Source organism: Cavia porcellus, unplaced genomic scaffold (genome assembly GCF_034190915.1).
Source record: "Cavia porcellus strain 051 isolate PalLab524CR breed Dunkin Hartley unplaced genomic scaffold, mCavPor4.1 scaffold_53, whole genome shotgun sequence".
Taxonomy (NCBI): domain Eukaryota; kingdom Metazoa; phylum Chordata; class Mammalia; order Rodentia; family Caviidae; genus Cavia; species Cavia porcellus.
Window position 1 is genome coordinate 1,762,737 of NW_026947536.1, and position 72,089 is coordinate 1,834,825.

Below are 72,089 nucleotides of genomic sequence, written 5' to 3' on the forward strand. Positions count from 1 at the left end.
GGGGATCTTACCCACTAAAATACCAAATCACCTTCCCTAACTCTGAGAAAATTTCGTGCTGTAGACACAGGGCATTTTAATGCCCCACAAAACTAAAGTATCTGTGCCTTGTTCCAAGCCATGCATCATATCCTAAAGCCAAAATCTCTGTTGGGGTACAGTTTTAGAAAGGACAACAAGTTATATACCTGTACCATGGTGACCACTTCCTAAGCTCTGTGATGGACCTTTCCCCCACTTCCATTCCTCTTCTGTACCCCACAGGGCATGAAAGGTCTCAAATGTTCTGACCTGGACCTGGAATGCAGCTCCCCAAGCAGCAGACATGTAGTTCTTGAAGAGACTGCCCGGATCATGGTCTGAAGTGAGTCAGTCCCAAGCTGGAGGCTGAGGACAATAGTGTCTGTTGGCCCCACTCTCACACAGTGGAGCTACTTACCAGCATATCTTAGCCTCCCTTGATTCCTGAACCCATGGGGACTCACTTTTCCTATGTGTCATGATGTGTTAAAACCAGGCACAGCACTAATGCATGGCAGGGGGATCCCTTCCCCAGCACAAACCCTGCTGAAGGTGACTCCTGCCAAGTACTCTTCAAGCCATCTGTTCTTAACATGTGGCATCATGTTGTAGCTGAGTGCCATGAGGGAGAGCACACAACAAGGGCAGGAGCAGGCGATATGGTTCCCATAGATTTGGGCAGCCCTTCTCTGATGTGTGTGGACCCCAGTGTCTTTCAAATATTGGGATGGCCCTTTTGAATGAGCTATGGAGATCCATGCCTGGGGGTGTTGGGTCAGGGTGGCATTTGGACACTGGCTGTGTCAGGTAGCCACGTTGAACAACACAGAGTGTGTACCACTACCACATGCCCAGGACATCCTATCACACTGTCTTTTTCATTCCCCTACAAACCTTTGTCTACACAGGGCACACATTGTCCACTCCAATCTTTCCTGGACCTTTGAATGGAATCACAGGAGGAGGCAGTGTATGTGTAGCTGCCCAAAGTCAAGTGTCACTGTTGTCTGCTGTCACCCAAAATGTATGGTGGGTGGAGGCTGGGGATTTAGCTCAGTGGCATAAGCACCTGCCTTGCAACTGTGCAGTTGTGAGTTCAATACCTCATACCGATAAACAAATGAAAAAGAAAAGACAAAAAAAAAAGGTATGGTAGGTAACAAAATCAGGTGTCCCTCAATGAGTAACTCAGGGCCTTTTTCTACTGTTATTCCATCTTTCATTCCCGCATTCCGCAGGTACCCCTCCCTCCTCCTTGCTATATTCCATTCTCCTCATAAGAGTACAAAGCTGGGCCTGTGCTATCCCTGGCTGGCCTAGGGGCTGCTTTGTGCCATCCCATTCTGTTTGAGAACCCTGTTCCCACAAGTATGGCTGATTGGTTATCACCTAGGACAAGCTGGGTCCAACCTGTGTTGCACTTGGTCCAGGGCTTAGGACTGAAGAGCCCCTAATTTTAGCTCCCAGCTCTAGAAGTTCTCCTTAGAACATGGTGCTCAGAATTGAGGTCTCAAGGTCAGTCTGGAAATCCCTATCTGTAGATCATCTAAGGAGCTGGCTTAATCTGTGGGTTACCATGTGATTCATGAATATCTGGATATGTGGGGAGACAAATGCAGATGATTCTGTCTGGCACATTCCAAGCAGAAACAGTAACTCTGAAATGGCTCCTGTGGAATGGGCAGAATTGGATCTTCCTAGGGAACAAACGCTATGTGCACCACACATTGAAGCAGTGCCCTGAGATCTGGACCACACATTGGAAGGAATGGAAATAAGGATGCCCCAGCCCAACTGTGTCTGATGGTTAATTCTTCCCAACTCATCCATCTCTGTTATCATCCATCTATGTTCTGTCCCAAACCAAATGACTGTGTTATAAATCCTGGCAGCTTCATCACCCTGTTATTTGTATGTCTCTGGGTCCTTCAAGAGTGGAGAGTACTTGGAAAGGAGTTGGCTCAAGGCTCACCTGTGCATAATATGCCTCTGTATCTGTGACTGACCCTCAGGTAAGATGGTCATGGCCACTGTCATCTCTTTTTTGTCTGGTCAGCTAGTTGCCAGGCACTACTGTGTCCTCACTTTCCTGCCTATTGGCTCCAGAGGCAAACACCTAGGTTTCTGGTCCTGGTGTTGGTGAGGCTTTAGCCTAGTGTGGTGGGGTGGGGCAGGATTCTGTGTAATCAGCAATGGGGTAGCTGAGTTTTGAGTGGCCACAGAGTGGGGCAAGAACCTAATATATTTCCTCCCCCACCACATTGATGTGGGGCCTTTGTGTATAAAGCAGGGTTCATTCCAGTTAGCTGTCACTTTTTACTACATCTTTCTATTTCAAGACCATTTACTGGAAATCTGTGTGTATGTGACACAGTATGTCACATATAAAACTATGTTGAAGGTCCTGCTGAGCATCTCCACCCAGACTTCTGGGCAGCAGCTCAGCCTTTGAAATGTAGTGAGAGAGCAGGGGAGGAAGGTGGAGGAAGACAAGAGTCTTTCTCCAAGCAGCGGTTACAGAGGGGCCAGGGCACCTCCAGATGTCACTGTTACACCCACTTCTGAGCCTGTATGCTGAGGCCAGAGAGGAGACAGCAGTTTTGATCACTTTGATAGAAATCAGGGGCTAAGCAGAGTTACAAATACAGGACTTGGGAGCCAGACTGAGTGTTCCTGCAGGAGATCTGCCTGTGTTTGGTTTTCACCTTCTGTCCATGACTCAGTCATCACCAGCTATTGGCAGTGTGAGTTTCATTGTCTCCCCAAGTGTGATCTGCATCTGAGGAGTTCTGGTACCCAGCACACAGTGAGTCCTTTATGTGTCTCTGTTAGGTTGTGCATAGAGAAAAGTATAAATGTGCATGTTCCTATGATAGGAAGATGAGCCCCAGAAATTCCATTAGGAAGGACATAGATTGAGGACAACTGATGCTTTGCTCTACAGATTTGCTTTTGCACAAAGGAACCATTGCTGGCCAAGGAGAGCTTATGTTTCCTGTGTGAGATTTTTCATCAATAGCTCTTTTTTTCCCCACATGTCAGAAGTGGATTTTCTTGCTTTGTGTTTTGTTTACAGATTACTGTACATTTTTTCTTACTACCTATTTACAGTGTATACTGATTATGTTGGTGTTAGGACCAGGGCACATGGGATGTATAGAATGAATATGAGGCCCTATCTTTTGCACAGTGGTACAATCCAATCACCAGTGATTGCTCTTGAAGTTTTGTGCATTGAGCATACAGTTCAGGGCCAAGACATTGCCAGCATAAGGATCTGCTTTGTCTTGATTGTCCTTTCTTTATGACAGTAGGTAATGATGCAATAATTGGGAGCTTAGTACAACCCTAACCCTAAGTCTAACCTACCCCTAAACATAACTCTAACCAAAGATAGTCACTACCAACATCCCTGGCCAAAGAAAAAATTATGGCATTGATGTGGGAAATGTAATATAGTTTAAGTATGAGGACATACAATCAGTGGTGGCTGGGATGGGGCAAGAAGGGAAAGAAAACAAAACACCATTGTGTAAAAATTGGAAGAATATATTCTGGAAGTGGACTTGGGGAAATTTGCTCAACATTGAGAATGCACTGAATGCCAGCAAGCTGATTATTTTAAACAACCCTAAAATCTTAAATTTTACCTATATTTGTTCTATCACTAACATATCTCTGGTAAATAAGTTTAGCTGTGAAAACAATAGTAAGTAAATCTGGAAGAGAGGGGAATGGCAGGTGTGGGTCAAGAGCTTTCCACAGTTAGAGCTCGAGATATGACTCCTGAGGGGAGCCACCAGGAGGCTCAGAACTTCAGCTGCTGGACAAAGGAATCCAGGTACTGGCTCTTGCTCTGGGATCACAGCTGGTTAGGGAGCTGCAGGTAGAGCTGGCACAAGGTCTGCAGGTGCAACTTCTGCATGGGCTGAGCCTGGCCCTGTAGTTGCAGGAAATGAAAAAATTTCCAACTTTCCATGGACTTCGTGGGCAAAACCTTCCCACTGCCCGTCAGGCAGCCATGTGCACCAACACAGCCCCAGGAAAGCCTCCTGACTCATGCCCACACCGACTGCTGAGTGTGTTATACTCCTGGGTCACCCAGCATCTGGGCACTTTGCTGAGTTCCAAGGCCATCACCTCCCCACAACCCTACATCCTACACTCCAGAGATAGTTACCCTGTTGCTCAGTGTCTGGGGCTCCAGCTGGTCCAGGAGAAGCTCAGCCTGGGGATCCACATGGGCATATACTTCCAATGTGGCCTCAAGCACAGAAGAGCTGGGGCAGACAGGGAACCAGCAGAGTGAGAGACCTGGGCTTTCCTCCCAGAATGCCAGCACAACTCACTTGTAGAGAGGAGTTCATGGACCTCCTGCCCAGTTGATACAATGTCCAGCCCCATCCTCACCCACCCACAATTGGGCAGTGAGGGCCCAAGGAGGCCTTAGTGGCTGAAAGAAGTCTCAGTGGGAAGGAGACCTTGCTTAGTTTTATCATGCATCTACATTCTTCAGGGAATCCTGACACAGTATCTCCCTGCCCCTCCCCAGTGAAAGTCAGCTTGGAGAAGGTAGAGACTGGAATCTGCCCTGTCTTTGCACTCAAAGGCTCAGGGCTGCCATGCCATGAATATCTGAGAAGTGAGGGATCAATCAGTGTCTGTCCTGCGTCTCTGCAGTCTCTAGCTCAGGCAGTGATGCATTGCCCAGTTCTCTTTGCCTCTGTATCACTTCTTGTGCATGGTCTGTACCCACAACTAGGGAGGCCTGGAGACAGGAACAATGGCTTTGAGGTGAACAATATCTGTTCTGCTGCTAAGGGTTACTCTGTGGCCTCCCACAAACATCAAAACTCAAAAGGGCAGTGCTTACACTGGCTCTGCTTACAGAATCATGGTTAATACCCAGAAAAGTGTTTGCACACAGTGTGTCTTCATATACGATTGTGGGTTGGTTACACCTATCTGCTCTTCCTATCTGTCTGACAGGTTGGTAACACCTATCTGCTCTTCCTATCTGTCTGAGAGCCATGGACAATTTGCTATTCTCAAGATTTCCTATCACAGAGTGACTCTCTTATCTCCTTTCTGATGAACAGAACTGCATTCACCAAGTGTTGGTCACTGGGTGGGATGAAAGATCATCCATCAGAAATCACAACCTCTACAGCAGGTCTTCATGGGGCCAAGGCCACAGGTAACTTGCTTGGCCTGGAGGCCCCATTTCATCCTCAGTGACCCTAAGCTCTCAATCCACTGATTCCCGACCTTTTTGGTACTGTAAACTAGGGTTGAGTAAGTCCCTTGTATGGGGCCAGGACCTGAATCCACAGGTGACAAATTCCCACTGGGCTGCTTAGGTAAGAACTCCCCTGCTTAGCTTTGGTGCCTATAGGGTAGAGAGTTTAGCCCTGGAGAAATCCAAGGAGGAGATGCTGTGCCTGGGGTATCTATCCAGAAGGCCAGCTCCTTAGGCTTCTTCAGGCTGTGAGGCCCATCTGCCTGCACTGTGATTTTTGTACAGACCTCTACCAGTCTCTCTGCTGCCTGACTTCTGAGACTGAGTAGACATGGAATTGGTGTCCTGCACATGGCTTCTCGGGAGGTTTTGGGGCTGAGGCAAAGCCCACACTCCAATTAGTCCGCAGAGGCTAGTGGTAATGGGCTCACAGGAGGGCCCCTGCAGAAACGGGATTCTCTTATTAAAACTTACATTTAACAAGGGAAACTTAGAAATACTAGCATGCTCAGATCACCTCAATAGAGAGGTTGAATAGAAGTCTATGTATGAACAAAACCTATGAGTCATAAGACAGCCCACCCATTTTAGGGATGAGAAAAAGAGGCTCATTCTGGATTCCAGGTGCATTAATGAGGCACCTCAGAATGTTCCCAAGATTCTGATGAAAACTCCCCAGGAAGGAATTAAGTTCCTCTTCTATAGCCATGGAAGGATGAGCCACTGTGCTCACTGTTCTCTTGTGCTCATTTAGCCCAGAGGCTCCTGCAAAAGGACCTGCAGTGAATGAAAAAATCCCATGAGACAAGTGCCAGAGAATTGGACAGAGAGGACTGACATTTGAGGTGAGCACACATCTGGTAAGGTGATGCTGTGTAAGAGCTGGGGACAGTGGAGGAAGACACCTTGCTAATGGTCCTTGGACACTAGGCCCAGTACAGAAAATGAGGTACAATGGCAGAATTCATTCATGACAAGAAATGAAAGGATTTTGTGTCTGTTCCCTTTCTCCTCTTCCATCAATATGCGTACAGTGACCTTGCCTGTGACAAGGTAGAGGCTTAGTAGAGAGGATATGGTAGTTGAGAACTTGCAGTCCAGATTCCTTTGGAGCAAGACCATGGGCCCAGTGTTTGACAAGCCCTGGATAGAGGTGTTGGAAGGGTTAATCAGACCCAAAGTTCCTCTTAGTCGTGAGTGGGCCTCCATACATTCCCTTCTGCTCACATACTCTGCACTGGAGCCAATACCTCCTGTTATTGTGGGTTCCATCTCTGGAGCAGGGATGTGGCACACAGGGCCCAGGGTCCACCTCCATGCCAATGTCCTGTGTGCAGCATGGTTGGGGCAGTGCCCAGCAGCCAACAGGAAGCCTGAGACTCTGAGGCATCACAGGTTTCACTTTGTGAACCCAGATAACCTTATGTTCCGCAAAGACTAACAGCTCTTTCCAAGACTTCTACCCAGGGGGACAGGAGATGACTCTGGAGGCTCTGGATAAGCATGATGCTGCCCTTCTCCTCCTGCCAGCCCTGTTCTGGGTAGGAACATGACAGGAGCACAGACTCACACTTCCCAACACCTGCCCCTGCCCCAGAGCATCTGCCCTCACTGCCTGTCCTCAGAGCACTTACACTGATGATTTAGGATGTGAATTGTTTAGGAGAACTCACAGAGGTGGCCAGCCCTTAATGTGCTGTCCTCTAGTTGGTGTCTCTGAGTGGCTGGTGGCTGAGCCTAGGGATACCTGTACTGGGCTCCCTCTTGTTTCTGGTGTCTTGGGAGTTGGGGCTCTTGGGCCCTGCCCTGTGCTGCCCTTGATTTTAGGCAGCTCCTTGTGAGCTTCCTGAAACATCTTGGCCCAGTGAACCATTCTTTCACTCATTTGCATGTGGTTTTCCCATGCAGGGTCAAGAGGCTGGGGCTTCAAAGCCTCAGAAAGCAGCACAGCATATTCACTGGTTACTCTCATGAGCCAAGTGCTGGTGAAGGTCAACTGCCACCAGACAAAGTTGCCTGGTGACAAGAACCTTCAAAATTCTGTTTAGACCTGTTGCCAAGGAAGTTGTGTCATGTGCTGGGGTCCATAGCTGGGCTGCCCCCTCTGATGCCTCCTTTCTTTTTACTGTGGAACAAATTTGTGTTCCTTAGAAATTGCAAGTGAAAAACTAGAAAACAGAATGTGGTTTTATACTTTTCTTCACTTTGAAATATTTCATACAACAAACACGTGGATGCTTCAGAAGTGGCAGGCTGGGAACTAAGTGCACATTTCCATCCAAAAAGTTTTTTTCATTGAGAATTAGGCTTCACTTAGAGATCTGTCAAATTTTAGGATGAGTTTCTTTCCTTGGCTTATGTTAGTTTCATTTCAAATCCATTAGGGATTATGGAGATGGTCCCATAATAATTTTCTTTGAAGTATGTGAATGTTTCATGTTATAACCTCCTCCTTCCAGGGGATGAGGATTCCTAAGAAGTTTTACTCTCATGGGCCTATGAGTGATTACTTATTCATCCTTAGATATTTAACTCAGCCACACACTGTAGCTCCATACTCTGACACCCTCTGGAGGGTAGAGCAGATGGAGATTGCAAGGGGAGGCTTTCCAAGGCCCTGGACATCATCACCCCCTGCTGAGGAAAGACACATGCACATCACTCCTGGGGAACGTGTCTCATAGCCACTGATATCACTTCCAGTCCTCCATTCCCAAACAGACCATGGGCTTTGTGTCCCTCCTGGGTAGTTTGCCTTTCCTAGAGGTGATGGCCCTGAGGCTGATCATGCAAAATGCCCTCCAGTTGATCTCCTTCAAGCAGTGTCTCCATCCTGGGCTCCCAGTGTGCTGCCACCACATTCCATTGGGGGGCTGAACAAAACCAGCTGTCATGTGTTCATGCACCCCTCACCTATCTGCCGATGTCCATTTCTTCTGTTTCTGGCTCAACCCTTGAAGGCAAGCTGCCACAGCCAATCTTATACATGTGCTTGAGTGGATGCAGTCTTTCATTTTAAAGAAAAACAACTTAAATGTGAAATTAATGGATTATATTACTAGTTTATGGCTAACTAGAAATTAATGGATTATATTACTAGTTTATGGCTAACTAGAAATTCTTAAAGTATCTTTGGAAGCAGTTGTTTAAAGCAGAGTTAGGTGGTTCCTTTTCGTTTTGTTTTATTATGGTATACTGTGCTATGCTATATTGTGTTACATTATGTTATATGTTGCTGAGGATTTTGAAACTGTATTTTCTGTGGTTTCTGATTTGATTTTGTATATTCAATCTGAGAAAATATAAGAATATCACATAACTCTGAGTAAGTTTTTTGGAGAAAATTTAAAAAGGAAAACACAGTCTGTGATGTTGGTACACACCTGTCATTTCAGTTTTCAGAGGTTGAGGCAGGGGGTTGTTGTAATTTTGAGGTCGTCTGGGGCTAAAAGGGAAGATCAAGGCCAGCTTCAACTGTATAGCAGAACCCAATCTCAAAAAAAGAATTAAAGAGTAAAATAAAGAAAGAAAAGAAGAAAAAAATTAAAAAGTTTAAAAATACAAAGTCAAATATCACCTGTGAATTCAGAATAAAAACATATGTGAGTTTTTCTTGCAAATGTACTTTACTCAGCACACCTAGCCTAAGGTTTACCATCATGTAGACATTGATGTGCTGCCAGGATTGCATTGTTTCAATTTTTTGAATATTTTACAGAGATGACTGCAGGTATGCTACTGAATATACTTTCTTAGGATTTGTGTAGCTCTGTGTGAAGAGAATGTGATCATTGCTTTTTTTCCTCTCCTAAATTTATATTTAGAATCAGAAGTTGATCAAGGGATTACTATTTTTTTGAAATAATAATAAGGACCATATAAAAGATACTCTTTTAAGTCTGAAGAGACCAAGAAAGCTCGTTCCATCTGCTGCTTCCCCTGCCCTTCTCCCTTCAAATCCAACTAGGTTAAGTTTTAACTTCCTAAAGGCCATAAAACAAAGGCCTGAGGTAATAGCTCCTGACATCCTGAGTCTTCCCTATCTGGTAGCCCCATCACAAATTGTGTTAATTGCATCAGATTGTATTAGATTGTACATTCTTCACAAAAATAGCTTCATTTATATCATAGTAATACCTGCAACTTGGTATTATATCACAGTAATACCTGTAACTGTAAATGTGTGTCTTCCTTTTTCTCTGGGTAAAAGATTGATATGTTAATCAATGCTCTCTTCTGTAAAGAATTGTAAAATCTTACCCAATTGATATGCTAACCATTGTTGCCCTCTACAAATAGAATAGTTGTGTTGCTAAAGTAAGGTAGTTAAGGTTGTTAATTGCTGTTAGACTTTTCTATTCAGGAGATATTAGGAACAGCTACCCACCCCCAGCTAAGAACAGAACTGAGTCCCATGACCCGGTTGACTCAGTTCTAACTCAGCTCTGTGAGAGGCCCATAAGAAAACATCTGCAACCGTGGCTGGTTAATGTCCGGAAACTCAGAGATAAAGTCTACTGACTATGCTAATCAAAATTGGGAAGTATGTCAGAACCAAGCCACACAGGAGCTAGGTGACCTAAAAATAAGCTGTGCAAAACAAGACAGTTAATCAACTCTGACCCACTGGTCGCCCCTCATGATCTGACCAATCACAAATGGACAAATCACCAACTGTTCTGCTCTAACTGCTATGATTGGCTTCTGTAACAACGCTTGCTTTGCGGTTTTCATCCTTAAAAACACCAGCCTTGCCTCAACTCGGGGTTCTCTGTTTCCACCTGTTTGGAGGACCCCGTGTACACGGAATAATAAAAACCCCTTTGTTTTTACATGAGAGCGAGGCCCTTGGAGTCTTCCTTGCGACACCAGTCTAACAAGTCTATGGAAAATGAAAATAATTGTAGAATAAGAGTGGTTAATGTACCTTGCACAGTGATTTCTAGGATTACTTAATGATCAATAATTTCATACATTTGTAAAATTTTGTTTTTAAACATTTTAAGACATAGTCTCAGCAGTTTTCTGAGTTTCCCATGCTAGGTTTAAACCCATCATCATCCTTCATCACACTGTCAGAGGGCTGGGATTACAGGTGTACATTATTCTGAGTTGGCAATTGGCAAACAATGTTGCATACTCATGGAATAAAATATTTGACTTTGATCTTTAGACTTTGTAGAAAGAATCCATCTAGTTAAGCTACCTACCACCTTCCTAATCTGCAGTTTCTTTCACAATGAGTAGGACTGAAAATCCAATTAACAATATTGGTAGTCACTGTTTTTTAACTGTAACTGTGGTCAGCATGCACTTCAGAAGATCACTCCAAATGCCTTCTGCTGGGGGACTGAGGCTTGATATCCCCAAATCACTTTGTCTTTTTCTCTGATCACTCATGGAAATTGATGATTGGGGTCAAATCCCAAGAAAGATGTGAAGGTTAAAGCAACTTGGGGCGCACTGCCCTCCAGACGGCCAGTCCAGGATAAAACATTGTTGCCTTCCCTTCTACTTTCCAAGGTTTTGTTTTGGGTATGGTTTAGGTTTTCCATTCAGTTTCTAGAGATTGAATACAGAGCTTTTGCATTTAGCTCCATTACATTCCACTTTTAAAAGTCTTCCTTTTGGACTTTTTTGTTTTTATCGGTACCAGGGATCGAACTCATGACTGCCTGCTTGCAAGACAAGCGCTTATGCTGCTGAGCTAAATCCCAGCCCCAGAGTCTTCCTTTTTTGAGGAATTTCTCAATAAGTTGCTAAGTTGGTGAATCTATCCTTGAATTTATGATGTTCCTGCCTCAGCCTTCCAGAGTGATAGCATTGCAAGACACACCACCAGACGTGGTTTCGTCCTGGTGTTATTAAAAACTCACTGGCTGAGCAAGGAATGGGTGAAAATACCTGCAATGTCAGGCTCCTGAGGCAGCAGGATTACTGAGAGTTCCAGACAAGCCTGCAGCACACTCTGATTTCAGCTTAGGACAGATCAACAGAGGGAGAACCTGAAAAGAAAAAGAAACGGAAAATATAGGAAAGGACAGGAATGGAATGAAGAAACAAATCCAAATTCCTGCTGACTCTATGAGTTGGCTTGTCTCTGGGCTAGTCATTTTCATCTGTGATCCTATTCTTTCAGTATAAGATGCTTTTGACTGCTGTCACTTTATATTTGGAAACCAGGTATTTTGTGCTTCTATGTTTAATGTTCTTTACATGGCTAGAGGATGACACTCTGTACTTCCTTGTGAAGTTTCATATTGTTTTTTCGATTTCTAGGAAAATATCAGTGGTATTTTGACAGGAATGCTTTGAAAGGGCTGGTTGATCTGGGTAGCATGTGCATTATAACAACATGAATTCTTCCCATCCGCCATCATGATATGTGTTTTCTTCTGTTAGTGCTATTGTACTGCTTGCATCAATTTCTACAAATTTTAAAGAACATGTGAGTTTGGTTAAATTTTTCCTAAGCGTTCTTTTTGATGAATTGTAGTCTTTGTATTTGAGGTTGCAGTTTGTTTGAAGCAATAGATATGAATTGTTTAGGACATGTGGATCTTGTACCCTGCACCTTATGTGAATTTTGAATTTGTTCTAAAGGTTTTCAGTGGAGATATAAAATGAAAGGTTGTGTCCTTAGGAAACAGAAACAGTGCTTAATTCTTCCTTTCTGATTTGGAAGCCTTCATTTCTTATTATTGAGTAAATTCTAGGGCTAGAACTTGGAGTACTGTGTTGAAAGTTGCTGCAAGCCTTGTCTGGTTCCTGACCTGAGAAGAAAATCTTGCAGCTTGTCAGCCTCTCAGCGCGATGTCAGGATGGGCTTCTCATGTATGATCTTTGCTGTGCTGAGGTCCATTCTTTCTATACATGGTATGTGAGTAGTTCTTACCATGACAAAATGGTGAACTTTGGAATTTCTCAAAGCTATTTTTCCCAATCTATTGAAGGGTTAGCTCGGTCTCATTCTGTGAAAGTGGCAAGTGATGCTCAATGATTTTTATAGTGGGATGGTAGTTGCATCACTGAGATTGAGCCGAGACTTGATCATGGTGCTTAAATTTTGCATGTGCTTGAAAATTTAGCTAACAAGCATTTAGCTGAATAATCTTGCTTATGTTCATTAGGAATATTGGTCAGTAGGGTGTTTTCATTGTTTTTTACTTTATTTTTCAATACATTATTGTCTGGCTTCACTCTCAGGGTGACTTTGTCATCTAAAAGAAGTTGGTGTTGGTTCTTTCCCTTCAGTTTCAAGCGAGAATCCAAAAGTGATTGCCATTTATTCTTTATTATACACTTGAAAAAATTCACTGAGTCATTTATCTTATCATGGGTTTTGTTGCTGTTATTAATGAGTTTTGATTGTTGACACATTGCCTATATTCATTTGTGCTCTATTCATCAGTGTGTTTGTTCCTGATGGATGTTGGTCAGTGACACCAAAGGAGACCACATTGCCATTAAGGGTCACATCTCATTTTACTTAGGGATGCAGCCATTTACTTTTGTATCTTCCAACTAATCTTACAGTATATATTTTTGGCAGTAACTCCTTTCAGTTACTTAGACTATTAATGCAAAATGTTCTTGTTGGGTGGTTGCTGCTGAAGGAAACTTGAGCTGATCAGGTGCCTGTCTCTTATTTCAGGCTTCACAAAATGACCTGCCTGCAGTGTCCCCACCTCCTAACCTGCCCTGTGTAAACACCTGTCCTGCTCCACAGCTGTGGTGCATCCACATGTGGAAGTTGAGATCTGCAACTGGATGGAAGACATTCAGTCAGTATTGGCTGTGTAACAGACTGACCTTTTCATATAGTGCTTCCCTGAGTGAGACAGGGGGCCTCAGGCCTACAGGGAGGAGTTCTGGTAGCAGGGTCATTCCAGCCCTCTTCTGTCCACTGTGAAGCATATGCTGCTTTGTTGAGAATCTGACTTGTGGATCAAGAAGCCTGGACCTCAGGATTTCTTGCCCCTGGTACCAAGGTGTCCTCTACCACTGTCTTGCCCATTTTCCCCTGACATAAGATCTCCACAAAGTTCTGAGCACCCCTGGACTTCCTCTTTCACTCTCCAACTCAATGTGGAGACTTCAGGTTTGAAATCTGTGACTATGACAGTCAACATCTATACATTTAACCTGGAAAATGTACTGCTAAGTCTTCACTATAAAAAGTGAGATGGAAAGACACCCGTATTCTTTTTTACTCAGTTAAGGTGTGAAAAATTAGAAACCATGAAAGTAGCACACAGCAAAACTGCAGAGTGAATTATAAACTTACAGGCACAGAAAATGCTGAAAGAAGGCCATGTTCCTGGCCATGTCCCCAGTCTTACTTGAGAAGACAGAAAGCTTATGGCTTGGTCCTCTCTCCATCCAGCAGTGAAGAGACACAGGCCCTCACAGCAGGCAATGACAGGAGACAGGAGCTGATGGATGGCAGACCACTCATGCTAATGGCCCTGATAGGTACATTGTGATCCCCTCTCACACTGCTGAGCCCTGGCTCTCTTCCTACCCAAACTTGTACTCTGTGCTGCCTCCCTGCCACACACAAACCTTGGGAAGAGGTGGCGTCTCTCTTTGGTTTAAGTAAGTTGTCTCAGGTGACATTTTTTTCAACTAAGGGAAAATGCCATTTCCACCTTTAAATGGACCTTGCTCTTCTTCTCGCAACCTACTTCTGTCCTCTGAGCCTGCGAATGACAAGCCCATGGAGGACTCTGGTACTGGAGAACTATTTGTATGCCATTAATATATGCTCTCTTATTACAAATGACAGATTTAGAAAAAGAAAAGAAGAAAATCTTGGTATATTTATCTATGTCACCAGGTTTGTGTTAGTTCCCTGTGCCACTTCACCACCCAACAATGACATTGTATGATAAAGGAATTTGAGAGTAAAACCAAGAAGAGCATTCACATTTCCAGTCCTTTGCAGCTCCATTCATTAAGTGATGGGCAAGTCTCCCAGGCTCTGCCTCACTCTGCCTCTGTCCCTCTGGTTGGCTCATGCACATCTCTGTGTGTATGCACATTGATGGCAGAGATATTTCATTGTAAAAACTGAGATCTTCCATGCACAAATCCATCTTGCATCAATGGTAATTTCATGATCAGATCCCTTGGCCTCTTCCTCTGTGGGCCCAGAGATACTGAGCTCAGCTTCCCTGAAGCTTTCCCTGCTTTCTGTGGCCTACACTGGTGCCCTGCACACTCTACCTGCAGGGTAGGGAGGGTCCTAGTTCCTTCCTGTTCTAAAAGTGCTGTGAACAACTTAAAAGAAAGTTAAAATGTTATGCAGATTTTTCTTTCTTTTTTTTTTTGTGTTGTTGTGCAGCTCTCTGTGTGGGAGAAACCTCTATGCTTAGCTCAGAAAGGTCAAGGGACCCTGTGTAGAGCTCTGATGGGAGCTGAAGGAAATGGTTCTGTTTCCCCCACCCCATTTTCTCCCTACTGCTGTTCCCCACTTACCTTAAAACCTGAAGTCAAATGGAGACACAGCATCACTCAGTGACATGGCCCTGAATGTGTCTTCAGTGGGATACTGTGCATTTTGTACATTTGTTGACCATATGAGGAGATTCCCTTTTGCATTGCAAGTATTTGTCTCTTACCTCACAAAACAAATGGAAAAGCAATTCCAACCTCAAAGATGAATGTATTTAAGTTTTATTTATAAACTGGGATCTATTTGGTACTGTCCCCTTTATCAAAGAAAAATATCAGTTAGTCTCTTCCATTAATGCTTGGCCAAACAGAGCTGTGATGCACTGATGTGAAAACCTAGAGTACTAAATCACAGAGGCAGAAAGATAAGTGGTGGCTGGGGCTGGCAGGGAAGAGAGGGAAATGTGTCCAAATGGGAATGAAGTTATGGGAAATGTTCTGGAACTGGGCAAAACTGAAGATTGTTCATATTGAGAATGTGTGGATGCCACTGCACTGAGTATGCTAATTAAAGTGAATGACATCCTATCATTTGTTTAAAATTAATTTATACCATAATATTTAAAAGGAGTATAGAGGTAAGGGCAAGAAAATGGAAAAAATAGTGGAGGAAATGCGAAACTCAAGTTTTTAGTAGGAGCTGGCCTCAACGGAGTTGAGGACCTGCCACCTGCTGTGGAGACCCTGTTAGTCATACCTCTGAGCTGACAGATGCACTTCCTGGTGCTGGCTCTTCCCGTGGACCGAGAGATGGTAAGGCACTGGAGATGGATCAGGTGCAGACTCTGCAGCTGGTCCTTGAGCTTGGTGTGCAGCTGACCCTTCAACAGCAAAAGGGGAAATATCATCAATTCCCCATGTTCCTTGCAGTGCAAACAAATTTCCCAGTGCCTTTCAGAGACAGCTCTGTGCACAAATCCACTATCAGGAAGTTTCCCACATTGCATCCACCCACTGATTCCTGTGTGTCTCAGAGCTGCAGGGCAGTCCCTTAGCCTTGTCCTGCTCACATACCCACAGACCTTACCAGTCCTCTTCACCCTTGTTTCTGCCTCAGTGTGTTCACAATGCTCAAGCTCAGCAAGGTGAAGCTGCATTGGAGGATTCATGTGGGTTTGCAGCTGCTGCTTAGAGATAAGAAGCAGGGCTGTGGTTCTGGATGAGACAGGTGTGGGGAGCTGAGTGTGAGGTCTAGTCCTCAATCCCAAACTGCTTGCCCAAGGCAACCTGCTGAGTTGGACACCTGCCTGTTGCTCCAGATGTGGAGAGCCCAGTTCCACTCTATCTCCACCACCAGTGAATCATTCTTCGTCCAGACAGCCCTGGGAGACTGATAGATGACTCCATGGGAGAGTCTGTGTACACTGGTGTGACCATTTCTCCCTTCTTCAGGGAAGCTGGACACACTTCTGTCTAGTGCTCTCCAGTGGCATGTTGCCTTCATGGGGGATGGAAATCTGTCTGCTGTGGTACAGGGGTTGTCTTCCATAAGTATGTTAGAAGTGAGAGGACAGAGAGATGTGTCCTGTTTTACCTTTCCTCAGTCATTAGATTGCTCAGTGACTTGCCAACCAGTACTCTGTGCTTCCTCTGGACTCCTCTTTCACTGTTCTGCATCCATGCCTAGGGAATCCAAGAGGGGGTTTCATGTACTATAATGTCAGTGATACATGATCTGCCATACAGGATAGCCCCCACTAATGTGGAAGGTCAAGAGGGGAGTACATATATCTTTCCTGGTCATTGGATCGTGGTCAGTGCCTGGAAAGTGTCTGTGCATGGTGTAGCTCTATGTATATTCATGTACTCAGGGTACCAACTGGTTCTTGTCCTGATGTCTGAATGGGCCTGATGATTCTGCCAGACCCCAGAGAAACTGGCTGTGAATAATACATCCCAAAGCCCATAGAGCAACTCTCCAATCTCCTCTAAAATGAAGAGAGAATGTTTACTCAGTGTAGGGATTAGTGAGAGAGAAACCTTTCCCATGGAGAGAGCAGCTCAATGGAGAATAAACACAGCTACTTCAGCAGGCTTTCCATAGAGCCTTGGTTGGCGTCAGCAATTGCCTGGAAACCCCATTTTGTACCATAGGGTCCCTATAAGCTTGTCCATATGTACAATTCACTGTTCTGAGAATTGCCCTATTACTGGGTATAATTCTCAGTTCTCAGTGAAGTGAGGCTGAGAGATGTAAGCACACTTCAAAAACTCAGCTTTAGGTGGCTGAATCACACTGTGCAGCTGAGCAAACTTACTATCCCAGCATCAGTGCCTGTGGGGTGCAAATGTTGGCCCTTGAGGGACCTGGGAAGGAAGAGCTGTGGATAGGGCTGCTGTGCAGAAAGTCCTGTTCCAGGGGCTCCATCAGGCTGTGCAGCCTTTCTGCCTGTGCCACCCTCACTGTGCAGACCACCGCCAAGTTCTACACTGAGTGATTTGCTGTCTGTGATGAGACAGTAGGAAGCCTAGAGTTAGTGGCCCAGCCATGCCCCACCGTGAGTGCTGGAAGCTGCAGTGATGCTCAAAGGTTAAATTTCACAAGGAGCATTTAGAAATAATATCATTTTCAGATCAGTTTCTTAGCAAATAAGTCATAAACTCCCTACATGAAGAGTATCATCCCATGTGTCCTGTGACAACAACACATTCTAGAGATGAGAAAACAGGCTTGTCCTGGGTGTGGGAATGGGGACCTGTATGTGATGACTCACAGGGTACTTCCCTGTGGTGCTGCTGAAGAAATTTGGTCCAGTTTTCTTAGCCATGAAAGGTTGAGTGGCTGTATTCACTGTTTCCTGGTACAATGTCATTTAGCCTAGTGACCCCTAACCTCTGACCTGAGGGGCTGGATATTTACCCTGAGACATGGACAAAGTAGCAAGGGCCTAGGTTTTGATGAGTGCACCTCTTCTGATGTGATGATGTGTCAGAGCGGGGCACAGGGTAGAAGCACAGTCATGCCACTACCAAAAGGATAGCTGGGCCCAGGAGTTACAGCGAACTAAAACAGCGGAAGTAAATCATGACAGGAGGTGAAGTGACTTAGTGTCCATGTCTCTATTTTGATGCTCCCACTGATGTGTGGAGAGTGACCTGGCACTTGGCTGAATTACTGGCTGAGCAGAGAGGATGTGATAGTTGAAGACATAGACCCTAGTTTCCTTTGGAGGCAGTACCACCAGCCTGCTATTTACTATACACTGGAGGGAGGTTCTGAAGGTGTAATCTGATCCTGAACATCCCCTGTTCTCCTGTGGCTTCATTACAGAGTCCCCTCAGCTCACACTCTCTCCCTGCTGGCATCTGTTGTTACTGGGTGGCCCCACAGTGGTACTTCTATGTGTATTGCAGCCCTGCAGGGACCTGCTCCAGGCTGATGTCTGGGGCAGCACTGTTGGTGCAGTGCCTAGTAGTGTGCAAGAAGCTTCTGAGATCTCAGACAAGCAGAGAAGGGGGCCTTCAGGACTCCCACAAAGCCTCCCAGAGATGTGAATACAGCACAGAGACCTGGCAGCTTCTGGAAGCACAGGCTGCACATAGACCTGCAGGGTCAGCCCTGCACAGTGAGCTTGGAGGGGCCACACCCTGTCTCATAACCCTGCTCCCCCATGGTACAGATGGTAGGGACACCCAGACCCACTGAGCAGGTAGTCACTAAGAGGTGTTCGCTAGCATTTATGACCCAGGAAGCCCTCAAAGCCACCAGCCAGCCAGGCAGCAGACTAGGAGGTCTCACTTTGTCTCCTTTGGGATTGCCTAAGTGGGAAAGGATTTACTTTTCTAGTGACAGCACAGAAGCCACCAGGCATATGATGAACCAGGTCCTTTATTGCAGTTCCCCATGGCAGTCTTTCAGATAGCACCTGGGGCTTGCTGGTCTGGTGGGAAAGCCAGGCTGGGTCCTTCTGGAAGTGGATCTATCCACCTTCCCCTCCCCATCTAGAATTTATCCTTACATTGTGGTTCCCAAAACCCTGGACCAGCTCAGGCTCACTTATCAGCCCCCATGTGGCCTTCCTCAGAGCCCTAGTGTGATTCGCTCTACCTGGGATGCCTGGCCTCTACTCTGAATCAAAGCCTGAAACACCACCCTCTTTATTCCTGCTTCTTGCTGGTGACTCATGGCTACCTGAGTGGGCTCTTGGGCAGCAGACCTTCTTATGTATACAGGACGATTCTTGAGCTATTAAGCAGTGAGTACCTAGATTCTGGATTGAAGTCCCTGCTTTAGAGCCAAGTCAAAAGACTATACCATCTCTCACTGGCTATATATATATATATATATATATATATATATATATATATATATTGCACATATTATATTTTGTGTCTGAGTGTATCCCCAAAGCCTCATGTCACAGGAGCATGGTTTTTCCAGTAGTCACTGAAACTGAGTTTGTGATGGATTCATGATATAATTCTGAGATTAATTGTGTTTGTGGCACACCTGCCCTAGGGTTAGTCCCTGCTTATGTTGTAAGGGATGAAAGGAGACTTCCTCTCCCCTCCTCACCTGTTGTTTTTACTGTTTTCCACTGCCATGGTCTGTTGCCCTTTCCCATGTCCCACCCTGCCTTGAAGCCAGCAGGTAATGGACTGAAACCTCTCCAAACTGTGAACTAAATAAACCCTCCCCTTTTAAAATCTGGGTGTTTGTTATTTTGTCTCACCAGCAAGAGAAAAGTAACTAAGACAGCACATAAGAGGCCCAACCTGCTATATGGTCCCATGCTCTCAGCCTCAGGAATTCTTGCTCACATTGCTGAATTCAGCTGAGTGTAACCCATTTCCCATGTAGACCATGCATCTGATTCCCAAAGGAGCAGTGCTGGCCCTTTGTCAATAGAGACCTGCAATAGACCTTGTGTCTCACAGGCCACCTTTCAAGCCTTGTACTCTCTGATACCAGGCCTTTGACTTGTGAGATCATGGGAAACCTTGACTGACCAAACACCACACTGAAAAGATCCAGGCCCAGGGATGCTCAGCCCCAAAGAGTAAGCGTCTGTCAAAGTCAGACTCCTGATGTGCTTGGAGTTTATTATTAGTAGAAAAAGTCCATTCAGAGAGTGGGCTTCATGCTCCATGGGAGCTATGCAGAGCAACAAAGAACACCATGATGGCGGTCTGCAGCAAGGAGCTGGGCAGTGGCTTCTTTCCCACAAGGCCCTCTCTACACAGGAAGGAAGCCCCCCTCATCCTGGGTGCACAGAATAGAGAGTTGGGGTCAGTGACCCAGACACTGTGTGTGGTCCTCTCAACCATGCTCTCTATGGCTGCTCAAACCTGTGACCTAGCACCCACAATCCATGCTTGAGTCCATTTTGTGTGTTCCTCTAGCAAAAGTTTCTGAAGTCTGTGTTTCAAAAAAATAGTGGAAGCTGGACATGGTGGTGCACACCTGTAATCCCAGCACTCAAGAGGCTGCGTCAGGATTCTTGAAAGTTAGAGACCAACATAAGCTACACAGTGAGCTCAAGTCTAGTCTGAACTGCAAAGTGAAACCTTGTTTCAAAGACAAACCTAAACTAAACAAATGGTGGATTAGAACACTTCTGAGTGGACAACAAGATATTATAATGTGTGCATAGCTTTTTCCTGTTTAACCTCTCTCTCTCTCTCTCTCTCTCTCTCTCTCTCTCTCTCTCTCTCTCTCTCTCTGTCTCTCTCTCTCTCTTTTGAGTCTCCATATTTTTCAGCCTAGGTTTGAACTTCTGATGTTCCTGTCTCAGATTCCTACAGTATGGGAATTGCAGTTGTGCATAACTATGCCAGTTTCAAAGGGTGATTTTAACAAGCACTGTTTACTCTAAATGACTTACAAGTGTGTGCGTGCTGTTTTGTTTGGTTTAATGTACTCTCTCATTTTTTGTTTTTGTTTCTTTGGTAGCATGGATCAAACTAGCAACCTTGAATTTTCTAGGCAGGTGCTGAAGCTGCTGAGTGAAGTCCCCAGCCTAAAGCAATGAATTCTGTGGTTCTCATCACCTTGAGGATGTCATCTGAAATAAGTAGACAATTTAAAGGGGTGTTTGCAATTCCTAGTAGTATTTTCCTTAACCCTCACCTTCCCAAACAATGAATGCTTAACCCTATCCCCTAAGGTTGGAGGTTTTTCTTGACTGAATTTTCCATTGAGGCAACATCATTCTCTTTGGTCATTGTTACCAAGTGCCTGCAAGGACTGTCATATGTCAGACACAGTGAACAAACCCAAATGCCCTGTGCCCTGATCCATGGCATTGATGACTAACTGAAGCCCAAATCCCTGGTGAGTACACCTTTTGAGAGGAGACTGAGTTTCATTCTTCTTCCTTGGCATCATTTCCTAAGCCCTGTGATGACATTTGCCTCACTTCCATCCTGCCCTGTGCTGCACAGGTTACTGAGGGTCTCAGCTGTCCTGAACTGGACTGGAACATGGTTCTCCAAGCAGCAGATGTGCCGTTCCCCTGTTTGATGCTCTGACCACCTTCTGATGGGTATCATTCCCAGGGTGAAAGTCCAGGGTGATAGCATCTCTTGGCCCCACTTTCACACATGGCAGCAATATAACTGGGAGTGTGGCCTCCCTTACTCCCTGAGCCTGAGGGGAGTCATTTGAACTGGTACTGTGGCACAGCAAGCTGAAGCACAGGATCAGTGCCAGTAGAATGGAAAAATCCAGGCACTTCTGTGTGGCACCATGTGGGAGCTGAGCACCATGAGGTAGGGCACAAAACAAGGGCAGGTGCAGGGGCTGTGGAAACAGCAGAGGTGGGCAGCCCTTCTCTGATGTGTGGACCCCAGTGCCTATGAGGGCATCAGGATAGACCTTTGCATTGAAGAAGGGAGTTCCTGGACTGCTGTTGCTGGGTCAGGGTGGCAGTAGACACTGGTTCTGTCGGCAGTGAATTTGCACAACACAGATTGTGTGACTGCCCGACTTTGTCTACCCAGGTCCTTCCTGGTCCACCACAGTCTTCTCTGAAACTTTCGGTGGAGCCACAAGAGGAGACACTGCATGTTTAGTTGCCCAAAATATAGCTGGTGCAGTTTGATGCTGTCAGCCAAAAGGTATGGTGGGTGACAAAATGAAGTGCCAGCCATTGTGCAGCTCAGGGACTTCTTAGCCTTCTTCTTCCAGCTTCCATTCTCTCTTTCCCCAGGTATCCCTCCAACCTCCACTTATACTCCCTTCTCCTCTCAAGAGCACACATCTGGGCTTGTGCTAGCCCTGGATGGACTGGGAGCTGCTCTGCACTCCCCCAGACATTTTGACAAAGAGAGAATCCAGTACCCACAGGTATGGATGATTTGTTGTCACCCACAAAAAAACTAGAACCAAAATGTGTTGTCCTTGATTCACAATGTGGGACTGAGGCTACCAGGAATTCTATTCTTGGCTTAAAGCTCTAGAGTTTTCTTCAGGACATAGTGGTCAGAACTGGGGGATCAAGATCAATCTGATTGTAGAGCAACCCAGGACCTGACCTAAGCTTAGGGTCCCTGTGTGATGCACATGTTCTTGGTTATGTCGGGAGACAAATGCAGATGCTGCTGTCTGGCAGAATCCAGGTAGACACAGTGACTTTGAAATTACACATGTGATATGGGCAGAATTATATCTGCTCAGGGAACAAAGGCTGGGTGCACCAGACCATGAAGCAGGACCCTAAGATCTGTACTACACTTTGTAATAAACACAAATAAGTGTACCCCAGCCCAAATGTGTCTGCGTTCAAATTCCTGCCACCTGAGTTCATGCATTTTGGTCCTATCCTAAGAGCAATGGATCATATTATGAGGTGTGGCAGTGTGGTCAGCCTTCTAATGGCATGGCTCTGGATCCCTCAGTACCTGGACAGCACCTGAACAGGAGACAAGCCCAAGGCTCACTTGTGTACAACGTGATCCTGTCCCAGTGACCAGCCTCAGGTTATGGCCACCATCAGCTCTTCTTTGGTTTTGGCCACCTCATTGCAGGGCTCCCATTGTGTTCTCTCTGTTCTTGCTCACTGTCTCCTGAATCACAGCAGAATTGACTGTCCAAGTCCAGTTGCACAGTGAGGTTGTAGGCCAGTGTGCTGGTGTGAGGCAAGCACCTGTGCCATCAGCAATAGGGCTTCTGTGTTGTGAAAAGCTGTGGAGTGTGGCAAGAACCCTATGTGTTTTGATCTGCACCACATGGATGCTGGTGTCATGATGCACAGAGCAAGATTCCTGCCACTCAGGTGTCATTTTTTACTATAACTTTCCTTCCCATGATCAGTTACTTGGAAGCTGTGTGCCAGATAAATATATGTTGAAGGCCCTGCTAAGCATCTCTACCCAGATTGCCTGGCAGCAGCTCAGCCTTCAAAGCTAGGTGGGAGAGGCAGGGAAGGAGATGGAGGAGGACAAGCAGCTTTGTCCTCCTAGACAGCAGCTACAGAGGAGCAGGGCGAACCTTCAGCTCTCACTGTTACACCCACTTCTAAGCCTGTATCCTGTGGTCAGAGAGGAGACAGCAGTTTTGATAACTTTGCTAGAAATCAGGGATCTGAATAGAGCTGCAAAGTCAGGACATTGGAGCCAGACTTAAGGCTCCTCCAGAAGATTTGCCTGCATTTCATTTTTGCTTTCTGTTCCATGACTCAGTCATCACCAGCTATTGGCAGTGTGGATTCACTTGTCTCCCCAAGAGTGCACTGCTTCTGGGGATCTGGGGCAGTCAGCACACAGTGAGATCTCCATGTGTCTCTGTTAGGTTGTGCTTAGAACAAAGAATAAAAGTGCATGTTCCTATGATAGGAAGATTGGTCCCAGAAACTCCATTAGTAAGGTCTTTACTTGAGGACTGTTGATGCTTTTTTCTTGATCTTGTATCTGCCTGAAGGACCCCTTGCGTGATGCCTGGAGGGTGTCCTTCCTGTGTGAGATTTATCATTAGGTGCTCTTTTTTTCACCACAAGTAAGAAGTGGATTTTTTTCCGTTTATTTTGTTGGTTATTTATGATAAATTTTTTACTAGAACTTCTTTGCAGTGTATATTGATTACACTGATGACAGACACGTGGTTTATTTATTATTCAGAATGCATATTAGATCCTATGTGATGCATGATAGTGAAACCCATCAACTAGAGACTTTTCTCTAAATTTTTTACATTGATCACCCAGAACTGAAAAAAAGTGGAAAAGTTTACAAAGAAAATCTTTCAGATACAAAAATGTACTTTAAGTCAAATATATTAAAGAACACACAAATAAAAGAATAGATGAACATAGCAAAGCAATGAAAAACAAAGGATTACCAACATAACAAAGAAATGGAATACATGAAAGAGATCCAAATAAGAGTTCGACAAGTTCAATGCTATATAAGAGATATATAAAACCTATAAGAGATTAAAATTATATGCACAGACTGAAAAAAAGAGAGGTTTGGAATTTCAGATCTTGAAGACAAAATTGTAGCTAGTTGTTATGAAAACAGTGCTATGTTAAAAGTAGCAAGTGACTATGAGAAATCAATCCAGCAGGTAGAAAATGCATCAGAGAAGAATTGCATGACATTGATTGTGGTCAATGAAAAATCCGGAGACAGCACAAATACCATAAAAAACTTCACAAAATAATGGAAGAAAACTTCCCAAGCATGAATAAAGAATGTTCCATACAAATAAGCGAAGTATAGAACTCCAAACAGACATAACCAAAATAAAATTACACCAAGATATATAATATTCAAGATTCCAGAAATACAGCGCCAGGACACATTATAAAATGCGGTTAGGGAGAAGTCACAGATCACTTATAATTGAAAGCACATCAAATTCTTAGCACTCTTTGTTGTAGCTTGACATAACTGGCATCGTCTTGACCCTGCTTTCAACTGGTGCCCTATATTTAAACCAAGAGTATGGAAAATTACTCAGAGTACAAGTCCTGTGAGAAAAGCAGAATGAGCTTCACCACCTGGAGAAAAATTACCCTGCTTAATGAACGAAACATGATACAGGTGTCAATTAAAGTTAATGTAAGATTCTAGCTCGATTGTTTCCAATAGGATGTCACTTTGTGGTTCTCTGTTTAAAAGCTTTGTAAGTTGCCAGTTCAGCCACGCATTTGGACTCTGAATTTGGCAGGGAATTTATATGAGTGGTCCTGAGTTCTATTAATCAAATTCCAAATTTATCAATTTGTATGCTTTGATTCCTTTATTTTTGTTCATGAAACTACCTCAATCTTCTCAACACAAATATCCAAGTAAAGAAGAAAGCTGTAGGTGAAACAGGAGAAGTCCTGATAGTTGGACAGAAGTACAAGTCCTGAAAGGAAAGAACATCCATTTCCAATTGATGTATCCTACAAAACTTTCAAAATTAATGGAAACATAAGATATTTCCATGACAAAGATCAACTGAAGAAATGTATGACTGCAAAACTGATCCTAGAAAATGTAATGAAAGTTATAATAGAGAGAGGTAAAAATGGCCACAACTCCAAGAAAAACACAGAAACAACCAGGCAGGACAAGTAATTAAACAGAGGAGAAAAGCAGAGAATCAACAGCAGAGCAATATTACAACAAAGACAAACTAATACATATCATTGTTAATGGTCACATCAACCAAAAGAAATAGATGGGTGAAATGGATCAAGAAACAATATACAAAAATATGCTGTATACAGAAAACATGTTTAATTCAAAATGAAATTCAGAGACTGAAAGTCAAAGGACAGAAAACAATCTTCCAAGCAACAGAGGCCCAGAAAGAAGCATGAGTAGCTATGCTCTTTGCATACAATATGAACTTCAAATCAAGAAGGACCAAAAAGATAAAGAGCCTCACTACATACATGTTAATGGAAAGTTTTTAAAAGGATAAGATAACAATCATAAATATGTGTGCATCTAATACATGAGCACCTAACTTTATAAGGCAGTTTTTAAAAGACATGAAAATAATGCAACAAAGAATACCACAATTGACCCAAGAGACTTCAATATCCCACTATCACAAATAGATGAACTAGACTAATAATCAGCAAAGAAATATGAAAGTCGAACTGAATCTATGAACAAATGAACTGAATCTATGTTTACCAAGTATGTGTCCCATTCTTTACCAAGAATATTTATTCAGAATAAACATTCTTCTCACCTCTGCATGGGAGGTTCTCTAAAACAGGCCACAGAAACTAGTCCACAGAACATGCTGAAGTAAATGCAAAGAAACTGAATTTAACCCATACATATTACCTGACCATAGTGCAATACAATTGGGAAATATTTGTAAAAGAAGTTGCAAAAACTTCATAAATATATGGAAATTAAATAACACTCTGCCAAACAATCAATGGGTCACAGATGAAATAAAGGAAGAAACTTGAAAATATCTACAACACAACAAGAATACAGATGCAAACTTTGGTTCTCATGGGATTCTAATGAAAGCAGTTCAAAGAGGGAAATTTATGGTACTCAAATCTCACAACCATTCCTCAGTTGATGGACACTTGGGTTGTTTCCAAGATCTGGCAATTACAAATTGTGCTGCTATAAACATAGGTGCACATATATCACTGTGGTATGATGCTTTCAGTTCTTCTGGGAATATCCCTAGAAGTGGAATAGCTAGAATAAATGAGACTTCCAATCCCAGCTTTTTGAGAAATCTCCAGCCTGACCTCCACAAAGGTTGTACCAGTCTACACTCCCACCAACAGTGTAGGAGAATTGAAGGCCCCTACTCTTTAATGAAATTGAAAGAGAAGCAGTTCTCCCTATCTCATTCCTGGAAGTCAGCATTACACTGATACTAATAACAGAGAAAGACACAACCAGAAAAAGAAAACTATAGGCAGGTTTTCCTAATGAACATAGATACAAAAATATTTAATAGATACTAGCAAAGTGAATGTAGCAAATCATCAAGAAGATTTTAAAACCTGACCAACTTAGATTCATCCCAGGAAGGCAGGGATGTTTCAGTACATGCAAATCAATAAATTTAAATGTCCTATCAGCACAGGCAAAGACAAAAGTCACATGATGATCATCTCAACAAATGCACAATAATCTTTTGATAAAGTAGAGCACTGATTTGTGATAAAATCCTGCAGTATGTAATAATAGAGAGCCTTTACCTCAATCTGATAAAACAAGCAAAGATAAAAATATACCCAGCATCATACTAAATAGTGAAAAACTAAAAACTTTCACACTACAATTAAAAACAACAAAAGCATGATTACTATCAAAACTCCTATTCAATACCATCTGAAACCAGGCAGATGAATAAGACATGAGACAAATAAGAATAATCACATAACATAAAGCAGGTAAACTATCATTATTCACAGATCACATGATATTCTATATAGATGTCAATTACTCCACCAAAAGACTTCTAGACTTAAACAAATTCAATAATGTAGCTGAAGACAAAGTTGACAATCAAAAATCAAGAGCATTCCTGTACACAATCAACTCACTAAGAGAGAAGTTACAGAAACCACACCCTTTACAATACCCTCCAAGAAAATGAAATACTTGGAATGAACCTAACAAAGAATGTCACGGACTTACATATTGAAAATACAGTACTTTGTAAAAGGATACTGAAGAGATTATCAGAAAATGGAAAGATATCCCTTGCCCAAACTGTGCATTGTCTTTTCACTGTTAGTGATTTCTTTTGATGTACAAATATTTTTTAATAAGATTGAGTCTCAGTGATTGATTCTTCGAAGTTGATTCTTCAATTTTTGTGTTTTGTTCATGAAGCCTCATTAGTGTTTCTGTTGTAATATTTAGATCTCCAAGCTAGTTTGACTTTAGTCTATTTCATGGTGATAGGCATAGACCCAGTTTAAGTCTTCAGTATGGGGAAAGTCATTTTCTTCAGCATTATTATTTTTTATTTAAGAGGAAAAAGAGAAAAACACAAAACAAAACAAAGCAGTGTAAGGTTACACATAATACAGAACTACAAAAAAAAAAAAAAAACATAACAGTAAGAAATCACCTGCCAATAGATTACATATTATCATCTTGGAAACAGTTGCTCAAATCACAGTATCAAAGAATACAAAGTAGACATTCAAACAAAGAGACTGCAAACAGCCGTGTTCAATGATCCAAAAACATTAATATAGTCAGCTATTTAACACCCCTTAACACACTTGCTGTTATATCCGTTAGAGCTCTTTTTTTTTCTCCCTCTCTTTTTTACAACAAAGTTTACACATTTTGGATTTTATTACTCCTTAGTTCTTATTACTTTTTTTGGGGGGGAGAGAATAAAGTCAAATATGGCAAAACAAAGCTGTAAGTCAAAACCAAGGATAGACATAGCACATGATGCAGAACAGAGTACAAGGTTATTAACAATGGTTATCAACGTTGTCTCTTGTTTCCTTAAAAGGAATTGTCTATCTCATTAGATATTATAAAGTTGGACAAAACAGTAGAGAACAAGACCAATAAAATTTAGGCATTGTGAACATTACAGGACTTCCAAAGGAGACAATCGTCAAACCAGAATGGGCATCTTTGTGAATCTTATTGCCTTCAAATTAGTTGCCTCTACCCTCAGACTTGCTACTATTGCACAGAATGGAACAGAGTCTAATCAGTCAAAACAAGATCGTGGGAGTATTACAGGATTTCAAAACAAGGCAATAGGAGATTGAAAAGAGTTACTATTATATATCCTAATTTTTTAAATTTTTCCCTTAATTAAAATAAACATAAGAAATAGCTAAATAAATTTTTTAAAGAATAGTAGTTACCATAGTGCCTGTCTTTATCCTTAAAATATTTTGATAAAACTTCATATACTATAGCTTCAAATATTTCCATATCAAGAAGCCCAGAATAAAGCCTTTCTAATTAATAAGTGAAAATTTTATAAGGCTTCAAGGCCACATAATGGGGAATCATGATTATCACATATTTTTATATATTTGAGTCATTACTTACATTAGGGAAACTATTCGGTATTCATACATGCGAGATTGATTTATTTCACTTATGAGTATGGTCTCAAGCTGTGCCCATTTATTGATAAATATCTCAATGCGATCCTTCTTTATAGCTGAATAATACTCCATTGTATAGAAATACCACAACTTTTTTATCCATTCCTCAGTTGATGGACACTTGGGTTGTTTCCAAGATCTGGCGATTACAAATTGTGCTGCTATAAACATAGGTGCACATATATCCCTGTGGTATGATGCTTTCAGTTCTTCTGGGAATATGCCTAGAAGTGGAATAGCTGGAATAAATGGGATTTTCAATCCCAACTTTTTGAGAAACCTCCAGACAGACCTCCACAAATGCTGTACCAGTCTACACTCCCACCAACAGTGCAGGAGAGTTCCTTTTTCCCCACAGCCTCTCCAGCATTTGTTGTTGTTGGTTTTCTTGATCCTGGCCATTCTTTCAGGAGTGAGATGGTATCTCAGTGTGGTTTTAATTTGCATTTCTCTAATGACCAATGATGATGAGCATTTTTTCGTGTATTTATTTGCCATTTGCATTTCTTCATCTGAGAATTGCGTATTCATCTCAGATGCCCATTTTTGGATTGGATCTTTGAATTTTGGAGGTCTGAGTTTTTTTAATTCTTTATATGTTTTAGACAAGATTCCCTTGTCTGAGAGAAGGTTCACTAAAATATTTTCCCAGTTTGTGGGTTTTCTTTTCACTATGCTGGAGATTTCTTTTGACATGAAGAAATATTGAAAGACAGTTTAGATCTTCAGCATTATTGAAGAGGCTATTGCTCTTCCAGTGAACATATTTGGCTCGTTCATCAAAGACAAGGTAGCAGAGTGTGTTTGTAGTTGTGTCTCCATCTCCAGTCTGTTTAGATTATTGGGTCTGTTTTTCTGCCAGGACTCTGGTGATTTTGTGACAGTAGCTTTCTAGTATTATAGCAAGTGAAGAATTGTGATGCCTCCTGACTTGCCTCTGTTGCCTAGGATTGTCTTTGGTATCCTAGATCTTTTCTGTTTCCAAATAAATTTTAGAAAAGTTTTCTATATATTTGTGAGCTATAATAATAGTATTTGGATGGGCACTGCATTAAATCTGTATAAGACTTTGCACTACGATATATTTTGAATTTTCCATGTCCTTAAACATAGTCTTACTGGTTTTTATACTTACCTGATATATCCTAAAAGGTATGATCCTAAGAGTTTCAAACTATTAATTTCTTCTACTCAAGGATATCAGCAATAATAGATACTTATTTTCCTATTTGTTTGAGACAGGGTTTCCCTATGCAGTTCAGGCTGACTGTGGACTCACATCTTAGTCCAGTAAATTCACACTGGTAATCCTACCTCAGCGTTCCAAGTTTGGGATTACAGGTGTGCACCTGACACCTGAGAGAATTCTTGGTGTTATTTGAAAGATGAGAAAACAGTCATGAGATACACATGTATTCATTAACTGTCATTTCCTTAAAGGAAAAATGTTCAAATTAACATATAACACCATTGGAGTGTAGGGAATCAGAAGACATGTTTCTATCTCTTATGGTCGGAGGATAACAGACCACACTACTGCAAAAACGGGAGACATCACATCTAGGATTATGTGTCAAATTTGAGCACCAGTATTGTGGATTAAGAGAGCATTTATGGAAGATGAGCAAAAAGATCAGTGGAAAATAATGAGAGACCTGGTGACTTTAGCCTTTCATGACTCTAGATCAGGCTTTATTATAATGCTGAACATCACAAATATTGAAATAGTCAAATATTATGTGTGTTTTTATGTAGAAAATATTAAGGCTTGGCACTGTATCCTGGCTGTGTTGTAGCTTGGCATAAATCATACAATCTTGATCCCTACATTTAAATAGTGTCTTGTATTTGAGCCAGAAAAATGGAAAATGACTCAGTATATAAATACAATGAGAAAAACAAAATGAGCTGTTCCCAAAGAAAAATATTTAACCTGCTCAACAACAACAACAACAACAACAACAACAACAACAACAACAACAACAAAAACAGGATTCAGGTGTCAACCAAAACTTAACATAAGATTCTAGCTACCTTGTTTCCAATAGAATGTTCTTTGTGATTCTCTCCTTTAAAAACTCTTAACATTCCAGTCCAGGATCACTTGGTTAGATTTTGAAATAGGGGAGGTTTGAAATGGGAGAAATGGTTCTGAGCACAGCTATTTAAATTCCAAATTTATCCTTTGTCTGTGTGGATTCATATATTGTTGTTCACAAACTGACCACAAGCTCCAGAAAGGTTTACTGACACAAGAACCTAGATTAAATACAGTGCCACCTTAATGAAAGAATAATAGTGAAAAGGAGGGAAGAAAAAAGACAAACACCATCTGTCATGATACCCACCCCTTTACCCAGCATTAAAGAGGCTGAAACAGGAGAATGGCCATGTATTCAAGGACAGACTACCTGACATAGTGAGTGCAAGGTGAGCCAGAACTACAAAGTGGAACTATGTCTTTAAAAACAAAAAACAAAAATGAAAAAATATAAAAACCAAGGAACAGAGAAAGACTATTAAAGGAAAACAAAAATATTAGAGCTGAATGAAAGTTGACTTAACTAAAATGGGAATTATGGAATGATGTTGCTGAGGAAAGCTGGTCATGAAGTGTTACCCAGGAGGCAGTGAAAAATACAGTTATGAATGGGACCTATTGTGCTACATCACAATAGTGACCTCCTTCCTCCAATACATCTGCAGTCTACTAGACAGGAGGTCCAAAAGTTCATGAAAATGTCAAACTCAGAGCAAATAAGCAGCTTGAAATCAAGGCTTTGAATCATGGGCTTTAGCAGATCTTTGATATTCAAGTTGAAATAGGAGAAATATAATCCTACCTGATTTGATGGCAAATTCAGCAAGTTGGTTGGCTCACAGCATTGAAGAATGAAGTCACAAATCAAAAGAAGTTCAAAATGTTTTCTTTAAAAAAAAGACAGAATAGCCCTGCCTTTGCAGGAGTGGTCTTCAGTGTTTAGGCCACAGATCTATTGTCAGGGGTCATTTATACAGCTAAGTCAGAATGTGTGTACAGTGTGGGTCTCATACTACAATCAACTTTTAAGCTTATAGGTGCTTAACTAATATTATTCAGAAGGGTAGCAAGGCACCCAGAAAAGGTATGCCGAAAGAGCCAAGGCATTTTGTGGGAATAAAAGTCCAGTTGTTCTGGTCATTGAGTATGGTAATAGATGTCTATCTGGACTTCCTGGGGAAGGTGGTGCTAACTGTAGTGCATTTCAAGCTATTGTTTGTTATAGCATAGCTCTAACCCTTGCACCTTATTTCTGTTCTGTTTGCACTGCACTGCCTCTCCTTTCCTCTTTCCCCCTTCCCCCTTCCTATCTATCTAGGTTAAGTTTCAATTTCCTGAAGGGCCATAAAAGCCTTAGGTTTCAGTTTCTTGTAACCCCCTTCCCTACCTGTGGTCTATAAAAAATGTGTTGTTCTTCAGACAATGCTTAACTTCAAGGAAATTTGAGGAAGTTCTGTAAAGCCCAGATGCTATCTGTGTCTGCAATTACACCATTCCTGCAGTTTCCAGCTTTAAAAGCCTCTCCCCCCAACTGTGAGGAGCGTGGTCTTTGGGTCGATCCTAAGGAGACTGTGCCCCCAGGCCTGGAAATAAAGCCTTTGCTCCCCAATTAAATTTTTGCTTCATTGGGTTTTATTCAGGGGTCTGAGCTATCACATTTGGGGTCTTGTCTGGGAGGGGAGCAAGACCCCAGACTCAATTCTGAACATTTGAAAGTAAGTACTATGGAGGGTTTGTTTGGGCCATAGTCACTTTGTATTTTTGTACTTTTGGAGGGGATGCCCTCAATTTGGGGTGCAGGGATCTCCTGAGTCCAGAGTCAGTTGGCTTTTGCGATGCACTCTGTCCATTTGTGACTCTGCCTTAGGTAGCAAACTGCACCATTGGCTAGTTTGGTAAATTCCTCCAGAAATCCAGAATTGATTGACTTTTTGAGCAAAGGCCATTTTTTGCTGCAGCGTGCCATGTCTTTTATGTTTGGCATTGTGTCTATGGGGTCTAATTGTCCTTTTGGTCACCTGACTGTGACAGAACATTTTCTCCTAGGAACCACTTCTGCAAGCCCAAAGCCAGCCAGAGCAATTTAAACCATTCTCTTCATCTCATTAATAATTGGTCTTTTCCTTCTGACCCTGTCTTTGTCTCTTAAATTTCCTGACAGTAAAAGTAAACCAGCAGCATTGCCAACCATGAGTAAGACCAAGTCTTTTTCCAGTGCTCCCCTTGGCCTTGTGCTTGATCGCTTCAAATAATTTAAGTGATGAGCTGAGGGATATGGGGAAAAGGTCCCTAAGGCCAGATTAACAACTTTTGTCACACAGGAGTGGCCGCTGGGGACCCAAGGTGTCTGGCCCTCTTCTGGATCTTTTGACCTGGGAACTGCACAGGCTGTTCACCAGTATGTTTTTGGGACCCCTGCTCATCCTGACCAAATTGTCTGTATTCAGATTTAGATAGATATAATCTATGATGCCCCCTCATGGAATAAGCCATCTCAGGATGGAGTTCTAGCAGCCCTCAAACTGAAAACAAAGGCTGAAGAGGAAGCACCTGGACGCAATGCACCTGCAGTCTTGCCTCCAAGTGAAGACTCTTCTGACCCACTAGACATTCTTCCCTTGCCCCCTCCCCCGTACCCTGCCCCTAGTCCCCACCCTGACTCACCACTCCTCCCTGCATCATCTTATCCAAACCCGCCACCACCCACGGCTGGAGGGACCTTCAGAACAAGGTCCCGAAGCAGCACCACTGTACCCTTTGCAGGAATTCCTCACCCCCAAGAGGGGGCTTCATGTTTCTGTACACTACCTTCTCTTTCTCTGATTTCTAATTTGAAAGCTCAAAACCCCCCTTTCTCAAAGGACCCAGAAACTCTGATTAACCTTATAGAATCTGTTTTCTCTACCCATAGCCCCAGTTGGGATGACTGTTAGCAGATCCTGTGCATTCTTTTTATGGTCAAGGAATGAATGCATATCTACACTCTAGGACAAAAGGGAGTTTGGGATCTGGGTGGATCTCTATCCGCTCATCAGCAAAGAGGTGAACATCTGTTCCCTTCCTCTCAACCTGAATAGGACCCCAACACAGATGGAGGTAAGAAGGCTCTTGATGATTATTGCCCAAGGCTCCTAGATGCACTTTATGCCACTGCTAACAAGTCTACCAATCTGTCTCGAGTGAGTGAGGTAAGACAGTTAGCTGATGAGTCTCCTGCTATGTTCTTGGAGCACTTCCTAGAGGCCTACAGATTACATGCTCCAATTTATCCGTTGGCATCTGAAAACACTCAAGTGATTAACATTGCTTTTGTGTCTCAGTCGGCCCCCCATGTTAGGAAAAAGTTACAGAAACTTGAGGGATTTGAATGGATGTCCCTCAGCCAGCTGATAGAGATAGCACAGAAGGTTTTCAACAACAGGGAGACCCTACTAGAAGCCACAAATAAAAAGATGACTAAAGTTTTGGAATTGTTTGGTGAAAAAGAAGCTAAAAGATTGACTAGCATTGGGAAAAAGGAGGTTAAAGGCCAGTGGCCTCCTTTAGATAAATAACAATGTGCATATTGCAAAGAGATGGGACATTGGCATAAAGATGGCCCAAAGTTAAAGGTCAAGCTATAAAAAGAGACAAAGGCCCTGTTGTCTCAACAATGAGGAGGTCAGGGATCAAAACCACCCCCCCCCTGAGCCCTGGATAACTCTTCAAGTGGGAAAGCAACTGGTGGACTTCTTGGTCAATACAGGATTCTCCTATTCTGTGCTGACCCAACCTTTAGGAAAGCTAACCAAGAGTTCAGTCAATGTAATCAGAGCCACAGGGAGATGAAAATTGTACCCAAAAGTGACAGCTAGTTTTGCTTCACCTGGACATAAACTGGTCCAAGATGATTTTCTATGGGTTCCTGAGTGTCCAGACCCTCTCTTGGTATGAGAACTCCTCCATATATTGCAAGTGCATATTGACTTCTTTACACCTGAGCCAAGACTAAAACTGGGGATGGATACAATTCTGGACTCAGAAGGCATCAGAGTGCTAGCTCTTGTCCCAGTAGGAGAAAATTACCGCCTACTGGGAAATTTGTCCAGTGTACCTGAGACATTATAAACTGACCTAGAATTAAAATTGTTAAGCAAATGGAAGCAGGAAATCCCAGAAGTTTGGGCAGAAACCAACCCCCCCAGGGCTAGCAATTAACCAGCTGCCCCTTGTGGTGGAGTTCCTACCCTAGGGACACCCTATTTGCAATACCCGTTAAGCCTACAAAGGGATCAAAGACTGAAAAGGGATCAAAGTCCACATTCAGAGATTAAGAGACAATGGTATCTTAATTCCTGTGTCTCTCCAACGAATACACCTCTACTTCCAGTCCAGAAGCCAGGACAAATGACTATTGTCTTGTACAGGATCTCCGAGAGGTTAATAGATGAGTACTGATTCTACACCCAACGGTGCCTAACCCTTATACTCTTTTTTTTTATTTAAGGAGAAAAGAAAAGAAAAAAAAACAGTGAAAGGGTACAAGTTATACAGATTTACAGAGAAAAAAAATGCACAGTAGGAAATTACTAGTTAATGGATTGCATATTGCCATCTTAGAAATAATTGTTCAAGTCACAAAATTAAAGCATGTAGAGTGAACATTCCAACAATGATACTGCAAACAGTTCTGTTCAATGATCCAATAAAACTCTGTGATATCATTTTCTATCTTATACACTTAAATATACATGCAGTTATATAGTTTAGAGCACTTTCTTTTCCTCTCTTTTGTACAGTGACTCTTACACATTTTGGGTTTCATTGCTCCCATGGTTCTTATTGCTTTTTTGGAAGAGAGTAAAACCAAATGTGACATAACAGAACAGAATCGGTCAAGTCAAAAGGGTGGATATAATAGATAACATAAAAACATAATACAAGGTGATCAACAATGGTTACCATAATGCCTCCCGCTATTTCTAATAGAATTGCCTATATCATTAGTTGTAATACAATTGAACAAAACAGTAAAGAATAAAACCGACAAAACCAAAACATTGGAGATATTGTAGGTCTTCAAAAGTAGATAAAAGTCAATGAGAATGGGCGTTATAATGAATCTCATTATCTTCTCAGCTGATGCCTAAACTTTCGAACCTGATACTATCCAGCAAAACAGAATAGAGGAACTTCAGTCAAAAACAAGATGGTGAGAGTAATACAGGGCTTCAAATCGAGATAATAGAAAGTCAAAGTGGGTTATTATATTATATCCTGCTATTTTTTCCCTTTAATTAAATGGATACAAAATAAAAAGTAAATAATGGGGTGGAGATTGAGAAAAAAGAGGGCATAACAGCGAAACAGGGCAGATCAAAACATAACCATTTAAGCAGAATAGTGTTTCACCACCAGATATTCCCGACCCAAAAGTAGTTACCATATTGACTCTTTCCTTGAAGTCCTTGAGTACAACTTCGTATACTGTAGCATTAAGTATATCAAAACAATGTAAAACCATTTAAGAGAATGACAGCATTATAGAGTATTTAGAATCGACTAACAGAAAATGAACAATGGTTTCTGTATAATCTCCTTGTCTTTAAAAGGTTTTTGCTTATACTATCGTACATAATAAAACCCAATAAGATACAACCTGTTTAGACCATTGGAGACAGAAGAACAGAAGCTAGATGAGACTTCAAAACAAGATGGTACTAAGTCAGTATTACCTATTAAGATATCATTTTCTCCAAAATAGCTGTTCCTATTATCCAATCTTCTCTGTTTCATTTCTGTTGAGCTCTTTTTCTGTCAGTAGCTGTCAGTTTGTCTTCTTCATTTTGTTCTCTGCTCCATTCGTTGTGGCTTCCCCACCACTATTTCTGGGTTCTTTGTATTTTTCTTTTTTTAGAATATCCTGCAATACTTTCTGCAGGGTTGAATTGGTGGTTGCAAATTCCCCCAGTTCCTCTTTATCCTGGAAGCACCTCATTTTTCCATCAATTTCCAGGGACAGTTGTGCAGGATATCTCAATCTTGGCTGGAGATTATTATCTTTCAAAGCTTGAATTATTTCCCCCATGCTCTTTGTGATTTGATGGTTTGTGAAGAGAAATCTGCTGTAATTCTGATGGGTGTTCCCTTGTAAGTAGTCTGTTTCTTGTCTCTTACAGCCTTACACACTTCTTAGCCTCTTCAATCCGGAGAACAACTGGTACTCTGTTTTGGACCTCAAGGGTGTGGTCTTCACTCTGCCCCTCGCACAAGTGAGTCAACTCCTTTTTGCCTTTGAGTGGACTGACCCAGATTCAGAAGTGAAGGAACAGCTGACCTGGACTCACTTACCTCAGGGCTTTAAGAACTCACCCACCCTTTTCGATGAGGCACTAGCCAGAGATCTTTTGAGATTTAGGGAAGAACACCCCAAGATAGTGCTCTGTATGTGGATGAGTTGTTGGTAGCCTCCTCTTCATTAGAGACATGTCGAGAGGCAAGCGAGGAACTGTTAAAGACTTTGGGGCAATTAGGCTATAAATTCTCAGCTAAGAAGGCCCAGTTGTGCCACCAGTCTGTGATTTACCTGGGCCACAAGTTGCAAGAAGGCAAAAGGACTTTGTCTAGAGAAAGAGTCCAAGCCAAATTACAGATACCAACCCCAAAAACTATGAAACAAGTATGCAAGTTTCTGGGAGCTGTCAGGTACTGTAGGCTGTGGATTCTAAATTTCATTGAAATGGCTCACCTGATGTATGACTCTCTTAAGGGAGAGACCCAAAAGCCATTAGACTGGATCAATGACTGCAAGCAGGACTTCTAATAGCTCAAACAGTCTCTGACCGAGGTTCCAGCCCTGGAACTCCCTAATGTTACCAAGCCATTTACCTTGTTCATAGATGATCTCATAGGCATTGTAAAGAGTCTTGACTCAAGACATTGGCCCTTGGAAGAGGCTGATAGCCTACCTCTCTAAGAGACTCGATCCAGTAGCAGAAGGCATTCCATGCCTAAGGATTCTAGCCCCTCTGGTGATGTTACTCAAGGAGGCTAAAAAACTCACTCTTATACAAAAGATTTCTGTGGTGACCTCCCACAGCTTAGAGACTCTTCCAAAACCCCTCCTAAAAATGGCTCTCGAATGCTAGAATTTTACACTATTAGGCTCTGCTGCTAGACCATGAGTCAGTAGATTTCAAGGCTTCTGCAGCTTTAAACCCAGCCACCCTTATGCAGGATGATGACCCAGAGAGTCAACATACTCCTCTCCATGAGTGTGCTGACATCCTCAATCTACAACAGAACCTATGGGCTGATCTCACCAATCAGTGTTTGGGAGATGCCGACAACTACTTCATCGATAGAAACAGCTTCATCCAGAACGGCAAATGAGTGGCCGGGGCAGCAGTGTCCACCGAAAAGGAGGCACTCTGGGTTAAGATCTATTGCACTGGGTATGACCCTGGAGTTAATATTAACATTCTATATAAACCACCTAGAAAAGCTCCTGCAGTTCATTACAAAAGGGAATGCTGCCCAGTGGTGGTCCCTACTCCAATAAAGGTACCAATGTCCATTCCAAGCTGATTCTGGAGGCGCACTCCAATGCTTCCTGTGCCTGAAGCTCTTTGTAATGAAACTCTATATGATACAAACCAACCCCAAGTAAAAATGTGCATGTGGAAAAAGAAATAGGACCTCAAATATTGGATCAAAGTTGAGGTGCCTGGTCCAGATCAACCCCATTCCAACTTGCAACCACTAAGAGGCCACAAGAAACTGGCCCAGTGAAGTCTAGACAGGAACTTACACCCTTGTTAGTAACTGGTGCTGAGCCTGAAACCCCCATGCCACCCTCAATGATGGAGATATTCCAAACCCTTAGAAATAGTAGCTAAGCTAATTAATGGCTCTATTGACAGTGGTCTGACAATCCTGTGTTGTCTATGTCTGTCCTCTGAGCCTCCCTTCTACAAGGGTTACATCACAGTCACCAGTAAACTAGCCTGCAGTGCCACCAGATGTGATATATTTCTCCCTCAAACTCTGTGGAAAAGTACCAGTCTAGAGGGTTTAAATGGGCATATATATATATATATATATATATATATATATATATATCAGTGCAGCCACATGGCTCCTGAATATTGTGATCTCTCCCATTTCTATCGCATTACAGGGTCTAGTAATAATACTCCCATAGTGGCCCCAGCCAGCAATTAGTGGGCTTGTACTTTGGGATGGTACTCCTGTATTGCTTCAAGAAATTTTGTTATTGACCAGAATGAAGTTTGTGTGCTAACCCAGATCCTGCCTAGAATTTACTGGCATTCCGAAGAAGAAGAAAATAGGGCCCTCATCTCTACCAGCCACCAAATAGATAAGAGAAGTCCAGTTCTTCCTATTATGGCGGGAATCAGTATATTCTCAGCCCTCAGGCTGGGGGCTGCCTCCCTGGGAGTTAGTACACACCATTACCACATTTTATCCAAATGGGTAGATGAAGGAATGAAACAAATTCACAATGCCATTGAGGCCTTAGAAAGCTCAATCAGTGCATTAGCTGAAGTAGCTCTCCAAAATTGTAGAATGCTAGAACTCCTATTAGCTGAAAAAGGAGGATTGTGTTTGGCATTAAGGGAAAAATGTTGCCTGTATGCTAATAAGTTTGGGATAGTAAAACAAAATTTGGCTGAACTCCAGAAATGTCTACAGGAAAGAGAAAATCTAAGACAAGGAACTCTGCAGTAGATGGAACAAATTTTTTCCCTCCGACCATGGATGACTAGTATAATAGCGATGTTAGCTGGTCCTCTTGTTATGATTCTAGTATTAGTTATTCTAGGCCCCTGCATAATCAATAAGCTGACTATGTATATCAGATATTAGATGCAAAACATAAAATTAATGATGGTTAGACAACAAACATACAGGCATGTTCCCAGAGGCACTTAAGTAATAATAAAATAATAAGGCCAAGGGATTGGCCTATGTTACAACATCATAGGGGAATGTTATAGCCTAGCTCTAACCATTTTGCCTTATTTCTGTTCTGTATGCGCTACACTGCCTTCCCCTTCCCCCTCCCATCTTCCCCCTTCCTATCTATCTAGGTTAAGTTTCAATTTCCTGAAAGGCCGTAAAAGACTTAGGTTTCAGTTTCTTATCACCCCCTCCTCTACCTGGTGGTGTATAATAAAATGTGTTGTTCTTTAAAAAATGCTAAACTTCAAGGAAATTTCAGGACGTTTTGTAAAGCCCAGATGTTATCTAACTGTGTCAGTGATTACAACATTTCTGTGATTTTCAGCTTTAAAAGACTCTTCCCCCAACTGTGAGGTGCGCAGTCTTTGGGTCCATCCTAAGGAGACTGTGCTCCCAGGCATGGAAATAAAGCCTTTGCTCCCCAAATTTTAATTTCTTGCTTCCTTGGATTTTATTCTGTTGTCCGAGCTATCACATTGTTTTTCTCCTTAAGAGGCATGTAGACATGGTTACTGCATCTTCACATTCAGATCTGGCTTGCTTCAGCTGTACCTCTAACAGTGATTGTTGTATTTAGTTTAGTTTTTTTTGTTTGTTTGTTTGGTTGGTTGGTTGGTTGGTTTTTTTTTTTTTTGTCTTTTTCATTTTTATCAGTACTGGGGATTGAACTCAGGACTGTCTGCTTGCAAAGCAGGCGCTTATGCCGCTGAGCTAAATCTCTAGCCCCAGTATTTAGTTTTTTTTACCTTGATTCCTTTGAGGGTCCATTTCCTCTCTGACTGTTTATCAATTTCTGTGTACCTTGGCCTCCTGTAGTAAAATCAAAATACTATTTGAATGGATAAAGGGATATTTATATATTTAATAAAATATCATTTAATAGGGGCCTGGGTTTTAGCTCAGCAGGCAGAAGTACCTACCTGGCCAGTACCAGCTTGTTAGTTTGATCCCCAGTACCTAAAAAAAGTGACTTAAACTGCAAGGAAAGAAAATAATTTCATTTGTGAAGATGTAGATGAACAAAATTTTCAATTAAATCTGTCAATGGCAAATTAACCAGTAGTAATAGTCATATTTAGAATCTAAGGCTGTTCAGGCTGGGCATTGAACTCAGTGGTACAAGCACCACCCAGGCAAGCACAAGCTCATTTGATAACTCAGACCCTGGAATAATATTTAAGGAAGCAAGATATTAAAATTGAGGGAGCAAAGGCTTTACTTTAGGCCAGGCCTGGTGACACAGTCTCCAGGAGCCAATTTGCAGACTGTGCACCTCCCAGCTAAAAGGCAGGCTTTTATCTTGTAAAACTCCAAACAGCTGCTGGTCTAACAATGTAAGGAGGGGGGCTAGGGTGCACTACAGAACAAGATCACAGTGATTACATTGGGAAGAGCAAAGTTCAGGTAACAAGCAGATTTTCCTGCAAACAAGCAAGATTTCTTGTAAACAGGAATCAATTCTGTTTCTTTCAGCAGAGAATAGAGAAGTCTAGTAGCAATTAACAACCTTTTTTAGCTTGTTTTAGCACTACATCTATTATTTCTAGAGGGCAGCAATGGTTAACATATCAATTAGGTAAGATTTTAAAATTCTTTACAGAGGAGAGCATTGATTAACATATCAATTAGGTCACCCAGATGGAGAAGGAAAACATATATATGGTATGGACATGTTACAGGTAATTTGCTATAATTCAAATATAATGAAGCTATTTTTTCTAGAGTATAACAGTCATGAGTTCAATCCGTGGTACCAAAAATTTTTTTCTACAATTCTCAACCATGTAGTTCTATGAGCACAATTATTGAAATTGATAGTTGTTCATTCAATGGCTAAATTTTTCTTTTTCAGTCTACAAAATATCCACAGATAACATGGTAAATACAGTGAATGATATACTGTCCTTTTATACTATGGGTATTTGCTGAGAGTTGTTTTTAGTTTTTATTTTTCCACATACTTGAAAGCTGAAAATGTTTGGTGATGCTAGGTAGAGAAACTGTGATAATTATTTTTTCGTTTTAAACATATATTTCACTATATCCATTAAGTACATTTTATTTGCTCCAATTATGCTAAGTGAAGGTGACAAATGATTCTTAATTTTATGGGCAGCTTAGTTAGTTAGAAATATAAGCAATCAGATAGTGATATAGGGGAATGAAACTCCTGACCTGCTATGTTGGGTATAAGTTTAGGTTCTCTAAAATTGAAGAATGAATAATTAATAACAATAGAAGTAAGAGCAGAATATATTTTTTGTGAGAAAGAGATTGAGAGGATTTTGCTCTAGATGGGATATTTCAGCACTGGAGCTGGGACCAGGGGTCTCTTTCCCCTCTCCTTTGCAACTTGCCTGTGGCATGAAGAGTCCCAATCAGCTACTTGCACATCAGCAATGCTGTCTTTAAGCACCACCCCCAATGGAAAGCTATATGTATGCCCACACATGACATTTTTATTTTGTATTCTCTCTTTTAGCACGCCGAAAATCTTATCATTTGGTTCCCTGACCACTAAGGCACATTGAGTGTCTCCTGGGAATCCCTACCATTTTGAGTCCCTCTTCCTTAAAACCACCTCTTTCTTCCTCCAGGACAGTTTACTTGCCACTGCTATTATGCATACACAGTAACCTTACTCACTGTACATGGGTGAGATATAGCCTGAGGTATTTTTGTTTGTTTGTTTGTTTGCTTTGCTTCCTTAGCAAGCTTGTGACAGAAAACCCATCCTGCCATCCCCAAACAGGGTTACTAGTTTCCACACTCCTTAGGCCACATGGCTAGAGGTAATTCTGAGATATTTGTGTGCTGAGATCCTGCCCTGCTCTCATGGTTACCTGCCAAGAAGAATGGGTGTTGGAATTTTGCCTGTCATACTTTCAAAATAGATTATGATCTCTTATGTTGTGTGTGACTGAGCACAGCTCCCACGTTGCTTGGGGGAGCTACAGCTCTTAGTTCCTGAGGTGAAATTGTTCTCTCAGCTCCCTTATAATTCGGTCATGGGGACCACTTCCTGTCCTCCAGAAAACACCCCTCTGTGGTGCCTGGTTCGTAACCTTGGTGCTTTGGGCGTCTAAAAGACTACAAAAACCAAAAAGCTAGTCTTTTATTTATGCTTTTGTCAAAACGGTCAAAAGTTGGCAAAAATCCCTTCATTTTTAGGCCTTCTTCACTGTAAGGACGTGGTTTTCTCTCACTCTGTCTTCTGTGATGGCCCAAGTACTCCTGGCTCGCTCTGCTCCACCAGGATCTCTCCCTTCCCCTCACTTATGATGTGGCTTCTGTCTTTACAGCTTCTCCCCATATCTTTCCTACCAAATCCCACTGATTTCTCAGCCAAAGGTTTCTATATGCCCTGTGTCATCCTCTCCTCCTCCTTCACTCCCCAGGGTCTCCAATCCTCCCTCTAGGGTCTCCAATCTTCCCCCCTAGTGTCTCCAATCTTTCCCCTAAAGTCTCTAATACTTCCCCTAGCATTTCTCACAAGGCTCTCACTTCTCAATCCCCCTGCCCTAGCCATCTGTCCCATCTGAGTGTTCTTTTTCTCCTTCCCCTGCATCACCATTTTCTCTGCCTGCCCACAGTACTCAGTCTCTGGCATTGCAGACTTCTGGCGGGCCAAATGCTTGCCAGCACCCATGTTGATTATACACATGCACCTGCTGGACTCATCTCTAGTGCTATTTTGGGAACAGGGTGGACCTAAAGGATTAAGTAATATTTGTGTTCGTTCTTTTTAACTTTCTGAGCTACCTCAGGTTAAACATCAGTTAGGGTCCTTTTCTGGTATTCTTATTTCAAGAGATATCTATAAATTGATCTATAAGAAGGTTCACTCTACTCTATTTATGATAGTTCTAGTTGGCCAAATATATTTGAGTTCATTCTAATTTTATAAGATGATTGTCAGTTTATATATATATGTTGTCCATTTGTCCAGTTGTCTGCTCTAATAGCAGCTTTTTCTTTTTATTTGAGCTCAACAACTTTTTCCTCAACATTTATATTTTCAAATCATGTAATAAAGGTTTATTTGGGTAACAGATTTAAAAGACATGCTTCCACCTAAGTTGCCAGCTGGTCAAAATGATGCTAAAGTTGGTTAAACAAAATCCCTTGGGGTGAGGCAACATTAAACAGCCCTCCAACTGATAAACAAGAAAGTGGCCACCTGGTAACTTTTTTTACAATTTGTTTTAATTTCAAAGAGATTAAAATAAAAGAGGACTTAACAAATGAGATTGGAGCACAACTGAAGCAACACAGTATTTAAACACAAGACAACCTGCCATCAGTAACTACTATAATATCTCATTGAAGGAGTTGAGTATGTTTTCATACACAATAGTACCAAACATAACAAAATATTATAAAACCATCAAAGAGCATGAAAGTATTACAGATTATTCAGAACCAAATAACACAAAATGAACAATGGTTACTGTATTGTCTCATTGTCCATCAAATATTTGTTTATACTATCACAAATAATACAATCAATAAGATACAACACGATAGAACCAATGGGAACAGAAGACTAAAACCATGTTAGCACTTCAAAACAAGATGATATTAAATCAGCACTAGCTATTATAATGTCTTGTTTTCTAAAAAAAAGCTATTCAAATAATCATAGATAATACAGTAACCATTATTCATTTTGTGCTATTTGGTTTTGAATAAAATCAAACAACCCAGGATGAAACCATTCTGAATAATGAATGGGAATATTATAAGGCTCCAAAGCAATGCAACGGGGAAGCAGGATTACTACAAACTCTTATGTACTCTTACCATTTCTCAAACTAGTGAGACTATATGGTATTTACACATGGACAATGAGGTAACTTTAACCAGATAAGGTTCACTGATTGTAGGTCCAAATAAACTCTATAGCCTCATGGGAGAAAGCTCAAGTAAAATTCACATTACAAAGACAATTCACTGTTGCTGATCTGATGGTATATTCATGCCTTCAAATATATTTTGTTTCATATCTAGATGTCTTATGACTTTTTCTTGTGTTTCAGCCTGGTGATTTAGATCAGGCCAATACAAGATCACCAGTCAAATCAAATTTTTAGCAGAAATTTATGTAATGTAATAGTGAGCAGTCCAAAATATGTCACAAATTTCTGCAGTGCTCAAATGTTAGAAGACCCATGATTAATCAAAAATAACAGTTCCATTTAATGTTCTATATTAAGTTTACTGCTTGTCCTGCACTGTATAGTATTAATCTTCTGGATGCTTAACAGCTACAGTTAAGAGATAATTATAAATTCCCTTTTGATTCCTAGGATCCACCAAATATTTTCTAGGGAAAAAAAAGGTTATATGATGCAGGGGGCAACAGAACAATGAGACCAGCAGTGGGGCTGAGACTGGGGAAGCAGCCAGGTCAGAGCCAGTCCAAGCCTGTCTGTCAGCACTGGCTCAGCCCTTAGGATAGGGATGCATTTGCTTGGTATTTTGTCTTGAGGCCTGACCCAAAACAGGAGGTAACCATCTCCTCCATGGTTGCAAGGTATCTGGGCTTTTGCATTGGCCATTTCTAGGACCTAGTCCTGTCTCACTGCCTATATATTTCTAACCAACTCAGCTGCCTGTAACAACAGGGCTGAGACTCAAAGGAGCAAGGGATAAATGCAGATTGCTTATAGCCTTGGAAGAGACAATCACCTCCTGCTCTGACAAAATCTCAAGACAAAAGCCAACAGAAATACACCAAGTGCTAAGGACCAATAGTCCAAATAGTTCCCTATCACAGTGAAGAAATCAAGACTCACCATCCCAACCCCCTACATGAAGAGTCCCTGCTGTTAAGCAAGCCCAATTATTATGGGACATGCTCCCCCATTTGTTCCTAATTGAATGAATTTTACCTGAGCAGTTGACACTATTGGTTGAACACAGCTCTATCCTGCCTTATGCTCACCTTGCAAATTCCCATTCTTCCCCTCTTTTGACCCATCTAACCTCCTGTTTTTACTCTCTAAATACAGAGTCTTTGGCAACACACTCAGGACCCCTTCTGTCTCCCAGACAGAAGCTTTCTTCCTCTCAGTAAATATATTCCATTCTTAAACTCCATCATTCTAAAGTATTCTTCTATTTTAGAGAACACAAACTCATACCAGACATATAGTAGGTCAGGAGTTACATTCTCCTCTATCATTAACATGAGCCAAATTAACAAAAATATCTTTATGATTTGTCTGAATGCTTTTTTCTTTTCCTGCAGTTTTAAGTGATCAATACAACTCACAGTGGTTGTATTCCTCGCAATGTATAAAGCTGTATACACCAGTCATTATAAATGTAAAATAATTGGTTTGAGAGTATAATTTAGCAAGAACTAGATATTGCCATGGGAGTAGGTTATCTCTTATAAAAGTGAAGGTTCACCTAAAATTGTTCAGAACAATTTCTACATTATTGTCTGCTTCAACAATTTTAAGATACATAAACTGTATTTTTGCCTTTTTCTAGAAAGCTTCAATTATGTTATTGAAAGAAGTCTGTGTGCCTGTAGGATCCCGTTTATGTTTTGATGCTTTTCCTGCATTGAAGTTTGTATGAAGATTTATTTTTTATCTTAGGGTGAAACTCACTGCATTGACATTGATGGAGTCAAGCAACAGTATACTACATTAATTTCAGTTAGATATTCATGGTATTGATTATATGAATTACTGAGGAGGTACAGAGACAAGAATCAGTACTCTTAGCATTTTCTGGTGCAATAGAGAAGCAGAATATAAGAAAAAGTAAAAGTGGCCTTTCTATTCAAGGAATGTGAGGAGGAGCCCTAAAAAAAAAAAAGGATTTTTTTTTACTGACTGTGATTTTAAGTGTATGTGTGATTTGCCTGGATGTTGAGATTGAAGCAGACATTTCTGTTATGTGAGGAGCTGATTGGAATTTTCTTCAGGCCCCTGGGAAAGGAATGAGGAGTTTGTAATCAGGGAAAAAGAGGAAGCGGCCATATTGTTAGCATCACTGATTGGGCCTTCCACCATGTTGAACTAAAACCAGGAGGTCCTGTAACTCATTCTAGGGCAAAACTCTTTCAAGTACATCCCTCAGTTTGAATGATGAAATAAAAATAAAGAATTTTTGCTATGTGTCTTCCTCCAAGGCTGGAGGTAAACCATTCAAAAGAAATATTTTGAGTCATATCCTTAATAAATTGTAGATACGATAACCACAATTACAGATCAGTTCACTTTCAGAAAACAGAAGCAGCACTTAAATACAGGCATAAAGGCCTTCAGTGAGAGTATCCCTGAAGAGGTGAGATCAACATTACAGAACACAAACTACTACTCAATTATCTGAGTTCACTAAAGAGAAAAATTTATAATGGTGTTGCTACAGGGGAAAGAAACTCGTGATCTACTATGTCCAGTATGAATTTGTGTTCTCTAAAATTAAAGAATAAATTTTAGGAACAACAGAATTTAAGAGTAGAGTATATTTATTGGGAGAAAGAAAGCTGTCTGAGAGAGAGAAGGGGTCCTGAGTGGGTTGCCAAAGACACTTTTCTAGGGACATTTATAGAGTAAAATAATTTGGTGAGATGGGTTTAAGGTGGGAATACTGGGAACTCACAAGGCAGATGGGCATAAGATGGGACAGAAATATAGAAGCCAATAGTTCAGAAGACTAATAGAAGACTAATAGAAGACTAATAGTTCAGGTAAAGTTGATTAAATTGGGAACAAATGGGGAAGCCTCTCACACAGAAAGCAGGCATTCTTATGTAGTAGTGACTCTTTAATTAGGGGGTTCACAGGTTACTCAGGACTTCACCGGGATGATAGGAATCATTTAAAGTATCAGGCTTTAAGATAGGGATACATTTATTTGAATGGTGACTGCTGATTTCCTCAGAGTGCTAGGGAAGTATTTCGAATGAATCCTTACAATATCAATGCATTTGCTTAATATTTTGTCCTGAAGTTTGACTCTTACCAGGAAGTATCTGGCTTCCCCATAGGTGCAAGGCTTCTGCATGGGCTCCTTGGAGGACCTAGCACTGTCTCAATGCCAACATTATTTGACTAACTCAGCTCAGTATTGTTTGCAAAATTGAATAAAAGCATCTTGTGCTCTGGGTGTATGTAGTGGGGATGACAGTGTGCAATGTATTTACCATTGTTGTCCCTGATTGACATCTTTTGAAATTCAGTTTTACTTTTTTTTTATCCTTGAAATAAAATGGATCTAGAAATAAAAAGCCTGAGGTAAATCTCTTTGTTGCAAGCACTCCTCTGTGGATATCAGCACTAAAGGAGACAGCCAGCTCCAGTCTATCATTTGGGATCCTCTCTTGCAGGGAGGGGTTACTTTCCCTGTTTATTCTTGACTCAGAAGGAAGGCAGTAGAGCAAGACTCAATCAGTGATGAAGAGGTGGGCTATATGAACTGTCCAACCAGGTGGGCCATGACAGGTGGTCTCTTAGGTCTTTCCTGTATCAGGGAATTATTGACCCATTGTGAGCACAATACTGGAGCAGAATGTTTGCTGGATCTCATTTAGTCGTTTCAATGTCATGTGGCCTGATTAGGAAGGAATCTGGGAGATCTTTGAGCCGCAGAATGCTGAGGTTGTGGATGGGAGCCCACAAATAGTTTGCAAAAGGCCTAAACCAGTTACAAGTGATTAGAAGCAGTTTCAGTGTCTAGATCCTCAGGTATTAATTAGCTTCAGCTCCTAACATCCTCCAACATTGGCTGTAGGTCATCCATTGTGCATTTTGCCTCTTTCTGGTGGCAAGAGTGACTCTATCTTCTCTTTGACAGCAGCAGATTCCAGTATCATCTTTGAAATTATCTACCGCCTTGGCACCTCCACAAGCTCAGTGAGGGAAGGAACTTGGGGACACCCTGACTCTGATGCATTTTGAAGATGCTACAAAAGTACTGAGAAAGATCTCTGCCCTCATTACTGTGAGAAGCAAAATTGGAGGGCCTGATGTTTACAAATGTCTGTGATACAGAGCCTTATAGCCACAACTGCTCTCCTTAAACTTGTGCTTTGTTGTATTTAGAGTGATCTCCTAAATTTATATTATATTCTTTTGTTTCCATCCTCATCACAGGTGTTGGCAAAGGTATTGAGTATTCAAAGATGTGTAGTGATGTGCCTCAGTTGAGGAAGTCTTCCCAAACACCTGGTGAACTCCTGTGTATCATACAGAATAATGCAAAGAATTTTGAACATAATTATTTTAGGTGACACCTCTGCTCACGGACTGTTTGTGAGAAAACCCATGGATTTTTGAATTCTGAGAAAAATGAAGCATATATGAAAGTGTTATGAAGGGCAGGGTAAAGTGTGCTTGCTAAGGACAAATTCCAGAATCAACTGCCTATTAAACTCTCATTGAAAAATGCCAAAATTTATGCATTTGCATGGATATATGCACATGATATCCTTCTGAATGGAAAGGAATAGGGATGTCATCTCTGAATTAACAGCTGACTTAACAGCTTGGCTGATAATACACATTGTTTACATATAGAAATATTCTGCAATGGACTTTACTAAGTGGTTGTAAAATAGAAGCCCTAAATAGAAGTTGTGCTGCAGGGATATCCATTGTTAGGCATGAAGGTTTTTCTGTGTAGTGTAGATCAGAGCAGCATGGAAAGGATGTGCAAGTCATTGGCATGATACAGCGTGTCAATAGCAGGATTTACAACCAAGAGGATATTTACTGAAAGTCAAGTAGTTCTTAGGGTAAGCATGAAGTTAAAGTTGGCTTCTGATTTCTTACTTGAGATGAATAACACCAGCTCTGTCAATAATCAGTATTCCACATACATGTTAATGCATGAATTCTGTGTTCCATAATTCAGATCCAATTTTGATTTTCTCTAATTACGTGCCAGTGTCATGAAGTAGGAATTTGAATTTTTTTTTTGTACCAGGGATTGAACTCATTAGCTCATGCTTGCCAGGCAGGTGTTTATGCCACTGAGATAAATACCCAAACATGAATGTGTTTTCTGTATATTAAGGAAAGTATCAACATTCTATATCAGAACATGTTGAAAGTTCTTGGAGTGTTACTATATTGTATGAATATAATTTTTAAAACAAACCAATGGTGTTTTATGCAGTCCATTTTAAAGTTTCATTTTTTTGTGGTGTTTTGCAGTCAGGGTCTTTCTCTCTATTTCAGACAGCTCTGTAACTGAGGCTGGCCTCCAACTCAAGGAGGTTCTCTTGCATCAGCTTCCCAAGATATATTTCTTCTTTCTGAGTGAAAGGTGATCACTTGGTGACATTGAGCTATAATTTGCAATGTGTGCCTTGTTTCAATGTTTATACATTGTTTACATACACAGTTTTCCATTATCATTTGAGTTATTATTTATGTACCATACTTGCTATTACTTATGTTTTCTTATATGAAACTAAATTCAAATTTCAAAATGCTGCTTAAGTAAATTAAGAACAAAGGGCTCAGTGACCTAAATGAAATTTGAAAAGATATCATCTGTAGTCTATCAAAGTGATTCATGAGACATTTGTCTACCCCTTTGCTTTGTGGATGCTGGTCCTGCAGGCTCCCACTGTGAGCTCTGCTTTATAGACAGTGCACAGGGACCGTTGCAGTGACTCAGCACAAAAATCAGTGCTCCTATTTGGCTGTGAGTGGCAATCTAGCGTCCAAATTGCATTTTCAAAAAATGTGTTTAAACATAAATTTAATCACCAAGACACGGAATTAAGCTTTAAAGAATTTGGTCTCCATTCAGCTGTAATGTTTGGTTTTACATTGTTTAGTTTAGTTTTGTTTAATTGAGACAGGCTTTCCCTACATGCATCAGCTGGATTTGAAACCCATATTGTGCCTACAATTTCTTTGACTTCACAACAACCCTTCTCTCTCAGCTTCTTGAGCGCTGGGATAATAGATATGCACCAACTTTGCTTTTGATTCAGATTTTTGTGAGCAAATTTAAGATATCCCAGGCCTTGGGTCTCAACCTTCCTTTGAGAAATATATGCATGAATCTTTAGTATCATACTGTTATCACTTGGCCACTCAGCAGTTATCCTCTTACATCCCTTGGAAAGCACATTTGTTTATGCACTGACTATGCTGAGCTTCATTGGGGCATTTGTCATTTTAAGCAATCAATTCTTGTTTTGAATACATTACAATAATCACTTTTATATTTCTTTTTATTTGATAAAAATTAACAAAAGTATGCAATTTTTGATTTTCTTTTATTTAAATAATTGCACTGGTAAGGACTTACATATAAAGCCCTAGGCTAACGTGATTCCTTTATTCACAGCATCAGTAGAGGATGAGATCAGATGATCATGACTTTGAAGCTGACTTTGGGAGGCAATTTTGGTATATGATCTAGCAAAATGTGTGGCATTTGTTTTTATACCTGCATTTGATGTTTAAGGAAACAGGTAAGTTTAGGTTAAGAATATAGATGTAGGATAGGATGACTGAACCAAACAGAAAATCATGATTTTTTGGCTGAGAAAATGTGCTTTTCATGGTAATTTGTGCAGCAGTTTTAAATATGCCTGTATTAGAGTAAAACATAGTGAAACATGAATGAGCCAAGCATTCTATGTTCTGAATGCAGAGGCATTAACAAAGCTTTTTTACTCAATGCTATTGTTGGTGCTTTTTATAGAAAATAAGATAGGGTAACAAAGCAAGCAAAAAGGACTATATAAGATTTTCATATTCATGCACAAATGAAGAAAGCCCAAAAACAAAACAAAAAAAAATTAAATGAAATAGAATGAAGAAATAATCTACAGATTGCAGGTTACTCCCTGACAACTAACTTGTAAATCCAATAGAAATGTGAAATGAATACACACTTTTCAGAACAGGTACAAATTGTCAAGAAATACCTAATGAACTATTGATCATTTATGCACAATAGAAAAATGTAAATCAGCACACCATCTCATTGCAGAGACAAATCACCACAAGATCAAAAGAACACTCATGAGACATCAGGTGAAAAGAAACTATTTAGCTTTGTTGGTGGAAATGTAAGCAAGTATTTCATCCACTACTGAAGTCAGTGTTCAAAGTATCCAAATGATTAAACATAGTAAGTCCACTAAGTGCAGTGCTTCCATTAGTGGTTCTCATACTCAAAAATCTAAGGACCCACTGCAGTGATTCATGCATATTCCAGTTTGCTGCAGCAATAGTCACTTTTCTGTGGAGAGCAGCAGCAAGCACTGCTCCATCACCACCAAATGCCAATGATGAACAACAAATACTCATCAGTGTACTCTGTTTAGTAAATGATATGGTATTCTATTATGAAATGGGCTCTAAGTTAGGTTTTCATAGTGTGATAAGCATGATATAAGCATGATAATCATACTAATGTAACAAGGCTATCACTATTACACTATTGTGTTCAATAGATTTGAACTGTTTTTCTTTTGGAGTAAACATCTTGCTATGAAGTTCAGGTTGGCTTGAGATCTCTTTATAACCCAGAGTGGTCTCAAACAATTCTCCTGCCTCAGCCTCTCAAGTACTTGGCTTACACACACATGCCATCAGGCACAGTTTAGATTTGGTATGTTAAATGCATGTTCAGTATTTGTTTTTATTTCAACTGTTTTGGTTGTTAAAGTATTTTCATTTTTTTACTCCAGCATCTATAACCACTGCGACCTTATTTAGGTGGTGATGTGCAAACCACCAGCCTCATGACATTCTCTCCTGGGTTCAGTGCTGTCAGTGTACTGCAGTGAGACTTATGTGTACAAATGTATATAACTGTATGTTTTTCTACTTTCCTTCAAAAATATTTTAAAATTCCCTGATATAATCAATAATCTTGTCTACAGTTTGATGCAAATGCCCATAGTTAAGTATAGTGTAGCACACACACACAGGAAAGAGACCACATAGTTCCCATGAGAGGTTTGTCAAGGCCCATGAGAAGACAACTCTGTGGAGATATGTGTTCCTGATTATTACATTTGAATGAGCCTTAGGTTTTCTCACTGTTGTTTATGTGAGGTAGACCAGATGACTACTTTAAGTTATGGAGTTATATAACATCCTTTTTTGTTTTTAGAGGATCAAACTCATGACCTTGAGTTTGCTAAGCAGATGCTTGTGCCACTGAGATGTATCCTCAGCACCCATAAAGTCTATTTAGGAATTTAAGTATCTAAAGAATTACTTTGGTGGTGTGGCCCACTTAGTAATGTCAACTTGGATCACCCAGTAAACTGAGGCACTGTGGTTTTGGGAATAAAGCATCCATTGAAGGATTGTTGCAAACACCATCAAAGGAGAAATGGAGGGAAAGGGTTGGGCTGTTGATTCACATGGAGAAGCTGATATTACAGTTTTCCAGATATGAACACAGACATCATCATCATCATCAGAGGAGGAGGAGCCTACGACCTCATTAGTACTGTGCATGGCTACTGTTTTCTTTTGCAGATATCTGACCCTCATCCTGAGCTTTTTGTCTTGGTTCCAGGACTGATTACTCAGCCTGATGGCACACATGCTGTACCCAAGTGCACAGACTTTGTATCTTCCAACACTGAACTTTGACTATTCCTAGTACACAACCTTGATAGAGACTTGCATGAGACATTGGCAGTGCCTCTATCTCCAGGTAAACATCTGGTGGCCCTTGTCATGGGCTGTAGGTGTTCAGCAGGACTTAAGAAGTATGTTGTCATAGGATTCAGATTCTCAGCTGGATTCTTTAGGTATCTAGTAAGTGGACAGATCTACACCTCTCTAAATCTGACTTTTTGGGAGTGAATATTTTAATATAATTTTTTTCAATTATAAGTTCCATATTAAATCTCTTGCCTTGCAAACCCTGACTACAAGAGATGGGAAAGGGGAAGAGGTGACATTTTTCAGACATGACAAAGTTCTTTAGTTAGCTAATGTTCCATGCCACTTTTCTCATGTGGAGAAGCCCAGCTATATCAATAGCTTGGTTTTGAAGAATATTGATAGATTCTCTATGGATATTAAGCCATTGCATTCTGTGTTGCATTCTCAAGAAGCACATGGGTTAGGAACCTGCATGGTGCTTCCTGTCAGCTGAACCTAGCCTTGTAGCTTATGCTACAAGGCCTCTGTGTACCTGAATTGCCAATAAAGTGTGCACTTTCAGTTGCAGTCATTTTATAATGACAAATAATTTGCAAATCTATGGGCATGTTATTTCCTGCTGTTGCATCTTTAACTTTCATGACAAAGAACATCTAAAGAAATTTATGACCATCAAGCCAACCCTGCAAAGAATACTGAAAGACAGTTTAGGTACTCATAGAATAAAACTACTAAGCAAGGCAGACATTTACCGAGTATGGAAAGATAACATGTCAACAGTAAACTAATATATAACAGTTATAAACATTAATGTGAATGAGCTCAATTCACCAATTAAAAGAAACAGACTGGTAGAATGGATCAAGAAACAATGGCCAATCACATGCTGTCTACAAGAAACCCTTCTAACCAAAAATGAAACTCACAGACTGAAAGTTGAAGGATGGAAAACAATATATCATGCAACATGAAGCAAAAACAAACAAACAAAAAAAAAAAAAAAACAAGGGTGGCTATTTTGTCTGCCGACAATGTGAGCTTCAAACCAGGAATGAGTCTAAGACATAATGAAGATCACTACATACTGGTTAGAAGAAAACTTCAAAAGGAAGACATAACTATCTTAAATATATATGCACCAAATTCCAGAACACAAAGTTATCCAAAGCAAGTATATATAGAAAAGAAAACTCAAATAAGCAACAACACAATTCAAACAGGAGAACTTAACACACCATGAACACCAAGAGATAGATCAACCAGACATAAATCAGCAAAGAAATAACAGAACTAAATCACACGTTTAAACTAATGGACCTGATGGATATATATATAGCATCAGAATACATATTTTTCTCAGCACTACATGGGATATTCTCTAAAATAGACCATATACTAGCCCACAGAATATTTTAAATCAATGCAAAAGAGTTGAAATTATCTCATGCATGTTATAATATCATAGTGCCATAAATCTAGTAACTAATGATAAAAGAAACTGCAAAAATCACACAAACACAGGGAAATTGAATAACACACTCTTGAGCAATCCGTGCATCACAGGGGAAATTAAAGAACAAATTAAACAATACCTAAAAGCAAACAAAAATACAGATACAACTTAGTGGTATGTGTGGGATGCAATAAAGCAGTCCTCAGAGGAAAATTTATTGCACTGACTTCCCACATCAGGAAAACAGAAAGAATACAAATAAACAACCTGATGGTACACCTCAAATATCTAGAAAGACAAGAGCAAGTGAAGCCCAAAGTCAAAAGAAGGGAGGAAATATAAAAATCAGAGCAGAAATTAATGCAATAGAGACTAAGAACACAATCCGAAGAATCAATAAATGAAACAGTTGGTTCTGTGAAAGAATAAATAAAATTGATAAGCACTTTAACTATCCTGTTTAAAAAAGGGGAAAAAAGCCTGAAATTCATGAAATAAGTAATGCAAACGACAAAATCACAACAGACTCTTGGGAAATACAGAAGATCATCAACACCTATTTTAAAATTGTCTATTTTCATTGGTTTAATAACACAGAAGAAATGGACAGATTCCTAGAAACATATGAAGTACCAAAGCTCGATCAAGAAGATGTAAAACTACTGAATAATTCAATCTCTATTAATGAAATTGAAAATATAATAATTCTCCTTACATACAAAGAAGAGCCCAGGCCCAGATGGATTCACTGTGGAATTCCACAAGAAATAATAAGAAATTTAATGTCAGTACTCCTCAAACACTTCAATAAAATCAAAAGGAAAGCAATCCTTCCTTAATCATTCCTGGAAGCAAATATCATTCTAGTTGCAAAATCTGAGGAAGACCCAACTAAAAAAGAGAACTACAGGCCAGTCTCCCTAATGAACACAGATGCAAAAATCCTCAATATAATATTGCCAAACAGGATGCAGCAAATCATCAAGATGATACACCACAACCAAGTGTGATTCTTCCCAGGCATGCAGGGATGTTTCACCATATGTACAACAATCAATGAAATCCACCATATCAGTAAAAATAAAGGTAAGAATCACATGAGAATTTCTATAGATGCAGAAAAAGCTTTTCATAAGGTGCAACTTCCATTCCTGAAAGAACCTTAAAGAAAATTGGAATAGATAATCTTTACCTCAATATGATAAAGGTCATCTATGACAAACCAACAGCCAGCATCATATTAAGTGGCCAAAAGCTGAAGGCCTTTATGTTAAAATAAGGTACAAGACAAGGATGCCCCTCATTACTGATCCTATTCAAAATACTACTGGAAAAACTAGACAGAGCAATGTGATAATAGACAAAAATTAAAGGGGTAAAGATAAGAAAAGAGGAAGTTAAATTATTATCATTTTCAGATGACAGATACTCTACATAGAAGACCCTCAAAATTTCATTGGAAGTATCTAGGAGACTAGACACAAGAAATTCAGGGAAGTAGCTGGATGCAAAGTCAATACTCAAAAATAAATAGCATTCCTATATACTAACAACAAAATCATTGAGAGGGAAGTAGGAGAAGCCACACCCTTCACACTACTGCCCCCCAAAATGAAATACTTAGGAATTAATCCATTGAAAGTTGTAAAAAAATAATCTATATAAGGAAAATTATAATATCCTGAAAAAGAAATCAAAGAGACTCTCAGAAAATGGAAAGACATCATTTGTTCATGCATAGGAAGACTAAATATTGTGAAAATAGCCTTTCTATCAAAACTGTTATACAGATTCACTGCGATCCCAATGAACATAGTATCAACATACCTCATAGATCTAGAGAAATCACTCCTAAAATTAATCTGGAACCAGAAGAGAACTAGAATAGCAATGACAATTCTAAGCAGCAAAGGAAAGGCAGGAGGCATTACAATCCCTGAGTTGAACTTATACTACTAAGCAGTCATGGTAAAATCAACATGTTATTGGAATAAAAACAGATTTGAAGATCAATGGAATAAATTAGAAGATATGACCACAACTACAAACAAACTCAACCATCTTATCTTTGATAAAGGGGCCAAACATGTTCACTGGAAGAACCACAGACTCTTTAATGAATGGTGCTTGAAAAACTGGCTCACCATAGGCCAAAACCTAAAACTAGACCCATGCTTATCAAAATGTACTAAACTAAATGTAAGTGATCACAGATATGAATAATATAACAGAAACTCTAAATCTGTTGGAAGATAAATAGGTTACAATTCTTGAAGACATAGGAGTAGGTAGAGAATTCATGAAAAAGAATCAAACCACATGGTAAATACTTCCCAGAATCAATAACTGGGATCACATCTTATTAAAAAGTGTATGCATGTCAAAAGAAATCTCCAACATAGTGGAAAAAAAAACACAAACTAGGAAAAAAAATTCTTAGAGAACCATCCCTCAGACAAAGGATTTCTTTCTAAAACATATAAAGAATTAAAAAAAAATCAGACTCCCAATAATTCAAAGATCTACTCCAAAAATAGCATTTGAGATGGATACACAATTCTCGGATGAACAAATACAAATGGCAAATAAATATATGAAAAATATTCATCATCATTATTTATTAGAGAAATGCAATTAAAACCACACTGAGATTCCATCTCACTCCAGAAAGAACGGGATCAAGAAAACTACCAACAACAAATGTTGGAGAGGCTGAAGGGAAAATGGAACTCTCTTGCACTGTTCATAGGAATTTAGACTTGTGAAACCATTATGGAGTTCTGTATGGAGATTTCTCTAAAAGCTGGAATAGGAAGTCCCACTTGACCCAGCTATTCCACTTCTATGCATATTCCCAGAAGAACTGAAAGCATCATACTTCAGTGATATATGTACACCCATTTTTATAGCAGCACAATGATTTTGGAAACAGCCTAAGTGTCTGCAAACTAAGGAATGGACAAAAATCTGTGGTATTTTAATTCAATGGAGTACTACTCAGCTATAAAGAATGATCACATTGAGATATTTATAAATAAATGGTTACAACTTGAGACCTTACTCATACATGAAATCAATCAAATTCACATGTATAAATACTGTATACTCTCCCTAGTGTAAGAACCTAGTGTAAGAACTGGTAAGAGTAAATTAGAGTTTATGGTAATCATGATTCCCCTTTACATTGCTTTGGAGACCTATAATGTTCCCATTCATTAGTTGGAATGGTTTTATCCTGGGTTGTTTGATTTTATTATCTGTGATGGCATGAACAGCTACTTTTAAGAAAGCAAGACATTATAATAGCCACTGCTAATTTAATATCATCTTGCTTTGAAGTGCTACCATGCTTTTGTTCTTCTGTTTTCATTGGTTACATCATGTTTTATCTTATTGAATTTTATTATGTGTGATAGTATAAGCAAATCTTTTATGAATAATGAGATAGTATGGTAACAATTTTCCATTTTCTGTTATTTGGTTTTGAATGCCCTGTAATAATTTTATTCTCTTTATGGGTTTTATTCTATTTTGTTATGTTTGATACTATTATATATGAAAGTATACTCAACAATTTCAAGGAAAGAAATTATGGTAGCTACTGATATATGGGGTTGTCTTGTGGTGAAATACTGTGTTGTTTAAATTGTTCTGTTCTGAAAAAATATAATTTGCAAGTCTCCAAAATCTTTTACTGATTTTGCTGATGTGAAAAAAACGTAGGATGCACAATCTGAGTTCCCAATAATCAATTATTACAAATCTATTGACCTATCTGAACTCATGGAAATTCAACTACAGGCTCTCCCTCTTCCATCTAGAATTGGCCTTGAACCTAAGTGGTTCTGCAACATGTTACAAGACTTCTACAAGCACAAGAGGAATAAGTTTCTCAGAGCCTCCCTTCTCATTTTTGGTTTACATTTACACAGTGTGTAACAATGCCATGTCTCTATGGTAAGCAGACAGTCATGTCTTTGCTTCAAACTACTGTTTCTGCCAACAATACTATATTAACATTGTCTCATTAACCTATTTGTGTTATTCAAACAATTCTAGGTAAAATGCAATTTTACTCTTCAATTGACCTAATGAGTTTCACACTGCCTTTTCTCATTTTCTTACAGCATCTTGCACTTTAATATTTTCTTATTATCACCACTATGAGTTTCATACTCACTTGGTCTAAAAATATTATGCCTGCTGAGAAACAGTATTGATGAAAAAACAAGTGTTACTCTGTCCTCAGCATCTCATGGCTCAGACTGACAAATTCTCTTCTGTTGAGCATGGTGACTAGGCATAAAAGTGATGAGATAGGGCAAATGTCTATCAGTATTCAGTAAAATTGAAAGGCCATGTCTGGGAGTGAGAGATAGTGGCAGAGTTTGAATGAGACCACAGTGATGTGCACTTGTGATTGATGCAATTATATGGAAAAATGTTGGAGCCATTGAAGCTGAATACACATGCAAGCCTGTGGCATGGCCTGGGCATGATTGAACTGAGAATGAGGAGACATCACAGGGGGAACGTTAGAACAAAATAGTTTTCCTAAATTAGCATCATTTGTTGTTCTGAGGGATCCTTGAACCCCTCCCAAGATCCTCAGATTTCCTCCATTGTCCACTAAACTCCTTTCTGGTTCTGATTAAATACTTGCTACTCAGCATCATTCAGCCAGGGGGCTAGCAGACGTATGAGCTCTGCCAAGAACTTTAATTCTCCTGCAGCCTTAAAGATTGTGTCACTTGTTACATTGTTTTGATCTTTTGCCATGCACCTGTTTGAGGGGCTGGGGATCCAAGATTGGAACCCAAAATTTTGGTGCCTGAACAGGGACTCTAGAGTGGAGATGTCTGATGTAGAGTGTAACTTAGTTTTCCTGAGTTCCTGGGGTGGAATACAGCCTTCAGAGCACATTTATTTCACTTTCTTTGGAAAATCCTTTCATTTTCTTTGAACAAACTCCCTATACCCATTAAATCAAGGAGAATTTTGTGTCTGAAGTGCAACAGAAACATAATGCAGGACTGCATTTCCTTAGGAAGGTGGGCCATGTTACTTCCAAGGATAGTTTGGTGCACCTCTTGTGGGAAATTCATGATCATTCTCCTTGTTATTCTGAGGTTGGTGTGGTCATTGTGTCAGATTGAGAAAAACATACATAAACTGCTACATTGAGGAGCCTTGAGCTCTGATCTCTGTCTTGCACACTTGGTATCTTTTTTGGGATACTGTGACATTCGGCAGGCAGGCACATGGAACAATGCACAGTTGCTTCCCAGTCTTCCTGGATGCCTCACTTGTGCTGCTTCCTCACTTCCTCTTGCTGCTGCCTCCAAAATATGCAAACCCTGTAAAGCCCCTGGGCAACTCTTCACCTCGCATGTAAAAGATGGCGCAAAAAGGTAAACAACATGATGAATTAATTGCTTGACCTGTTTTGTATCAACAGGAAAAGAGTCCCACTTTGAAAGTTTGCAGTACTCTATTTAAAGAGTTAAAAGGGGCAGTGGATAATCTCAGTGGCCTAAGTGGCTGCCTGACACCCACAAAATTGTGAGTTCCGTCCCATGTTCCAAACAACAAAAACAAGAAAGATAAAAAGTTTAAAATGGCTGTCAAGGAAAGTGGATTTAAAAGTACTTTTGTAATTGGCATTATTGAGGGTATCATTCATGATTGTGAAATGATCCTTTTGGACTGGAAACTCTCAGTGCATACTATTATCACTCCAGCCCAACATCAGGTTTGGCTTAAGAACATACTGGTGCTGAGGACATGCAAGCTACAAATAATTTTGATTGCTATATTCCTATAGGAGCTGCTGAATTATGAGGGGAGAGAGATTTTTCAGATATTTGGCAACAAGTTAATTGCCACCTTCAGGCTATTATCCTCAAATTGCTTTTAAAGCTTGAAAAAGAATCCCTGAAGCAGTGGACACACAAGGATTTTTAGTACTATTAAACAGGAGGAGACTGAACCTTGCCTTGCCTTTATGGAAGATAAAATGAAGCTATTGAATGCCAAGTGGATAACAAGACAGTAGCCTCTGTCTTGTTAAAGCAGTTAACATACAAAAATGCAAACCAAGGATACAAAAATGCTTTAAAAGATGTTTCTATGATAACCTGACACTAACTTGGAATTCGCTGGTATGTTTTAGAAGGTTATTACTACTTTTCATGATCCTTTACCTCCCTGGACAGCTCTCCAGTTCTTTCCTGTTCACCTGCATCAAAAAGAGGCCCTTTTGTTATCCTTGGCCTCATTGATGCTGGTTATATGGGCATATTGTTTCTTTAACTGTGATCTCTCTTACCCACTCAACTAATTTTTTTGAATCTGTAGCCCAACTAATTGTCTTGCCTTGTCTCCTCTAAAACTTGTGATGTTACTCATGGAAATCAAACATTTGGCTCTACTGTGGCGGCTACTGCTATTCCCTGGGAGATGAATGCTGAAGCCTCTGTTTAACTATTAACAACCTTTTCTTTTCAGCATTGCTACACACTGGAGCAGATGGTTTTGTTTTACTCCACTCACCTGGCAATACTTTATTTCCCATTTTCAATGCTATTCCCTCTCATCACTTGAGGATGTTCTGGAACACCTATAGCAATTGGAATTGATTTAATCAATACTGTCTTACCACTTACCAAGGCTGACTTTTCTTTTTGCTGTCCTCTGCTGTTCTCTCTGCAAGACGCAGGTCTGGGAATTTAGTTCAGTGGCATGAGTGCCTGTCTTACAAGTGCACAGTCATGAGTTTGATCCCTGGGACCAAAAAAAAAAAATCTGCAAGTGGCTTTGGCTGTCTATGTTGGTTCCATTTCTTTTGATGTGTCCCATAATCATTGTTTGTCTCTATTTACCCTACTTCCCTTTTCTCTTCAAACTTATTTCATTAGCACCCCTTTAAATAGTGCCCTCACTGTCTTCACTGATGGATCCCCCCTTCATAAAGCTGTAACATGTTTTTATAATAATTGGAAACACCTATATTTACCACCACAAACCTCTTGTCAATGCAGTGAGCTCTCTGTGTTATCCTTGCTTTGCAAGTTTTTTCAACCCATGTCCTTAACTTAGTTACTGCCTATTTATATGTACATAATACTATCTCAGACTTATCTTCTCTTGTTGTCTCTCCTGTAGCAATAGACTCACACTTACTGTCTCTTTTTTACATCTACAGGCTCTTCTTTGCCTTCACCATACCACTCTTTTTTTTTACATATATGTAGTCATTAAGCCCTACCTGTTGTTTGATATGATAATGCTATTACTGATCAAGCACTGAATATTCTGTTCTCTCTTTTTTTGGGCAAGGTCTTTTCAACAGAGTTTCTCTAGAAGCAGTTCAGCCTGATCTTGAGATTAATTTGTAGTCTATCCTCATTTGATAAAGCTAAAGAAAGCCCCACCTTTTTCACCGATCAGCTTGTTCTTTACGAAAATTGTTTCACATTCCTGCAGCTAGAGCTTTAATTTCCAATGGTTTCCATTGTGCTGCCATGGCTCCCCCTTTTCCCGGTGATGCTGTCAACTCTCATGGCCTCTGCTCCAATGAATCATGGTAACATGCTACACAGTGTTCCTCCTTAAAACTTTTTCATTTTTTTCAAGTTTTTGTTGATACATTTTCTGTTTTTATTTGTGCTTCAGCACTGCTTGGTGAATCTGCCCGGCATGTAATTCAACATCTCCTGGCTGCATTAACAGTCAAGGGGGTATCTTCTTTTTTTAAACTGACAATGGTCCAGCCTATATCTCACAGGCTTTTGCTTTTGTTCCATATGGCAAATTTGTTATGTAACTTGTATCCCCTATAATCTCAATGGCCACACTATCATTGAACAAGCTCATTATTCACTGAAATCTCTTCTCTTAAAACAATTAAAGGAGAAAAATGCTCTTCCTGCACACATTTTTATTATTCTGTCCATGGTGCTATTTACTGTAAGTGACTTCTCTTTCCTAACAAGGCTTTCTTCTTCCCTAATTCAAATATGTTTTTACCAGGCTATATCTCTGACAAAGCCTTTTGTATCATACAAAACACTTCCAGACTCAAGTGGACTGGGCCTGGTGCCCACACTTAACTGGGTAAAATGGGATACTTCTATGTTATTGCCAAGGCCTTGTGTGGATTTATGCTTATTGTGTTTGCCCTACATGGAATGAGTTGGCATGACAGGCTTCACAACATAATTCCACCATTTCACCTCTCCCTGAATCAAGCCTTGGATTCTTTTATGCCAGATCTCTGCTAGTTGGTGTATAACAAATCCAAATGGTTGGTTTGTAGCTGTAAATTCTAAATTTGTAAGAAGGTATTGTAATTTGGTTTGATTAAGGATATACTCAAGTGTGCTCTGATTTTATAAGATGTTTGTCAGTCTGTCCACATGTCAGTTGCCTGTTTGTCCAGTTGACTTGTAAGCAGGTGCTGAAAGTTGCTAAGCATCTGATTGCTCATACCAGTAAAGTAGAAAGCAAAAGTGCCCATACAGGAGTGCTCAAGGTGCCTAGAAAATCTGGGAAATATCCTGAGGTCATGGAGTGCTGGACGTGAACAGGTGTTCCAGAGCTGGGAGCACGGAGTGTAAGAAGTGAGCTCGTTTTCTTCTGTTTTATTTCTTCTGTTTTTATCTAAGTTATCTTCTGTTTTTATCTCTCCTGTGACAATGGAGTCACACTTAGTATCTTTTTTTTACATGTACAAATTCTTTGCCCTCACAATGCTGCGCTTTTTCCTTTATATAAATGTAGTCATTAAGCCCTACCTGGCTTTTTACAAGATAATGCAATTTCTGATCAAGGATTGCATATACTCTACAGCCCCCCACTCCTTTGGCCTTTTTGAGGCAGGTTCTCTCTATGCAGTTCAGTCTGGCCTTGGGTATACTCTGTATTCTACCCTCTTTTTGATAACACTAAGCAAAGCCATGCCTTTTTTCACCAATACACTTGTTCCTTACATAAATTGTTTGACATTCCACCTTCCAAAGCTAAAGCTTTTATTTCCACTGGTTTCCATTGTGCTGCCATACCTCACCCTTTTCCCTGTGATGCTATCAACTCTCATTGCCTCTGCTGCAATGAACCTTGGTAAACATGTCACACACTGTTTCTTGATTTCCTTTTCATTTCTTCACGTTTCTGTTGACACATTTTCTGCTTTTTTTGTGTGCTTCACCACTGCATGGTGAATCTGCCTGACATGTAATTCAATATCTCCTTGCTACATTTGCAGTCATGGGTGTATCTTCCTTCCTTAAAACTGACAATGGTCCAGCCTGTACCTCACAGGCATTTGCTTCCTTTTGTTCCACATGGAACATTTCTCATGTAATTTTATCACCTATAATGCCACTGGCCAAGCAATCATTGAACAAGCTCATTATACCCTCAAATCTCTTCATTTGAAACAATTAAAGGAGAATAGTACACTTCCAGTGCAGGTTCTTACTATTCTGTCCATGGTGCTATTTACTGTAAGTCACTTACCTTTCCCAATAAGGCTGTCTTATTACCTAATTCAAATATGTTTTTTACCAGGCTATATCTCTGACACCTCCAGACTCAAGTGGGAAGGGGCTTTTGCCCCTGCTGATCTGGGGAAGATGGGACATTTCTATGTTATTGCCAAGGCCTTGTATGGATTCCAACTCATAGAATGAGTTGTCACCACAGGCTACACAACCTAGTTCCACCATTTCACCTCTCCCTGAATCAAGCCTTGGATCCTTTTATACAGGATCTCAGCTAGTTGGTCTATAAAAAATTGAACTAGTTGATTTATAGTTGTAAACTCTAACTTTGTAGGAAGATTTTGTTATTGGGCTTAAGGATATGCTCAAGTGCACTCTGATTTTATAAGATGTTTGTCCGTCTGTCCATGTATCAGTTGTGTATTTGTTTAGTCTGTTTGTAAGCAGTTGTTGGGAGTTCCTGAACTAGTGATTGTTCAAACTTGTAAAGCAGAAAGCAAAAATGGAGTGATCAAGTGGCCCAGAACATCTGGGAAAGACCCCGAGTGTTTGAGTTGTACAGGTGTTCAAGCACTGGGAGCATGGGGCATAAGAGATGAGCTAGTTTAACAAAGGAGTATTGAACAAGTAAACAAATGGCCTCTGAGGAACTTAAATTGTTCTCAAAAACCTCTACAAGCTCTGTGCTTATTTCTGTGTTTGTTTGAATCAGCACAGATTGTCTGTTTACGTTTATCCACTTGTCCACTCTGTAAACAACTGTTCCTTTCATTTGGAGCTCAGTAATCTTTCTCTTTTTCCATATCTGGACCACATAATCAAAGATTTGTTTCTTTACTGATTTATAAAGCATGCTTGTACCTTGTTGCTAGCTGTTCCAAATGTCACAAAGACTGGGTATATGAATGGAATATGTTGTTATTTATCATTGACTTGATAGGCTCATTATTTAGAAATGATATTATTAAGATGAATAAACAAAGTCCCTTATGACTGAGATTTCTGGACAGGGTTCTAATTGATAAATCAGTAAGTGGCTGCCTGGTAATGTTTTTAACCAGTTCTTGTTTATTGATCAGAGACCTCAATGATCTCCATAGCCTTATAGGAGACACTTTAACTAAAGTCATGAAATGTACTCCTCGATGTTCACATTGGTCAATATCAAAAGAATTAATGCATTTTTTATTGAAGATGCATGTGAAATGTTTCACATAGTTGTGATAGTTGATTGTCATCAAATTCATGATATATTAGATATATCCATATTTCTGGAGGCATAGACCTCTAAGATTTTAAAATGGGATTACTTATGGTAGCAGACTTTTGATTCATGTTCATACTTCTGCTAATAACAAAGACTTGTGAGATTCATATTCCACTAAAGGTCAATAAATTGGTCAATAATACATAAGAAACTTCTTGAGTATTAGATGAGTGTGACTGACTAAAATGGATATTTTATATCAAAAGAGAAATTCAGATTATTGCAAGGAGGTCATAATACAATTATATGTATGGTTCTGATTTCTGATTTCCTATGTAAAATATATCACTGTTAACACTGTAGGTATTCAAATGTTAAAATATCCATGGCTAGTAGAAAATACATTTCATTTAATGTTCTAAGGTGTTTCATGTTTAGATAAAACAGTAATGTTAACCTTACTGCCTCTACTATACTGTATTGTTATCAATCTTTTCTTCTGTATGTCCAACAGCAAAGGTATAGATACCAAAAATGAAAGACACAGATGGGATAATGGATATCCAATATTTTGGCCCCAGCACTTCAAGCTTGGAGGAGGTCCAGGAAGTAAAAGAAATTCTGCTTGCATCATCAAAAGATATTCAGTGATGAGACCAAAAAAGGAAGTGAACTTTGATGCAAGGTGTGCCTAAGGAGAATCAAGATTCACCAGTGAAATCTCCTAAGCTTTCACAGAAACAAACGTGGTCAAGCAATGGCCATGACTCTTCCAGGAGGCTGACACTGACAGAAGAGATATGAGGAGCTAATGCATGGTTATAAGATTGTTCTTGAGCAGACGTAACTGGCCTTAATAGGAAGTACCGAATCAATTGTCCTTAGTGCATTCCTTATGTTAGCTTGGTCTTGAACATTCTGCAGAAAAGTCTGGCCTCTGTAGGTACAGTGCAATGTAAAATATTGTCTGTGGATGAATCTTGGATCACTAACATCCTCTGACAATTGCTATCTATGCTGGCAACTGACTATCATTATGAATGGATGGACTGTGCAGTGGTGGGAACTCTAACACAGCTTCTCCATCTTCAGATGGTCACCCATCTGTGTATCAACCCAACAAAAAGGAAGCATATGTTGGAGCCATTGGAGATGAATACTCGTGCAGGGCTGTGATGTGGCCCAGGCATGAGTGAAGTGAGAATGAAAGATGCCTCAAGGGGCAAGATAGGCCACAGCTGAGGCCACCTAAACACTTTCTGTGGGATAGTTGTCTGCAGTTGGCATCATCTGTTGCTCTGAGGGGGTCTTGAACCTCTCCCAAGGTCCTTATCAGGTTTCCTCCATTGTCCACTAAACTCCTGCCAGCATGAGTTGGTCAGCTGGCTAGCAGAGTGATGACCTCTGAAAAGGACTTCTCTCCTCCTGCATCCCTGAAGACCATGCTGTGTTTCTCATTTCTTAGAGTCTTTTTGCTACCCATTTTTGGTGTCTTGGTGTTTAAGAAAACACCCCAACATGAAACATAATATGTATCTGTTTTAAAGACTCAGCACTGAAATCTGGTATTGTTGGATGATGACAGGACCAAGTATCAAACCTGTTTAAGACAATTCAATTATACAGAAGCTGTTGTTTTCCACTGTATTTTTTTATTGGTTGCCCAATGCCAAATCCTCTTACATGACACAATTTTCCTCAAGACATTTCCACTCCAATCAATGACCTACATATGAATTATTTTCTGTAGGACACACCCATAGATATGCAGGTTTTATGATATGTCTCCACCCAGTCTTCCTGATGAGAAAATTAACAATCCAGAGCCATCCCAGGTGTGAGAGGAGAAATAGAAAGCTAATTTGCCCTTCCTATGAGCTGATGGAAATCATAGGGGAGTGGTAGGGGAAACTACCCAATGTGCCCATGTTGTGATTCTGTGGAAGCTATTCTGGTTCTCTGAAGAAAAACAAAAAAGTAACTTACACTTCCTGTGAGCTAGCCATTGCATTGGCTGGGAGATGAGCACCACAGTCACCTCCTCCCACCACCAACAGTCTGACTGGTTTAGAGCACATGCTGAGTTGATACCAATGGAGGTATAAAAACACGTAATCCTTTGGTTGTGATTGGCTTTGCAGCCTAAGGCTAGTATTCTTAAGCATGTATTTAAATTGTGAAATAATGGTAAAAGAAGTTGCAATAACTTCATAAGTATATGGAACTTAACACTCTCCTAAACAACCAAAGGGTAACAGATGAAATAAAGGAAGAAACTTTAAAATACCTACAACCTAAGAAGAATATAGATGCAAAATCTTGTACCTTATGGGATTCAATGAAAGCAGTCCAAATAGGGAAATTTATAGTAGTCAAATCTCACATCAGGAAATAGAAAGAACACAAACAAATAATGAAATGTTGCATCTCAATCTTCCAGAAGAAGAATGGCAAGGGAAACACAAATCCCATACAAGGGAGGAAATTATAAGATCTGACAAGAAATTCATGCAATAGAGAACAAGAAAAAAATTCAAAGAATTAGAAGAGTTGTTTCACTGGAAGAATAAACAAAATTGATAAACCCTTGGACAACCATATCAAAAAAGAAAAAAATAAATACTGAAAACCATGCATTGAGGAGTCAGAAGAATAAAATAACTACAGATCCTGTAAATTTCAGAATATCATCAATATCTACTTGAATAGCTTATACTTTCATAGGTTAGAAAATATAGAAATGCACCGATTCCTAGATATATATGAAATGCCAAATGATCAAAGAAGATATAAAAATTTGGGAAAATACACTATCAGTTAATGAGAATAAAGATCTAATAAAATTTTATCAGCTGCTGGGCATGGTGGTGCATTCCTGTAATCCCAGAACTTGGGAGGCTGAGGTACAAGGATTGTTTTGAGTTCAAGACTAAACAAGGCTACAAAGTGAGCTCAAGGCCAACTTGAACTGAATAATGAGAGCCTGTGTCATGAGCACATTAAAAAAAATAAGCAAAACAATGACAACAGAAAAGCAAATGACCAACATAAAAAAGTCTAGGTCTTGGTGGATTTACTGCTGGATTCTACAATAAATGTAGAAAAAAACTTAAGGACACTGCTGTTTAATGATATTGAAAGAGAAGCTCTTCTCCCTAAATCATTCCATGAGGCAAGTATTACCCTGATACTAACACCAGAGGAAGACCCAACCAAAAGAAGAAAACTATAGGACAGTTTTCCTAATGAACATAGATGCAAAAATCCTTAACAAGATACTAGCAAAGTGAGTGTAGCAAATCATGAAGAAGACTTTAAAACCTGACCAACTTGGATTCAGCCCAGGAAGGCAGGTATGTTTCAGTACATGCAAATCAACAAATTTAAATGTCATATCAACACAGGCAAAAACAAAAGTCACATGGTGATCATCTCAATAAAAGCACAATAAGCTTTTGATAAAGTCAAGCAACTGATTTGTGATAAAAACCCTAGAGTAAATAACAACAGATGACCTTTACCTGAAGCTGATAAAATAAAATAATGATGGGGCTGGAGATTTAGCTCAATGGCATAAGCACCTGCCTTGCAATTGTGTGGAGGTGAGTACGATTACCAGTACCGATAAAAAAGAAAAAGACAAAAAAAAGAAAAAATCAGACAATGACAAAGAAAATCCAGCATCATACTAATGCTCACATTTCCTACAAATTCCAGTTCACTTGTTTTGATTCTTAAATATGAAAGGGATCTTTATACAAGTGGTTCTGATTTCAGCTATTTAAATTTCAAATTTATTCTTTGGATGCTTGAATTCCTATACTGTTGTTCACAAACTCACCTCAAGATGCAGAAAGATTTACTGACACAAGCAAACATCTGGATTAAATGTCAGTGCCCCTGAAATGAAAGAATCATAGTGAAAAGGAGGGAAGAAAATGGCAAACACCATGTGTTATGATGCCCACCTCTTTTCCACAGCATTAAAGAGGCTGAAGCAGGCAAATGGCCATGTATTCAAGGACAATCTAATCTACACAGTGAGAGTGAAAGGCCAGCCAGAACTACAAAGTAGGACTACATCTTAATAATAATGAAAAATGTAGAAAACCAAGGGAGAGAGGGAGACTATTACAGGAAAACAAAAACAATAAAGTTGAATGAAAGCTGACCTAAATTGGCAATTATGGAATGATGTTGCTGAGGAAATCTGGCCATGTAGTGGCATCTGGGCAACAGTGACAAATACAGAGCTAGAAATGGTGCCTATCATGCTACAGCACAACAGTGACATCCTTCCACCAGTAAATCTGCAATTTGCTAGAATGAAGAGGTCCAAAAGCTCATGGAAATCTTAAACTCAGAGTGAAGAAGTAGGTTCACACAAAGGCCTTGGAACATGGCCTTTAGCAGATATTTCATATTCAAATTGAAATAGGACAAATATAATCCTGCCCTGTTTGGGGTGAAATGCACCAAGTTGGTTGGCTCACAACATTGAGGAATGAAGGCACAAAACAAAAGATGTTCTAAATTTTTCTGGGAAAAAAAGATAGAAGAATAGTCCTGGATTTTCAGGAATGTTTTCAGTGTTTAAATCACAGACCTATTGTCAGGGGTCATTTATACAGGAAAGTCACAATGTGGGTACAGTGTGGGTCTCAAACTACAATCAACCTATAAGCTTGTAGTGGCTTAACTAATAGTATTCAAACTTGGAAGAAGTCACCCAGAAAAAGCATGTTAAAAGAGCCAAGGGATTTTGTGGGAACAATAGTCCAGTTGTTCTGGTCATTGAGTATGGTAACTGATGCCTCTCTGGACTTCCTGGAGGAGGTGGTGGTAACTGTAGTACATTTCAAGCTATTGCTTTTCTCTTCAGGAGGCATGTAGACATGGTCACTACATCTTCACTTTCTGGCTTTCTTGAGTTTTGCCTCTAGCAGGGATTGTTGTGTTTAGGTTTTTACACTGACTCCCTTGAAGTTCCATTTCCTCTCCGATTGTGTATCAATTCCTCTCTACTTTGGCCTCTCTACTTTGGCCTCTAACAATACCATTTCAATGGATAAAATAATGTTTATACATTTAATAAAATATTATTTAATGGGGGCCTGGGATTTAGCTCAGCAAGCAGAAATACCTGCCTGGGAAGTGCTAGGTTATGAGTTTGATCCCTGCTACCTAAAAAAACTGATTTTTTTTAAATTTTATTTAAGAAGAAAAAGAGAAAAACACAAAGCAAAACAAAGCAGTGTAAGGGTACACATAATACAGAACTACAAAAAAAAAAAAAAACATAACAGTAAGAAATCACCTGTTAATAGATTACATATTATCATCTGGGAAATAGTTGCTAAAATCACAGTATCAAAGAATACAAAGTGGACATTCAAACAGAGACTGACAGCTTTGTTTTGCCATATTTGACTTTATTCTCCCCCCCAAAAAAAGTAAAAAAAAAAACTGTGTTTTAAACAGCAATGAAAGAAAATAATTTTATTTGTGAACATGTAGATTAACAAGATTTTTAATTAAATATGTCAATGGCAAATTAAACAATGTTAATAGTCATATTTAGAATCTAAAGATGTTGTGCTAGGTATTGAGCTAAGTGGTCAAAGCACCTGCCTGGCAAGCACAAGGTCAGGAGTTCAATCCCTGGTACCAAAGAAAAATCCACAGTTGTCATCCTTGTAATGCTATAAGCACAACTATGAAAATTGATAATTGTTCATTAAAAAGCTCAATGTTTCTTTTGTCATCTATGAAGTACCTACAAATAACATGGTAACCACAGTGAGTAATAAACTGTGCACTATATCATTGCTATTGGCTGAGCGCTGCTTTTATTTTTTCCCCACATTGTTGAAGGATGAAAATGATTGGTGATGATAGAGAAATTGTGATAATAATTTTTTCGATTTTATGGGATATTTCACTACATCCATTAAGTACATTTTATTTGCTACAATTATGCTAAGTGAAATAAATAAATAATTCTTAATGTTACAGGCATCTGTGTTAGTTAGAAATATAGGCAGTCAGATAGTGATATAATGGAATGAAACTCCTGACCTATTGTGTCTGGTAGGAGTCTGTGTTCTATAAAATAGAAGAATGAATTTTAGGAACAATGGAGGTGAAGAGCAGAATATAACTATTGAGAGAAAAAAGTGGAAGATTTTTGCTTTAGATAGCATATTACAGCAGTGGGAAGCAGGCCAGGGGACATTTTCCCTGAGCTCACTTACCCCTCACTTAGGCAACTTATCTGTGGTATGAAAAGAGCCCCAATCAGCTACTGGCACATCAGCAATGCCACATTTATGCACCACCCCAGTCAAACAGTAAATATAATCCCCCTCACCACATATGCAGCAGAAAAAGGCAGATGTCTAGTGGTCATTCAGTACTCTCCACCTTCTTAGAATACAGGCCAATTTTAATGTATATTCTCTCTTTTACCACAGTGAAAATACTATCAGAAAGCTTCTGTCTGAGAGAACAGGAGGGGTCATAAGTGCATGTCAAGGACTCTGCATCTTCTAGGGAATATATAGAATAAAATCAT